The sequence below is a fragment of the Phalacrocorax aristotelis genome, chromosome 13 (genome assembly GCF_949628215.1).
Source record: "Phalacrocorax aristotelis chromosome 13, bGulAri2.1, whole genome shotgun sequence".
Taxonomy (NCBI): Eukaryota; Metazoa; Chordata; class Aves; order Suliformes; family Phalacrocoracidae; genus Phalacrocorax; species Phalacrocorax aristotelis.
In genome coordinates, this window is record NC_134288.1 from 16,526,263 (window position 1) to 16,597,032 (window position 70,770).

General features: G+C 43.4%; 2 protein-coding genes and 2 long non-coding RNA genes across 9 annotated transcripts in view; 1 reads left to right on the forward strand and 3 right to left on the reverse strand.

Moving 5' to 3' along the window:
* Positions 1 to 3,513, reverse strand: part of LOC142064147 (uncharacterized) — a 4,703-nt gene extending 1,190 nt beyond the window's left edge. Inside the window, exons 1-2 of the long non-coding RNA XR_012663011.1 lie at positions 2,075 to 3,513; positions 1 to 950 (exon numbers count right to left, since the gene is read on the reverse strand). The exon at positions 1 to 950 is cut by the window's left edge and continues 1,190 nt beyond it. This is a non-coding gene — a long non-coding RNA (uncharacterized LOC142064147). The remainder of the gene's footprint in view (positions 951 to 2,074) is intronic.
* A 7,212-nt stretch (positions 3,514 to 10,725) lies between these two features.
* LOC142064110 (uncharacterized) lies at positions 10,726 to 22,681 on the reverse strand. Of its 5 annotated transcripts, none has more exons than XR_012662997.1 (5): positions 22,629 to 22,681; positions 20,602 to 20,684; positions 15,682 to 15,919; positions 14,673 to 14,848; positions 10,726 to 13,776 (listed from the first exon to the last, which is right to left on the reverse strand). It is a non-coding gene; the product is annotated as an uncharacterized LOC142064110 (long non-coding RNA). The 5 variants fall into 5 exon arrangements; XR_012662995.1 differs by adding an exon at positions 21,581 to 21,753 and having other exon boundaries at positions 15,682 to 20,684; positions 22,629 to 22,680; XR_012662993.1 differs by having other exon boundaries at positions 15,682 to 20,684.
* Positions 22,682 to 29,761: 7,080 nt separating this feature from the next.
* ZNF217 (zinc finger protein 217) lies at positions 29,762 to 58,473 on the forward strand. Of its 2 annotated transcripts, none has more exons than XM_075108958.1 (6): positions 29,762 to 29,895; positions 44,544 to 46,328; positions 48,561 to 48,686; positions 49,583 to 51,175; positions 54,915 to 55,043; positions 56,341 to 58,473. In XM_075108958.1, exons 2-5 carry the CDS (start codon positions 44,930 to 44,932, stop codon positions 55,022 to 55,024), a joined length of 3,228 nt encoding a protein of 1,075 aa, XP_074965059.1. In that variant the 5' UTR covers positions 29,762 to 29,895; positions 44,544 to 44,929; the 3' UTR covers positions 55,025 to 55,043; positions 56,341 to 58,473. The 2 variants fall into 2 exon arrangements, with proteins under 2 accessions (XP_074965059.1, XP_074965060.1); XM_075108959.1 differs by lacking the exon at positions 29,762 to 29,895 and adding an exon at positions 30,568 to 30,684.
* An 11,712-nt stretch (positions 58,474 to 70,185) lies between these two features.
* TSHZ2 (teashirt zinc finger homeobox 2) overlaps positions 70,186 to 70,770 on the reverse strand; it is a 234,176-nt gene continuing 233,591 nt past the window's right edge. The window contains exon 3 of the mRNA XM_075108960.1: positions 70,186 to 70,770. This exon is cut by the window's right edge and continues 6,798 nt beyond it. The gene's annotated coding sequence lies outside the window, so the exon portion shown is untranslated.

Consider the following 70,770-nt stretch of genomic DNA (forward strand, 5'->3'; position numbering starts at 1 on the left):
AGCAGTGATCAGCTACTGTTGTAGCACCACTTCCCCTTCCACCTTTCATTTCTCTGGTTCCCAGGGTCTCGCTGAATGAGATATATTTTTTTTTTTTTCTTTTTAAATGTGAACTGGAAGCAGGTCCAGTATTGCTACCTCTGGGCTCATGGGGACTTTTACTGCTGAAAAGGTCCCACCGAGGTCAATAGCCAGCGCTGTTTGCGCGACTAAGGGCTTACTGAAACAAAGGAGAGAGACTGGAGAAATGTAAGGACAACTGGCTGTTTAATTTTTGTGTTACCTGTAGCCTTCATATTTTGGTGTTAAGATGGGTGAATGTGTCAGGAGTTGGGTAAATGTGTTGAAATTAGCTCCACAATTACAGCGCAGTGAGACGGGAGCCGGTTCTGCAATAGCTCCATTCCCAACACTGCCGCTGTTTCTCCTTGATATGAAGAGATAGAACACAGTTGCCTCCAGGTCTGGTCAGCCCTTACCACCTCCTGCTTGCTCCGATTGCTGAATTTACTGCACGGCATTCATTAGAAAACATGATTTTCCTTAAAACATCCTTCCGAACACCGGGGTGGCTCAGGAATTAGCAGGTGCCGAGATTTTTGTGTGGCTGCACAGGCACGTGGCTGGGAGCGGTGGCTGGATCTGCCAGTCCAGGCTTAGTCCTCCTTGCGCATCTTCAGGCTCAGAGTGTGCAGTGAAGTGAAGGGACTCTGCTGTAAACACCAGACCGACAGTTCCAGTGGTTTTTAACAAACACAAGCCAGGCAAAAAGAAGTGGGGTTTGATCTTCAAAGTATTTTTTAACTTGATGCCTATAAAAGTTATGAACAGTTGTATGATGCTTTGAAAACATACAGGTTTTAGCATTTCTGTCTGTGCAGATCAATAACTGGAAAAGTCTGTGTTCCAACCAACTGCCCGGAACACTGAAATCTCTGAATCCCACTTCTCTAGCGATAATCCATATAGTTCAGAATGTAGAATAGAAGCAGAAATAGAAGGGAATAGAAATTAGCTTGAATAAAGGCTAAACAAAAACTTTAGTCCTATTTTATCCCGTTATTGTTTTCCTTTTCCTCACGCTGCTCATCAGAGCTGCCAGCGAGCTTCGTCCCCAGACCCAGACAGACACTGCGCTGGGCACACATCTGGGAGCCGAGAGCTGCAGGAGGCACCCTGCGTGTTTATTACAGCTGTGCTTGAAAAACACATTCGAGCCAAAAGGATCTCAGGGTTTGATTCGTACTTATTATCTATAATTTGACCCATGGAATTTCTGTATATCCTGAAGCCCAGGAATTTTAATCTAACAGTTTACATGTTTAAGAGACAAGAGCTTTTGGTTACACACTGGAGCTGCTCAGTAGATGACTATAAATCTAAGCAAATTGCTAAAGACTGAAACTCCAGAAGGCAGGAGGAATGATGCAAACAGAAGGTCCTGTTCTGACTCAGTCACTTACCAACTTGTGTTACATTTTTATTGCAGGTCAAAAGTCGACAGAGTATGCAAATTAAATAAAAAAAAGTTCTTGTTTTGGAAAAATACACCATTTTAGTATTTATAATTGCACACTAAGGGGCTTTTATGCTCAGCCTCATTTATCTTGGATTTTTGCATAATTTGAACTAAAAGTGGCAATATATATAGGGCTCATTTATTCAAATTATACAGGGTTAGTGTTTTCCCTCTCTTAAACACGGTGTACATTTTGGGAGAAGTGCCAGATTCAAGGAGGGAGGAGGAGTGTAAAAAGAAGAGACTGGAAAGAGACTACAGAGATTCTTGTTCCACTTTTAAAATGGCTTCTAAACCCTCATGAAAAATTAGATGTGTAAGTGAAATCTCCTTCCCTTTGTAAGACAAATATATTCTCTGCAGATCTCAATAAATCCAACTGACATTTGCAGTATTACTCATGCCATCTAAGGTGTACAGAAAATTGCTGTTCTCACCTGTGTAATTTAATAGAAGGCAGCTTTTCTGCGTCCTCAGACATCAAGTCTTCCCTTTCCACTTGCCATTCTTTAAAAATGACATATGTCGAATATATTAGCTGAAGAATTGACTTACCTTGGCTGTGCGCACGACGTTACAGGTTTCAGTGCGAGGATTACTCACTGGGCATCCTGTTGTAAATAATGCTGTGAATAGATCTTATCATCCATCACAACCCAGGCAAAACATGTTTACAGTGTGGTTATCCAGTAAACGAGGTGTTTTGTATTCAGGTTTGCGCTACACTAATGAACACTTAACATGGTTCAAATTAAAGGTATGAAATTCCTGCTGAACTAAAACCTCCGATGCAGCAGAACTACTGTGCCGGACAGGCCGGTGGCAGCCCGTAAAGGAAGGAGGTATAGGGCAGTCTGTAAGAAAATTATTCCCCAACATAAGGACTGTAGCTTGTATTGAAGTGGTTCTGTCCCCTCATGTTCAAAGCGTGATCTTCCCTACCTTCCTGCAGGTCACCTGGAGGGGCTTTTGCACAAATATGTCTAATGAGCAAACTGAAATGAAAATGCGTGTTTGCCGTGAGCACTCGGGCAGCTCAGAGCCAAGGGGGAAGCAGGTTCTTCGCTCCCAAACGCAAACTGGGTGCAGAATATTTTAATATATTTGGAGACCTTAATGATCCATACTTAAAAAGTGAATTTGCCGTATTCTCCAATGGTGTAAACCAACATTCTCCCATTAAGTGCAGCGTAATTTGACGCCAACACGGCGATCTACTTTGAAAGCCATAAAAAAGCACATCCCATCAGCACATAAAAAGAGGACTTGTGTTTCTGTGGGCACAACACAGCTTGCATACATGGAGCCACCTTTGTGAGTCTAAATTTCCAAAATGTCCTTCTGTGAGCAGGGACAGATGCAGCCCAGACGTGAGCTGGACATTTGAACATCATTCCAGCCTTCCTTGCCCCCAGTCGCCGCGGCTCACGTGGCTGGGAGACACGTCCTCCTCACCGCCCTGCCCCGGGCAGCAGTGGATGTGGGTCCCAAGGGTGCTCCGGGCAGGGTGCACCGGAGCCCGACCCAGCGGTGGCTCAGCCCGGGGAGAGCCCGGTCCCACCACCACCACGGAACGGGCCTCCAGGCGACCCTGGTCGCTCCCACGTCCCGCTCCTTTCTCAAAGATCCAGCCCTGTTCACGGTCTTGCTCCCATTCATAGAATCACAGAACGGTTTGGGCTGGGAGGGGCCTTTAGAGCCCACCCAGTCCAACCCCCTGCAGTGAGCAGGGACATCTGCCACTAGATCAGGTTGCTCAGAGCCCCGTCCAGCCTGGCCTTGAATGTCTCTAGGGATGGGGCATCGACCACCTCTTGGGGCAACCTGGGCCAGGGATTCATCACCCTCATTGTAAAAAAATTTTTTCTTATATCCAGCCTAAACCTCCCTTTCTTTAGTTCAAAACCATCACCCCTTGTCCTGTCACAACAGGCCTTGCTAAAGAGGTCACCCCCACCCTTCCCACAGCCCCCCTTTAAGCCCTGGGGGGCCGCAATAAGGTCTCCCCGCAGCCTTCCCTTCCCCAGGCTGCACAACCCCAGCTCTCCCAGCCCGGCCTCGCAGCAGGGGGGCTCCAGCCCTCGGAGCATTCCTGTGCCCCCTCTGGCCCTGCTCCAGCAGCCCCGTGTCCTTGTGCTGAGGGCTCCCGGGTCCGTGCCGGCGACCGAATCCTCCTCGAAATACAAAGCGTAATTGTCGCTACTGTGGTTTTTACGCAAAACAGTAGTTTCCAAGCTTTCAGCCTGTGATTCCTGTTCCAGGCTTGTGTGCCCATTTCCTCCTGCACTTCCAGGTGGTGAACCCAGCTGAGTCACAAGCTCATCTTTGGGAACTGCCAATTTAAGGTATCCTCTAACTCCATTGCCAAGCTCCAGTGAAGTGCTGCGATTAGCAGGATTTATTTTTCTTTTCTAATAATACATTTGTTATGGAAAGGACTGCAGTCGATCTTCCATTCCTTAGGAAACAAAGATGCAGTGTTCCTTTAGTAATGAGATAGCCTCGAGAAACGAGTAATAGGGGAAAAAAAGAAAAAAAAACAAAGCAGACATCCACTTCTTAAGACATCAAACACTAAATTGTGCTGTACAGAAAATCTTTTAACAGCCCCTGCTATGCCTGTTCCATCTCTGTGATGGCCCATATTGTTGCCCCAGGAAGGAAATCTGCAAAAAACTCCCATTAGAAAGTTGCTTTAGCGCTGCTGAAGGGCAAGTGCCGTATCTCCCTGTGTTATGTTCTGAACCATTCTTTCTCCGTAGCTTGAAAAAGAGCGTCACTGCTTCCACATGTAAAATATGAACTCCCAGTGATACTCTTCCCAAATGCTAATGCACAGCTGTGGAGTTTGGATATTCCAGAGCTGACTCATTCTGCAACACAGCAGATTCACAGAGATGAAGTGGAGGAGGGGCAGTGCAAAATAGCTCTTTCAGGAATTAAAAGAACTCCTAAACCCCAAAGTATTACTATTCCATTACAGTATTTCTTTCATTGAAAAGTTTGGGTTTTAATGACCCCTAATTGATTTTTTTTTTTTTTTGCCTTTGCTTTGTTTCAACATAAAATCTGTGTCACTCCGGCGCAGCTTGCCAGTCTTTTGTCTGATGTTACAAACAAATCCAGCCAAACATTAAGATTCATAAGGGGGACGGGGGGGAAGCACAGCTTCTTAAAGCCACATCAAGTATGTTAGAGACAAAACATTTAATTTAAATGGTAGAAACTAACACAACCCAGCTTCAAACCTAGTAAGCAGAGTTAGCTAAGTAAAAACACATGTTCTTTTGACATTTGTTTTCATGACAATCAGAAGCAACTAGTTTTCAGCTAACATTCTTGTTCATCCTTTTGAGGTTTTGGCTAATACATTAATTCAGAATTACTGCAGAACAGGTGCCGATTGGAACAGTATAGGTAATTACAAGCAACTTCGTAGTACATAAGGCAAATAAGCCAAGCCTGGTTCAGGCACGTACATACCCATATATTCAATGAGTCAAGCAAATGAGGAACACAGAACGCTTTCATTTTTATGTTGCTTTGACCTCAGTGTATATTTTGTTCTAATGCGTCATCCTGATCACATTCATGTGTCTTATTCACTTGCAGACCGTATAGTTTCTTCCCCCCATCTGAAGACAAAGCCCTGTCACAGCCTGCAAAGACGAGAACAGGTTTTTGACTTGGTGTCATTAGTTGGTTGGGTTTGGCTGCGACAGTTTAATGGCAGCCCAGAACCACTGGAAAGACTAACTTGCCAAAAGGCTCTTCGTACCTTTTTTTTTTAAATTATTTTCCCTTAGCCAAGAAGTGAATCCTCGCTTTATTGAAGTCAGTGGAAGGTTCAAGGCTGATTTCAACAGGGACAAGATTTCACACGCAGTTACAGACACGGCTGAGGTTCTAAAAGGGCAGAAGGTGCTGACATGCCCTGCTGGGAGGCGATGGGGGACAGGGACGGTGCCCTCTCGGGTAAGTAGGTAGGTAACTCTGAGTCTTGTGTTCTGGGATAACTGTGAAAGTCCAAAAGAACCAAAATTGCCTCAAAGCCGGTCAGCAGCGTGTGCTACCCTGAAATGTGTTGCTCCAGGAATAAAGGACCACAGTTCGGCCAAGGCCAGGCTGCTTTTCTTGCAAATAAGGGTGGAACCGGATTGAGGAGACAAGGGGAGAGCCACGAATGAATTGGCTTGCTATTCCTGGGTGCCGAAAGAGGGGAGGAAGAACACTGCCAGTGGAAAGGGCAACACATTCACACCCCAGTCCCTCCTGGGGTGGGGCGGCGTCGGTGCGCCTTCCCTTTGACACAGGCGCAGTCCTACAGGCTATCTTCCTTGTTTTGCACCCCATTCCTTCCTGTCGTCTTCGGCACCTGCCTTACTGATGCTGGTATCGTATCGGTCCTAAGCGGCGTGACTTGGTAAGGCTCTGACAGATAGAGAAGAATTAGCAGGTTGTGTCCCAGAGCATATGGAACAGGGAGACATCACCGGGAACATTAACAGAAATTGCATTAGCACCTCTGAATCCAATTTTCGGAAGAGCTACGAGAACTAGAAACATACGCTGCTGTTGCTATCAAGGGATTTGTGCTAGTGAGCTTTTCAAGGAATCCAAGTGACCTGTTATTGTTAGCCAACTAATATAATTATTTTCTTTTTGATTGTTTAAACAGGTTTACCATGCTATTGAAAGACAGGAGTGATCTTAAAACTCTTGCTAATGAGTTAGGAAATGCAGAAACACCACACCCTGCACTTGATTTATTTCAAACAACGGATTTGTATGTGATGAAGAACCCAGATGGTGTCACATGACAAACCCTGTATGACGTAGCCTGCATTAAACGGATATATTTGTGACCTTGGCCTTCACGAAAGGCCAGCAAAAAAGCTTGGCTTATTATCCTGAAATTTTCAAAATGCCATTTCAGCATCCACGTACGCTCTTGGCATGCATGCGCCTGTACGTGCAGAGCTGGGTTTTCCCCCATGTAGCCTTAAAAACTTTACAGCAGCACGTCCCAGTCTTCCCAATACCGCTGTCCCTACGGCAGGGCTCCTGCGAGCGCGGCAGGTGGGCGAGGACCGCGTCCCTCCTCGATTCTCACCCATGCCGCTGCAAACCCGGGCAAACCGGCGCGTTGGTGCCGGCGTCAGCGGCTGCCCTGCCTCCCCGTCGGAGGTGTGCGCTCGCAGGGGTGTGCATAAATTTTAATACTAGCACGGATTTAATACAACTAGGTTAATGAGTTTCACTTCGCGTAATAAAACAGGTAAAACCTCACTAGAAGTGTAGGACTGAACTACAGCGTCATAAATTGATTTAGTGCAAGTATGGGTTCACAGGCACGAAGGCGCTCCTCTTCAGCCTGTGTTGGGACTCCAGCAACTGCTCTCCCTCTGACCTGATCGACTCTTACCATGGTTAAAATGGTTTTGGGTTCATTTCTCTGTCTTTGTTCTTGCTTCTCCACATTACTTATACATTACCTATATTATTTATTTAAATACAGCAGTACTTTTCCCCCTGTGGGAGAAGAGGAGTCTGGCGCTGCCCAGACAAGCTCTGCCTATCTCGGGAGGGGTTCGCCGCCATACGCGGCGCGGCGACATGGCAGGCGGCTCCTCTGTGCTACGGCCTCGGCCTGAGGTGTGGCAGGAAGCGTGAGCGGCGCGGCGGCCGGCTCCCTCCCCAGCTGCAGCGAGCAGCCAGCTTTTGGGGTCAGAGCGTTGTCACTGCCACGGAACAGAAAGCTGAGCTCAGCCCAGTCTGCCCGTCAGAGTCCCGGCGACAGTTTTTGCAACAGCGGGGGGTTCATATCACAATCAAATATTTTACTTTGACGACCTTTACCTCCAGTTGGATCTGGCCTGGTATAACGTCACCAGGAGGAGCGCTTTTTTAGACCAGCACAGAAGTTGTCCCTTAATTCCAGTTTTGCTAAGCCTGCGAAACACTTCAGGACCAGCCAGAGTGAATCTCGGTATATATAAGTGCTATTATGACACTGTTAAATTATACCTTTTTATCTGACGATGCCAAGCAGTTTATCAACAGTGAGTGATGCCCTCACAACATCGCTGTGAATCCCGTGAATAACTGAGACAAGATAATGCAAAAGAATAGAAGGAGCTTTATACCAACTCTGTGCTTTTTAACAGGGTGCAAAAACGCTACATAAATTCCTCCTCTTTGCCAGTTCTATATTTTGTGCATATGATTTTGATTTAATCTCACTTATTTCTGAAGTCTATTAAACCAATTGTCTTAATCCCACTTATTCTGCAGTGTATTTGCTCTGTGTAGCAACAGTATTAATAAAAATCCCTCTATAAACACACGCCAGCTGGAGCGAGCACCACAAGAACCGAGAAGGCTGACCCACATAGGCAGCATTTATCCATATTCTTTTTATTACAGATAAAACATTTTGTCTGGTCCTTCTCAGGAATGCCTCCTCCTGGATGTCCTGCTCTCCCCTCCTGTCCTACAGAGAGCCAGCAGCTGCAGCAAATCAGGCTGTTTTCATCATATCCCCACCCCATGGGGAAGCAGAAATTTCTCTTCCCCTCCCCTTTTCTCTCTGTTCAGCCGGAGGTGATAATCCCCTTGGAATGCAGCATTTAGCACTTGTCAGGTATATGGTAATTGCTACATTCCCAGGGGATTAAATCCGTGGAATCTAATTACAGTGGACTGAAACCTCCCTATAAGAGTGGAGCTCTGCTGCATAAGAGGAGTGAAAGTAACCTGTAACAGGGATCTGAGGGAAGGTGAGGTCTTTGCCTCTTTCCTGCCCAACAAAAGGGGCTATGGTGGTTCTTCTGGCTGTCCTTTTTGGGGCGAGTATGGGCACTGAGAACTGTGCGAGCAGAGAAGCCTGTGGGAAAGGCTGTGGGTAGTGCTGAGCTCTGGCTGCAATTCCTGTAATGGTCTGTGAGTCAGGGTACACCTGTATCAGAGTCTGGAAGACCCTACAAACCAGGGCTTCATCTTATGGCTATGGAAATGCACGGAATAGGAAGGAGAAGGTTCTCGTTGCCCTGAACAGGAATACGAGGGCCAGGCTGCTCCAGGCAGCCAGGAGTGGGATGAGGTGGAGGGGCAGGAGCAGCCCTTCAGCAGCAGAACAGCCTTCAGGCAACTTACACAGCAGCAGCGCCTCACCCGAGAGCAGCGCGTCCCCCCCCTGCACCCACAGGCGCCAGGCCACGTGCAGCCACCTCACAGCTTCCCTTGCAAGCCTCTTCCAGGCGGCCCGCGGGACTACACGCTGCTTTATATCTCCTCAAGTATACCTATCATGATCATTTTTTATCTCCCCTTGCTCTCATGAGGACTCTGGATGATGCTTAACTAAACTCGTGCTTAATTGTGTGACTTCTTGTGTGTGTTCACCCTCGCATTTAAGGCGGGCAGTAGCTCTTCGGTTTGGCCTTGCTAGTGAGGTTTTTCATTCCTTGAATAGTGTGGATGGACTCCAAACCTGCCTCAAGTCAACTGTAATTTTACAATTGACTCACAGGCCTTCATCAAACACGATTTTACCAAAATCAGATTTTTACTAAATTCTGATTTTAATCAGATTGCAGAATACATCCACAACTGCACCCATATGCACTCATCTCTATATATGTCTATAAAAATTGTTATTATGGATAATCTAAACCAGCCTCAGCTGCTGCTAATGTGTCACCTAGAAGCGTTTTAGTTCATTTCAGTTTGAAGTCAGCTGAGCATATTGCAGAGGAGGAAAAGAAAATTCTAATGCAATACAAATATGCTGATCTGTAGATGATACCACTAGAAAATGAAGGAGACAGGAAGAGGTTTGTTTATAAGAGGAAGGATCTCACTACGTATACAAAGATGAAGTGCGTTATGTCAAGATACCAAGTGAGATTCTCGCTGGTTTATTTAGATCAAAAAAGAACAGATGCGCTGCAAACTCATCTATATAAACTATTTAGTTGCCTTCAGTTTTCCAGTGGATAGTTATATTTGGAGAGGGAAAATAGAGATCTACAACACCTTGATACCTGAAATCAAAGCCCTTTGCAATTGTATGTCTGCAAAGTCTAAAGAAAGGGCTCTGTCTTTGATTACCCAGCCTAATCTTTTGAAAACACAAGTTTCAAGGAGCCGCGTTTCTCCTCGGTTAAAATCTACACCTGCCGACTCTATAACTGACAAAACCCAAGCGGGAAGATCTTAAAATGTTACTGCCTGTCTGCATTACGGGTATAAAACCACCAAGACTGTGTTGCCAAACAAATAAATAGAAACAAAGAAATAAACTAGTAGAACTGACTTTCCAAAGCCTTAGGTTTTAAAAATATTGGCTCCATATTATTGGTTTGTGATTTTGGAGACTTTATGTATTCTCAGCTCATGTTTTCAAGCTTTTGTTTTCATTCAGAAAGACTAAAAGAAATAAAGACATAACTTCGAGAAAGTACTTACAGTTCTCATGGAAACACATGAGAACATTTCTGCCTCCCAGAACTGAATCTTAAATAAACCCCAATATTGTAAAGCTTAGTGACATTGCTGGCGTTGACACACGACGCAAAACGTCGCTTCTGTTGTCTTTGAATTGCTATTCATAGCATAGATCTCTATGTACAAACAGTTCTGCACTGAAAATATTAAAAAAATCCTGTGCAAAATATTTTAAGTTTTATACAGGAAAATCTGCGCTGCGAGTTAGGAGACCTGGCTCCTTGCTAGCTCAGCCACTGAATTTCCATATGACTCAATTTTATCAGTTCTTTGCATCTTTGCTTTCTGCATATATGAAGTTGACTTGAAATCCTTAATAAATGAATCCTTAAAAATGTGCTCTGAAAGTCTTGGGTGGAGGTCATACACATGCATAGAGTATTAATCTGTGTTATTAATGCTGTGACTAAGAAGCACGCATAGTCAGAATTGGGAAACATAACCGGACAGTATGCGTATAGGCTACTATAGACATCTCACCAGCAGGGAAATGATTTCTAACTATGCCACTGATTTATTTTCTCACTTGGGGTAAATTACCTCTGATGCTTGATAGTTTGCTCAAAAAGAAATAGGGAATATTAATTCCTCCTGTCCTTTCTGGAAATGCTTTTCTTCTGATTTGGGAAATGTTGGGTGTTGAAGTCCCAGTAATCATAGTTAAATGCAGTATCTATAAAATAAGCGTATGAGAAATGGACGGATAAAATAATTCTTTATTCACTTCTTCATAAATCACAAAAAACCGTGATTGACCCTGGCATACCTATCAGCTCTGCAGCACAAATAATTTTCTATCCATTTGCTCCACCCTCTTTTTGCAATTTTGTTCCATCTTTCTTCATTTTGCCTGAGTATATTTGGAACGACGTTTTGCTATGCAGTAGTGTCCTTCTGTGGTTTTTTTTCTCATATTTTCTCTTTTTCATTTTTCTGTGGTCATCCTCTATTACAGCGTACAATGATTTTAGACAAGGGGATGCACGCAAACCAAAGATGTTCATTCAAAGACAGACAGAAAAGCAAAAGCACGTTACAACCCAATCTCCATTAGTCCGCAACTGACAAATTACATTGCAGTCACCTAAAATTTCGTCTGCTTTTGCACTGAGTTTTTGCGTGTTATTTACGAGCTGTTGCATTCGACTCCAGAAGCGGCTGCGCTTCCCTCAATGAAAAATTCACCTTACAGTTTTGAAAAACTCATTAAGTTAGCTCACGTTTAATTTAATCTTCGCTCAGAATTTGACCGGGTGTAAAGAACAAGCGCGGAGCTGAAGAGCTAGCCCAATATCTGCAAAGCGCCAAGTGTTGCTTTGTCAAGAAAAATGCCTGTGCAAACAGAGAACAGGCTCTTTGTGGTGACGCCTGCCAGTTAACATAAAATCACGTGTCCTGGGGAGGGCTAAACGTGGCTGGCACAGGGGGGAACATACTGCAGGTGAGAAGACCGATCTGATGGGCTAAAGCAAGAGTCCAGAGGTGTTTCTGTCTGACGACGGAGCATCGTGCTCACAGGAGGCCTGTCGGGTGCTGCGGTAAACCTGCGGAAGAAGCCGGGCGGCGGCTGGTGGCATCGCGGGAGGTTTCAGAGGAAGGCAGAGATAAGGAAAGACACGTGCCACTTTCTCTCCGTCAGCCTCTCTCTGTTCTGCAGGCCAAATCTCCCCCCTCACACACTGTAAAGTTTTCACAGAATGCCAGGCTGGAAGGGACCTCAGGGATCATCTAGTCCAACCTTTCTAGGAAGAGCACAGCCTAGACAAGACGGCCCAGCACCCTGTCCAGCCAAACCTTGAAGGTGTCCAACGTGGCCGAGCCAACCCCTTCCCTGGGGAGATTATTCCAACGGTGACTGTCCTCACTGTGAAAAATGTCCCCCTCGTGTCCAATCGGAACCTCCCCAAGGGCAACTTGTGTCCATCCCCCTTGTCCCCTCCATGTGACTCCGTGTAAAAAGGGAGTCTCCATCTTCTCTGTATCTACCCCTTAAGTGCTGGTACATGGGGATGAGATCCCCTCTGAGCCTCCTTTTCTCAAGGCTGGACAAACCCAGCTCTCCCAGCCTATCCTCGTATGGAAGCTTCCAAGTCCTTTGGTCATCCTGGTGGCCCTTCTCTGGACCCCTTCCAGCCTGGCCACATCCTTTTTGTAGAGCGGGGACCAGAACTGTACACAGTGCTCCAGGTGTGGCCTGACAAGCCCTGAGTAAAGCAGGATGATGACTTCTTTCTCTCTGCTGGCGATGCCCTTTTTGATGCAACCCAGCATCCCGTTGGCCTTCTTGGCCACAGCAGCCACTGTTCGCTCATGTTGAGCTTCTCCCCACCAGGACCCCCAGGTCCCTTCCCACAGAGCTGCTCTCCAGCCAGGTGCATCCCAGTCTGTGCCTCACTCCTGGATTATGTTTTCCCAGGTGCATGACCTTACACTTGTCCTTGTTGACCTTCATAAGGTTCTTGCTGGCCCGCTCTTCCAGCCTATCCAGATCTCCCTGCAGAGCAGCTCTCCCTGCTGGAGTGTCTGCTTCCCCACTCAACTTGGTGTCATCAGCAAACTCCATCAGGCCACACTTGATGCCGTTATCCAGATCACTTATGAAGATGTTGAATAACATTGGGCCCAATAGCGATCCCTGGGGGACCCCGCTTGAGTCAGGCTGCCACTGAGAAAGAGCTACTTACCACCACCCTTTGGGTGCGGCCTGTCAGCCGCACTGTTTTAATGCAGTATCGATATCCCTCTTGCTGGTCCTCTCCGCGCTGCCCAGGCTCCCACTGGGCGTGCTGCTCTCTGCCTCGCCAGCCACCCGTCCCCCTCCCGGGAGGGTCCCCGTGCTTAGCGCGACTGTTCTGTTTTACGGACCTGTTCCTCCGATCGCTACTGACTCGCTCTGCTTCCCAGGTACGACGAGGTTCACTGTTCTCGGATCCACATGTAAAAAAACCTATTTCATCTTGCTCTTCTGTCAGAAGCCAGATTAGATATGCTGATTTGGGGACCTTCAAAATACAGCATTAAAAATTCCCAGTGAAACAGGCACTGAAACTCGCTCTTCACCCTGACACCATGTCTAACCTGTGTCCTCCCCCCTGTAATCTCTGTAGGGCTCAAACCAGAGCAGGGAGTACTCTTTTTGTCTGTTTCTTTGAACCTGTATATTGGTTTTTTTTCATTACTTGGAATTTATTATAAGGAAGATGAATACTTAGTAACTTTGTGAATAGCTTTACTCATTTTTTTTCAGTAGCTCCACAGACACTAAAAACAGGGTGGTTTTTATTCAGCCAAATAATAAGGGAAAATAACATTCTGAGAAATGACCATGTGACCTTCTCGTAAAACCTTTTTACAAGTATCTGATTTTCTTATTTTTATTAACTACTAAGCTATTGGATTTCACTTTTTTTTTTCTCCTTTAAATCTGAGTCATTACATTTATGTAACAAGCGCAGCAGAGCCTACTAGTGAAAAACAACTGCGTGTGAATCCAACCCAGATTAATTTTGATGGAAAATTGTCACCGATTGATGCAATTGGCCTATTAACTTTGTGGCTCCAGGTGCTCGAGCCTCCACCTGAAGGCCCTCGGTGTGGCCGCAGCGTTCGTGCCCGGTGAGGAGGGGATCTCAGTGAGGTGACCCAGGCGATGCCACCCCTCCCTCCAGAGCTGCTCTTTTCAGGTCAAAGCTGAGCTTCTGGCTGCATTTGAGCGGTCGGGGCGTCTTAGGAGGCATTTCCTCCTTGCTCTATTTTTAGAGGTAGAACAACTTTATTTCTTAGGGTTGTGATGTTTTAACAATTAGTATTTTTTCTTCTTTTTTTGATTCCCAGAGGATTAGAGTTAACTCGAGCAATAATGCCGTATCTGATTCCAGATAACTGGAAAACATGACCCAAAATCTTGAGCCTGATTGCCAGAGAAATTTGGAGAAGTCCTACCTCAGACGCACACTTTGTCTTTCTCGACGAAACACTGTCAACAGGAGGTATATTTCTGATGAATATTGGGAACACGTATAGATGAAATTGCCAACTGTCTCCACACATAAAATGAATTCGCTAAGTATGAAATTAGCAGCTTGCTACTGAGCTCAGGGCTGCTGCAAATTTAGAAGGCAAAAACCACAGCAAACCTTGGTTTAATCCTCAACCTCTCATTTACGTTGAAAACATGCGCGCGCCTGCCTACCGGGAAACCCCTTCCGAAGACGGCAGTTTAGGGCCAATTCGCAATGCGATATGTAATTTCTCTCAGCGAGGCTGCGAGATGACCGGCGATGGCACGGCCGCGTCTTGCAGCCGCGTAGTGACCCACCCCGGCACTCTTCCTGCCTTACGCTCCCCCCTTAGGCTTTAACGCGGCCACGCGAGGGGCGAGTGGAAGGAGCGAAGGGAAGGCCTCGCGGTCCCGCCTCTCACAGCCGCACGTGGGCAAACACGCCGGGCTTTTTTTGCAAAATCAGCGCAGGCATCGGGACTATGGGGTTTATAGACACGATCGCTTTATAGGGCCGGTTAAAAACATATATTTTCTTAAACGCTCCCTCAGAGACGCGCTAATGCAAGTGATTGGAGCCCTCTGGATACGCAGAATTAGCGGGCTTTTAAAGGGAAAATGACATTTGATGAGCAAGAAACGTACCCGTTGTTATAGGTGCTTAATGAACTTTGCTCGTGGTGAGACCTGTGAATGCGATGGAGACTTGGGCACGGTTATTCTTAGGAGCATCGAACTGGTGTCACTGCGACGCTGCGTTTATGGCTTTTTATGCTGCTTTCCTGAAGAGCTCACCAATTTCTTCATCTCATCAAGACAAGCTATCAGAAGCATTTAGAAAACAGAACAATGGATAAATCACTCTCTGGTATCGCCAAATCATTCTACACCCTTGCCAAATTGTAGGACTTTTTTTTTTTTATTTGCTCAAAACATTATTCACAACTATTTTTTGATTTAAATTGAGTGGGGGAGGCAGGAGACGAAGGGAAAGGGAAGAAATATTTTATTTGTCAAAATGACTGACGTTCAGGTAGTGAAAAAGAACAACACATTTCTGGACACTGGTTATAAAACCTATATTTTAATAGATTAATTTGCAGCTACATAGCTATTGTCAGGCTAAAAAAATAATTTAATAGAATTTGTTGTCTTCTTTTTTTCCCTAAACCGCCCCCACCGCCAGCTATTGTGCCATTATTTCTAATCACTCCGTACAAGTGCTTTGCTAGGAATACATTATCTCCGTTCACAGGCTGCAAACTTGTATTCCTGATGATAAATCTGCTGAGACCTTGGCTTAGTTATGAGCACAATGCATGGGTAGCTGGATGATATTTTATGTCCTGTTTTCTATCTAAATTCAGGCAATACACACCTTATGTTCCCAACATTGGCAATTCTGAAAATGTTTCACAAATGTTAATATTATACCTGAAATGGAGTTCATGGAAAAAGGAGGAAAAACCCTCAAGTTGAAAGCAGGCCTATCCTGGACAAAAAGTATGTATATACTTCATTTTAGGTATATATTGAGGTCCTGTTACACTTCTTTTTTTAACCGATGTCTTAATGGAATTATAATTTAATGTCTTCTTACCATTAAAAGAACAGATATTTTTAGCTTCTCCATGCACTTCCGAATGCAAGGTACCTTTGCACCAGCGATAATCAGTCAGAGCAGTGGGTATCCACAGCTGCAGTGATAGTAGATGCGGTGTCCTGTGCGTTACAGCGATCTCGGAGCAGGTACAGCAGTTAATTAGTCCCCTAGTGTGAAGTTTGCAATCAGGTGTTGAAGCAGTTTCAGTTACAGTGTTGTGGTGAATCATTTCCTTCTGATGCTTGTGGTGATCAATCATGTGGGGCCCTCTTCTAGATTTTCACACTAGCTTTAAGACAAAAGACGTTCACAACGAAAAACAAAATATTATCCATCTGGGTACCCAGCATGTATCTTGCATCGCTTTGATTATTTTCAAACCACAAGGTTATACAAACATTTTACTTTTTAAAATTTACACACTAGTCTGAAACAGGCTTTAGAAGGAAACGTTCTAGAAAAAATATCAGTCTAAAATCTAAAAACTCTATATCTATTTGAAATGCCTTTTTTTTTTTTTAATTGCGGGTCTTCTTTCCGAGCATTAAATATCTAACCAACGCTCGGGAAAATATCCTGCTTTTCCAGAGGCAGCTTTTAAACCGCATAGCGCAAAAAACGAAATACTTTTTATTTCCCTGAAATAAACGGCGATACAGGCCTGTACTTGTATGACCACGCGGATCTCATGACGTACACAGAAGGCACGTATGAAGAATTTTCACCTGCAGCTATTTCGATCGATTGGTTTGGATTCAGGAATGCTTCTCTACTTGAGACCACGCTTAAGCGTGCGGTTAACACCACGCACAAGGTAATGCTCAAAGTTGGTCACGCAGTTAAATGTGGTCTTGAGGAGGGCAGGATTTGAGCTTGTGCGAAAGCGATTTCTTGACTCGTGGCCTTTGTCGTTGCAACACAAAAATGTGCATGGGGGGATCTGGCCAGCCGCGTGCAGCGATTACGACAGCCTAACCTCCTGTCCTCAGTCCTGTTTTAATATATAAAATCATTGTGTGATGATGAAGACCTTCGGCTCTTAGAGGTTTCAGTGGGAATTAAGGATCATTGGAGGTGGCGAAACTAACAATATTTGCATAAAAATGCACATGGGAAAAAGAGAACATCAACTGGATGATAATATTCCAGGCTCTATTTTCAGTGTCTCCCGTATCTTTTTAGCTGGCTGCTGAGCTCAGGATGGATTTTGCTAGAAATGTAAATGACCGTGCGTTTCCAAAGATACATTTTTTTTTTTCTTTACCTGACGGTAATAAATTATGGAAAACAATTTTTAACTTTTCCCCATTGTTTCCTCCATTTTCCAGATCTGTACCCTGGGGTCTGGGAAGGTTATTAACTGTGAAGATTGCTTGCTTTCCATTGCTACTTATAATTATAAAACGGTTAAATGAATAAAGAATAAGGAACGTGACCTTGTCACCCTAACTCGTGAGTGATTGTCAAGTGAGGTATCCCAATAGGTCAAACGCTGAAGTCTTCATTTATTTTTTCATTTTACCACGAACTGAAAATGGAAATCCCAATCTCCCGACAACTTCTGTGCATACCTTAAAGCATCAGAAAGAAAAGCCTGCACCTTAAATACACACGTTACTGAAGTGAGACATAAGGAAATCAGAAGTCAACCCCACTGACTTCAATAGAGGGTTTCCCAGGAAGGATTGCGGGATCGGATTCCTGGGTGATACAACGGGAGGTTTACAGAAAGTGCTGGGGGTGGGGGAGCCGTTATTGAAGATATAATTAAGGTTGCAACAGTAGTTACTAATGATCACATCCGATGAAAGAAGCAACCTACGCGCCAAGTAAACCTGAAGGTCTCTGCTCTCTTCTCAGTTTAATCTCTAACAATAAGGATCCTTCCGGAAAGCAAGAGGAGGGCAGCTCTGGGGGATGGGTGCATTTGCATTTTCGTAAGAGATGGGGGATATCACTCGGGTAGGGAGAGTACGGAACAGCGATTATGTGGAGACACTGGCACTTGAATGTTATTGCCCCTGCTACAGTATTTTCGATAGCTGGATCAATATAACATTGGCTGCCCTTGCAAAACACAACAGGTCAATAAATAAATTTGTCGGCATTCTTCTAGCTTGCCATGCTGGGAAATAATACAGGTTACTAAAGAATTGTCACCTTTGATTTATAAAGCTAATTAAACGTAGGTGGTTCGGTTTCTCTCAAATCGTTTAGCAAATTAAAAGATACAGGGGAAGAAAATTCTACAAGTGAACCAGAGGAACACAGTACATCTGAGTACTTCTCAGCTTGGGGAGACATCTGACCTCGATTCCTATGACTGCTTTTAACACAGCACTTCAGTGTTGCTTACCCTTTGTCTATTGACAAGATATGATATTCAAAATAAATCTGCAGTGAAGCAATTTTAAGTTAGCATTTAAGATTCTAGGAATTCATTCCAACTTCAGTCTTGGGGCAACAGACATTTTCCCTAGTGATTTCCTACTTTTGCAGCGCTTACTGTTTTTTATTGCTTTGCATGGTATTATATTAATAATACTTGAGTTTACTCATTTCATTGGGATTCATTTCATGTGCAAACTGGCTTTACTCTTGTAATAGCAAATAGTTCAAGACACCATCCTTCCAGCAGACTTTGGAAATACTACACACTATTTTAGCCTGTTGTGTTATTTATAACGTGGCTCCTGCAAACTAAAGGAGCAGTTTCAGGGATTTTTTTTTTCTCTTTAAAATCACAGACTTTTCCTAATCACCTTTGGCTTGCAAACAATGAGAGTCCCAGATGAGAGTCTCTAATATTCCATCTCATTAGGATTCCTTTGTTTCCTTTTTTTTAAAAAAACCCTTGGATTAAGATCCTCTGCATCTGACTGCAGTGGCCCAAACCGTGCTCGCAGTTACGCTGTGCAGCCTTTCTCAAGGAAAACAGAGCCTGGCTGGTCTTTCCTGAGTATTGTGGGGTGAAAGGGGGTTTGGGTAGATTCAATCCTAAGAAACCTACAGCAATGAACGGGGGGGGGGAAATGAAGCTGACTCGTTAATGGAAATTTCCCATATTTCCCCTTGGGATTTGCATTGGGGATGATGGGTATTGTCTCCAAAGCCATGAGTCAATATATTCCTCACAGCCAGAGGCTCCCTAATCCACTCAGCCCTTCCTTGACTATGAAGAGCTAATCTGGGGCTGATGCATTTCTGTCGGGGATTTCCTGGACAGAAATATGTGCACATGTGCAGTGTAATGGCATGCAGAATAAACCCGACATATCCAGGATGCATCAAACTTACTGCACATGTGTGAATCAACCGTACATCACATGCTCAATAAATCCAGCACTTCTGAGAAAGGCAGTAGGAGAGCTGCACATCCACTACACAGATCCTGGGAATCTGGGATGCATGAAAATTCGTCTGATGCTACTGCACAAATTGTAATTGTGCTGCCCTTTTAGGTAGAAAACCCAGATGAAGGGCAAATCCAGCCCTCGAATTTTTCTTGAACAAAGAAGAAAAGGCCAAAATATTCTTTCTCCATCTTGTTGGTGATAAAAAAGGATGTGCTTGCAAGTATCTAAGCGTAGAGTAGCCCTAGCTAATCCCACTGCATTGCATCTTCCCATCCTGTTCCTCCTCTGGCTTATTACTGACAGGTACGTGGGTTTGGTTCGTTAGAAGATGTCATATGGCTATTGTGTGGTGTTCCTTAAAGGTTTTATACACTTGGTTCAGCAGCTGTGTCTCACCCTTGAGTATCTAGGGGAAAATACTGTGCCTCCCTCAGCCTCAGTTTCTCCATCTATAAAATGGGTATAGTGGTGCCTACCACTAGTCGTAAAGTACTTGTACCAGTACCCAGCAGTGGGTCTCTTGTTCCTGGGGCCATCTATGACTTTTAAGTAAACAGTGGACAATTTTAACTACGGCTTGTGCTACCTATGCAGATTGTGCCTCTGTAAGTCACTCACTCCTACACAAGGCATTTTTTTAAAAGCCCCACAAAACTTAACATTACCTTTGACCTATTCCTGTTTCAGAGACACAAGATGTGAAATTTTAGGATATTAACATAGTGCTTGACCCTCTCTGAGCGAGCTTCAAAAATTTTAGACAGTCGTCTTTTTCCCCCCTTGAAAAATGATCAAGTGGAAACAAAGGCTGTAGAGATGACCAATATTTCTTGCTAAGAATAATATAAATCAATGAAAGTCTTTATAAAATTAAGTGGTAGGTGAGTATAGTGAGTCTGTTGACTTTATGTAACTGGTTATTATTATATTAAATACAAGGCATACCGTTACTACAAATCCATTATCATTCAGTATGTGGCTTCTTGTTCAAAGCAGTTAATGCAGTTATGAACCTTTAAAAAGGATCAGTGACTTTCCAGCTTTAGAAAAGAATTCTTTTTCCCTATATTTTACAAGTTGTGATTTTATTTGCAAAGCCGAAACAAAGGAAAGGCTGTACTCTGGCAAGGAGACGCACTGCTTAAGGCTGACAGCTGGAGTACTGTATATAGGATGGCAGTTCTTGATTTGTCAGCATGTTGCTAGGGGTAGGGAAACAGAGAGTATAGTAAAATGCCTATTGAGATATTCCTGTATCTCGTGGTACATATGCACACTCGCTCTTTCCCTCGCCTATCTATATTCACTGCAACTTCTAAAAAAAAAAACAAACCTCTTGACAAACCCAGAAAGACACATCCTGCCTTTCCTTTCTTCTCACTGCCTTTGTGCACAGGTCTAAAAAGTAACCGAATGCGGGGCAGCACAGAAACCGAGCCTAAAAAAAAAGTCAGAGCGGAGCCCTGGGATGGAGGAAGAGTGCGGCAAAGCTGTGCTCCCGGGGGGCAGCGTGAAGGGGGGGCAGCAAGCTGACGTGGCCGGGGGCGCTGGAAGCTACACGGCCTTGTCACTTCAAAGACAGTTGCGTGTGGGGACCCGTAGCAGGATACAGAACCTTCGAGCTCTTTGGAGCTGGTGCAGGTAGAAAATGCAGAGGGCACGTGTTCGCAGTGAGCTCGTCCGATTTCTCCTCAGTGTCTGTACAGGTAAAGGGAAATGAAAATGTGCCCAGTTAGCTCTTTCCATGTGCAATTACCTGGTTTACATACCTGAATTAAAATAATTACATGCCTAAAGCAGCCATCCAGCTTCACGCACATTTGCAATACTCCATCGAGTTCCTAATTTCTCTTGCAAACCCACCTTGATGACGCATGTCTAAAACCATTTTGGTCTCTAGCCCAGCAGAAGAGCTTATGGAGCTTTTCTTCCACTGTATTAAAAGATCCCATTCACTATTCCCTTTCAACATTTGCTGAAGGCGTTTATCTAAATCTGCACATGCAACACCAGAGGACACAGCGCTGGCACTTCACACATTGTTCCAAACTTCTGCGTTAGAGGCTTTAATTCACCACGCAGCCTGACAAAGCTATAACGTCTGAAACAAACTGGTTTGTGCTGTTCCTGCAGCAGAAGCAGGAAGTCTGCAGCAGGAAGCATTTTTTCACTCTTATGGTTTATAGTGTCACCAGAAGTCCTTGATAAAGCTATGGTTGCATCTGTTGGGCAAGGATTTTGTCAGCACCAAAAGCTGCTACTAGGAGACCTGGGAGAGAGGTCTGCTTCTCTGCAACATTAATAGCTAGCTTCTGCAGTACACTTCAGACAAGCATGCTTCTTTTTTCCTGTAAGTATGCATGCACATGTACTTTCCAGTTATTATATATAGTCTGTACCGAATGTCCTGCTTTTTAATCACAGAAACAAGCTGCCTTCTCCCAAACTGTGTCAATAGAAACTACGTTATTATAAAACTATAATATCCTCTAACTTTGGAAGAACAGTCATATCAAGAAAGTCCCATACAAAAATTTTCTCCTATTTAATCTGTGGTGACACCATTTCAGATGAATAAACTGAGAGGGGCTTACATTTCAATTCCAGTCATCGTTTAATTTCTGATGGTTTAGTTTTTGCATTTGCTTCCACAGAACAAGTCACCTTCCTCTTTGTCTAATGTCAGTAGTTCATGCTTTAAATGTGTTCAGCCGCATGTGTTACTGCGAGGCTTCACGGTGTCTTGTTTGAACACAGGGACTTAAAACTGTAGACCAATTTCCAGTTGTGTTAATTTTTGTTTAAAAAGTCCTCTCAAAACCTTCAGTGTGAAGTAATAGCTAATTTCTTTTGAGGAAAAAAAAAAAAGGTCATACAGGACATACTGTAACAATGGCAAAAATGAAGCAAAATCTGATGATTTACTTTGAACAATATCCTGACACAAACAGACTGCGGGGAAGGTCTTACTCTGTCCCATATACAATACTTCCATTGTCGCAAAAACACCACTGTCAAATTTTGAATTTCCACGTGCGAGTGGAAACCCTGCTTGCTGAGGGGCAGACTTCGGTGTCCGTGCGACAGCCTGCCCATCACCGCCGGATTAGGCCTCGCAGAACAGTAGGTTTGAAAATCAAAACTCCTCTTAAGCATGGTAAAATGCTGCAGTGAAGGCACAGCTGCTGGAAATTATTGTGGCCCCATTAAAGGCAATAGTGTGATATTGATATGCACCAGCTGAAGCCCTGCTCCGAGCAGCCCCTCGCTGGCACCGGCAGCAGATAGAGCAGCAGCCCCAGCCTCCTCCAGCTGCATCCCCGCAGCACGCGAAGTAGGGAAGGCACGTTAGGTAAGCAGGAACTCGGAATTCTCTTATGTGTATTTTAATTTGGCCTGGTTTTGTTGCTGGCTATCGAGAGTTGCCTGTATCGGAGCTGGGGTACTGACAGCGCTTCCCTCGCGGGATGGTTTGGGAAGTTCTGGCACGACTGAGCGCGGCGGGAGCTGCGCAAAGAGGCTGCGCTTTGGGCTCGGTTTCCAAAGTCACTTGAAAGTGTCCTGGGTCTGGGAAGTGTATGTTTTTCTGTGCCCGCCCCCCCCCCCCTTTAACCCAGACCAGAAATGGCAAATGTTCATCACCTGTTTGTCAGAGCAGCGACCGCGTCCTCCCGCACGCTTGCAGGAATGTTATCCTGCAAGAGGAGGGAAGCAGAAAAATGTAAATCAAATAAACACAACATGGAAGGACAGGGATCAGGTTACTGGTCAGTTGTGAAAGGGGGGAAAAAAGCTAATGTGTTCTGAAGTAAACCGATATCGATGTCTTCTCATGGCGCTGGAACAATAATTCTGAAATTCGCTGTGTGTGCGAGAGCATGAGGCAACTCTCGCTCAGATCAAGGAATCCTTGTTCTCATTAACCAGCATTAGAAACCGGTGAGATCTGGCAACATACCATGCCTTTGTCAACTGTCATGCTAATACCTCATTTTGAACAATTGCTTGTCTTTTTTTCTTTTATAACCTTTCAAATGCGCATTTTTGTCATACCAGCTCTATGGCATTCACAATGTTAAGAAGCCTCAGATTTTTTTTTTTCCCCCCTGCATTTCTGATACAAGGAGGAAGTGTTAAGGAAGGTACAATAGCAGTCCTAGGAAGAAACAAATAATGATAACAAAGAGCCAAGCTCAGGGAATTCTTCTGTTATCAGGTTAGGAAGAAGAAAAAAAAAACAACGTTGTATTCCTCCAAGAATGGTAAAACCACTTCAGGATTGATCAATATTAGCTTTCTATTTATAGAGCGCCTTTCATTCTGAGGCTGTGTGGTGTTTATAAATTAATAAACACATGTGCAAGAATCCCATCATCCATTATTAATGTATCGGCACTTCCAGTTTATGAGATAACATTAGTGTTTTTAACACTGTGAAAGTTTTGGAAATTACTTTTTGTATCCCATTCCCTCCGCCCTACAATTTGGGCATTTAAGCGCTGGAGCAGCGCCTCAGCCGAGCGCGAGGACTTACTCGAAGGTAAAGACTCTTGCAAAACCATGCCTCAAAAAAATTAATTGAAGCCACCATGTTGTTCCCAGGGGTTACACCTGACAGTCTGGGGTAGTCTTACATTAAAAACCTCTATAAAATGAATACTTCCTTAACTCTGAATTAATATGCGTAGATGTCTTCTGTCTCCCTGCTATCTTAAGGCAGATAATTTTGTTTCCTTCCCCGTGGTTCGGTTCCTAGGAATCTGCCCCCACGGCACCACTGCAAGCAGCAGTAACCGCCACCCTCTTGGGCAGTTTTGGTCTTTGAATGCACTTTGAATACACCGTAGGAAGTAAGGGAATTAATCTAGAAATGCCTTCTTCAGTTTGGGAGCATCTCGTGAAACAGTGACAGGCTCCCATTGTTTTGACATTACAGGAAATGTTACTGGTGTGCCTGAAATTTTGATTCAATTTGTTTAAGATCAAAACAAAGAGGCGGTAGGCTTCTTTAATGGAAGGCAAAGTGGAAAATGGCCGCCAAAAGGAGAAGTGGCGAAAAAGGTGACGTTTGAATTACACCTACAGCACAGCGCGAGCGTCAGAGCCGAAACGGGGCCGTAAAATCTTGTTTTACAGACTTGTGGGCTCTGCGGGACCTTAGATTCTTGGTGTAGACCACCTTATTTTGTAACAAGCGTGAACAAAACTCACGTTAGTGAGGAAACTGTATTAACAAATACAGGATTTAAGCATGTCATCGTGTCAAAACAATACATTTAGGCTTCAATTTTAGGACCAGTTCAGTGTACACCTTCCCCTGTATGTGTGAGCGCGTATGTGTGCGCTCAGGGTTGGGCTTTTAGTATTAGATATTTTTTTTCCCTAATTGCAGAATGGTGTCAGGTGCTAATTAGCATGGGCAAATAGGCTTTTACTTTGCCACATCCAAGCTGCGGAAAGAAGTAGTTTATAAACTGAGAGTGAGAAGACTGGAAGCTCAAACTAATCAAGGAAGAGAGAGGATTAATAGCCAGTCTCTAGAGCCGACTCTCGATATTCAGAGTAAAGGCCATGTGATACCGGGAAAGACAACTTGGAAAGTTACAACAGAAGTTTAGGGCCTCTGGTGCTGATAACTGAGCCTTTCTGGGCAGAGGGGGTATGACTTCATTATCTCCAGTTTGTTTATCTTCTCAAGCAGCCTTTTTTACATCATTTATATTTCACTGCTGTATTTGTCTTCATTCACCGCACAAACGTATGCATGCTTGAAGCTTGTTTCTGCTTTCTGTCCTGAGGAAGGGCTTGCATGCCTGAAAGCTCTTCTCTCTCTTCCAACTATGTCTAATAAAAGATATCGCTTCTTCATGCAAATCTTTATTCTCCTTCTATCACCGCGGTAGCAACAACGCTGCTGTTATTACTGCTGTGATGTACCCCACCAAACAACCAGCATGCGCCTGAGTAAATAACAGTAAGATCCCACAGATCTTTCAGACCATGAGTTATAAGAAAAGAGAACATACACATCCTGGTGTGCCGTCATTTCGAAAAGGATCCATTTGCAGAACAAAGTACAGGAACAAAACCGTAGATTGAGCAAAATGAGCTTCGAGAAAGGGATATATTTTCTTTGAGAAAGCTACATGCTTTGAACAAGCTTCTGTTTTCGTGGCTTTTCCTATGCTACATGCACCATGATAAGTAAAAAGAAAAGACATGTCATGCTTCAAGTCTGTTAAAGTTCAGACGCAGCGAAAACAAAATCAAGGTCAAACAGAAAATCTTTAATAGCTGCACTGTCAATGTGCCTCACAGGATTTGAAATCTATGAGTTTATACAGACAGGATGTATAAAACAGTAAAAGAAAAACCCTGCAATTTCTTTCTCGCTATAAACTGTTGTATGTTAAATGCACTGCTTAGAAAGTAACTAAACCTTCAAATTTTAGCTGAGCCTAAAAATACCTACGAATGCATTTTTCAAGAATGCAGCACTTTGGTCTAGAATGCAAAGAGGGGGAGAGGGAAAAAAAAATAAAAGAGCTGCTGTTGGTGCGAGGGAGCCTGGTAACTGAATATGGGCCGAGGAGATAGTTACTAATGCAACAGCCAGGCACATTCTTGGGGGGGAGGGCGCAGGGAGCCTTCTGCATGGTTACTGCACAAAGTCGCTTCATGGATTATCTGATGTTGCAAGAACCTGATTGCTTGCAGCTTTCTCATCACCGTCTCATCTGAGTCTTCATTTAGTAAATCTAATCATGTGAGCATGTTAGTCAAATCTGAGACCGTGTCTAACTACCAGAGTGCCTCTGCAGCAGGCGTTTCCTGTAAACATACTACTGCGGGTGCTTCTGCAGAGGCAAAAACAGGAGAATCATCTGACACGATGGGATTTTCTTTTACTCGTTGCTGAAATAATGCTGAAAGAAGTAATTTGTGCAAAGGGGAAATTCAAAAAAACAAGCCACAGAACACTGATAAAGTCTTTCTCATAAGAGATTCTGTTTTCTAGTCTCAGTCTCATCTGAACATCACATAATTTATGAACAACTTTGTAAGCAAAGGAACGAAATGATCCTGACTTTACAAATAGAAATCGTTATGCAGAAATGAAGACTGTAGAACTTTCTATTCCAACCTGTGGCCCAGACACCCATTTTGAAAAGGACTTCTAAAATTTGTTCTCTGACTTTGAGCCATTAGGTTACACTCTGATCGTGGTTTCAAGCTTATCTCCTTAAAAGCTAAAACACTGCCTATTTACTTTATTTATCTATTCATGCCAGCGAACGGAGAATTTCATGTAATGACTTGACTGCTAGAGCGGGGGCTTAAAAAAAAAAAAGGCAAACCAAAACCCAACCTGCTGAATTTTGTGAGCCTGGTGAGAAGACTTGCCCAAGATCACGCAGGAAGTCTGTGGCAGAGCTGGGACTGAACCCAGATCCTCTAAATCCCATTTGTGCCTTAACCGCAACGGCGGGCCAGATTTAATAGCTGCCTAAATACGAATTTAAAATGAGAGAGTCCCTGTGCAAAGAATGAAACCTGGCCGATCTCCAGCTGCCAGGTATAGGCTGGCTATTTTGCTATCCAGGTCAGTTGTCTGAGACAAACATCCACACTAACCCTCGAAAGACTTTAAATTTAGGTAAAGGCTTCCTGTTGCCTGATCAGCTAGCTCTGTTTTCATTCTCTCTGACACGAGGGTTTTCTCATGCGCACGCTGCAGAAGGGCAGGACTCGAGCTGGTTTGCAAGACTTTTAGTATGGATTTCTGTAGAATGTAAATGTATGTAATGTAATTTAAAAGAACTTCTACATGTAAGTACATTAGGAGTTTGGGGACTAAAATCAAACCTTCCAGCTTTCGGCAATGTTGTTTTATTTTTTTTTTCTGTTGTTATGGAGGAGATTATCACAATTTTGGGCATGCTGCCTGGTTCCAAAGTCTAGTTTCGGGCTAGGTTTAATATTGCAAGACTGTGTAGTAACATATAGTGCAGAACAGTAAACACAGGTCTGTCAGTCTCTCCTGTGCGTTTGTTGTAGGGGTTTTTACTTCATACATAATACATTGATTGCTGAAGCTTCTCCAGAAAGGCAGCGAATGCCCTCAATGCAAGGCAAAACAGGGGGAGAAGAAAATATAAGATTTATTTTTACAAGTTGCCCCTTGTCTCCTATCAAACAGTTCCAATGCCATGAGCATAAATCACAGAGGATATTGTGGCTAATCGGTAAAAATAAATTGGATTTTTTAATTTCAGTCATGTAATGTGATGCATTTTGAGAAAAAAGGAAAAAAGAAGAAAAGTTTTAAGATATACGAGCCTTTTTTTTTTCCCCCCCCCGAAACAGTCTTTTTACTTTCTTATGTTATCCACAGGATAAATTTTATCCACTGGATAAAAACCATACGGCTTCTACATTCTCTGTTAAATCACGCTTACAGTCACCCAGAGTCCTGGCTCCAGTGAAACGCCCCTTGTGACCAAGGTCGGTGTATTTCACCTGAAAAAGTACAATCTTCAAAAAGGGGTAAAAAATGAAAGGGGGAGGGGGGAATAATTGGGTTTGGTATGTCATGAGAACATGAAATATTGCAAAACCTGACCCTGTGAGTCTAAGGAGACATAGTTAAGAGCAAAAGCACAAGTTTAGTATTGTTTTTTTGAAGTTTGTGGGCCCCAAAGTTGTTTGCGAGTCTTCAATATAATGACTTTAAAAATATTAAAATCAGGAGACAATAAGGAGACTAATACTTTAACAGTCATGATTTTTGAGAGTCATGTGATTCAGGCCACTGGGTGTAGCAAGACTGGTAACTCCCACGCCCATTTCCAGCAAAATTCGGCTTTGTTCTTATTGCCGTGCTGGCATTTCTAGATATCGATACCTAAACTTCCAGGTCCCGCTGAAGCGTCCTGGCCTACTCCTGTGCTTAAACCTGGGAGTGTCTGCGGGATCAGGTTTGGTCACGCAGTACAAGTTAGCGTAGAGGAAGTTAGAAAGGAAGGAGAAGCTCTTGCGGTACAGTGGAATATCTTGCATGCATGTGTGAACACCTCGCTCGGATACATCATACTCCAAAAAAAATCACACTTAAAAAACACAACTGAAATTGCTCACTGTGCAACAAGCCCCGCATCAGTTTCCTCCTGTATCATCTCAAAACTCTCGGACCATTCAGAGCAGCGGGAGGACCAAGACCGAACGCCTGAAACCTGTAAAGAAGCAGACTGAGGCAAAACCCTGTGGTCTTGGCTCACACAGCTGATTCACGCAGAGGTGTTTTAACTTGCAGGGAACTAGGAAGGGCGCACCATGCACTTATGTGACCAGCTGAAGGGCCGGGTCTTAAACATACGGATTTTAAAAGTCTGGCCTTCTCAGGTTTGACCTTCTGTTCATGAAAAGAACTCCGCTTCGGGCTAGTGCGATCCAAATTTGCCAATAAAGATCTTTCACCTTCCAGAATTACCTGGTGAGTGAGTACATTACCACATTCTGTAATGTTTTTTGATTAATCTTTATTTCCCATATAAGTGACCTGAATTTCAGCCTGAGTAACGTTGCTTGTTTTAGACGGGGAGAACATTTTCAGGACACTTCAAAAAAGCACATAAAAAAAACCTCACATAATTTTAGTTGCAATTATTTTAGAAATGTCCTCCACTCAGTCAGGATGATTTTTATATTGAAGCAAATAAGCCCCTGGGTGCAATCTAGACCTCCTGATGTAAACTAAACTGACTTTAACAGGTCTCGGTGTGTCTTTGGGGAAAAAACAAGAGGAGGGACCACATGGAAATGTGCATCTTTCTTATCCCTTTACTTGAGAAAGGTGCTAGCCTCAGAGTCTAGCATAGATTAAGCGCTTTGCCGACAGTGTTATAATAGTATTGCAGGTTGGCTTTAACTCCTGAAAAGCTCCTCAGTTCGAAATGGAACAGCTGAAAACAAAATATTTCAAGTTTTTGCCTGCTTAATTCCGCTGTAGCGCCCAGCCCCCTCCAAGTCATGCTCTGCCAGGCCAACACCTGAGCGCTCAGGACCGGCAAAAGAAACGCAAGACGTACGAAGGGCCTGGCCATTTTGGGGCCATTTCTAGAGCAGGTTTGCCTTATTTCTGTGGCGGCCCCGCTCCCCTCCAGGCCGCGCCCCGCCGTGCTGGCCGCCGGTCTCAGGGGAGCCCCGGCAGGCGGCGGGGGCCGCTCTGCCCCGCGGCCATGCGCCGGAGGGACCCGAGGGGCAGCGCTCCCGCCGGGCACGGGCTTTATTTGCATTTGCAAAGGGAGGCTGGGGGGCGCAGCCCGGCCCGTGATGGCCCCAGCCGGGCGCAGGCTTTATGTCGGGCTGAGACAAGGCTTTCCGTGATGCCCCTCGCTGCGTTTTGTTATTCAGGGCGATAACCATCGCCCCGTCCCCCCGAGGCACCGCACAAAGGCCGCCCGGGCCTCGACCCGCCGCCCGGGCCCGCACGCCGCCGCGGCCTCCCGCGCTCCCCGGCGGCACAAAGGCGACGGCCGCCCGGCGAGCCCCGGCCCGCGGGACACCCCCCCCACCCCCCCGCCCCGGGGGACCCCCGGACCCCTCCCCCGCTCCGGGCCCGGCGTCGGTGACCAGGCCCGGGCCGGCCCCGCGCCTCACGGGCCGCCCGCCCCGCCCCGCCCCGCCGAGGGGGCGTGGCTTGATCCGCCCGGGGGAGGGGCCTAGGCGGGGAGGGGCGTGGCCGGCGCTGCCCGAGCAACAGCTGCGGCGGGAGCGGTTTACAAACAGTGCCCCGAGCGCCAGCGCCGCCGAGTCCGGGCTCCGGCGGCACCGCGGGCGGCCGCCCCCGCTCCCCTCCTCCCTCTGCCCCCGCCTCAGGATGCCGGCCGGGGAGGCGGCTCAGGCACAGGTGAGGGAGGGCCGGGGGTCACCTTCCCGGGGAGCTCTGCCCCCTCTCCCTCCCCCCCCCCCCCCCCAAGGGGGCACCTGAGGGAGGCGCAGCCCCTTCCCGTCCCCTCGGGGCGGCCTCTGCCGTGAGGGGCCGGTTGTGTGACTGACCGCGGGGCGGGAGGGGGGGGGCAGCCGCCCTCCGGGACGCTTAGAGGGGATCAGGGGGTAGAGCCCCCCCATTGTGAGGTGGGGGCCCGGCCCTCAGAGCAGGGCCGCCCATCCCCGCGCTGCCCGGCGCCCGGGGGGCTGGCGAGGCGCGCTGGCCGCCCGAGAGGAGGAAGAGGAGGAGGAGGAGGAGGAGGAGGAGGAAGGGCAGGTGTGTGAGGGGACGCGGCTCCCGGGGGCTGGGGGGGGAGAAGGGCCGTGGAGGGGGCCAGGTGAGCGGCAGCCGGGCCGCCTCAGCCTCGCCCCCCCGCGGCGGCAGGTAACGAACCCCCGGGGCCCCCTCCCCGGGGCCGGCCGGAGGCAGAGCAACCCTTCCTCCTCCTCCTCCTCCTCCTCCTTCTTCTTCCCTCCCTCAAACTTCTCGCTGTCCCCGGCTCCCTCCTCCCGCCCGGGATCGCCTCCCCTGCCCCCCCCGCACAAGGAGGTGTCTCAAACTTCCCTCGTACACCTGGGTGTTCGCTTTCAAACACCCCAGGCGGCGGGGCCGGGGGGCGGGGGGGCTCTGCGGCCGGCCGGGGGGTGCTGGAGCGGGAAGAGGCTATTTCTTTGTGAGTCAAAGATGTTCCTGGAAGCAGGATTTGTAGTAAGTGGCTCATGGGGCGTGTGTGTGTGGGGGTTGTTAATGAAAAGTTTATTGATCCGTTTTGCCAGGTTTTGTTTCGTTTACCTTTGTCTTCAAGACCGAACCCTTCCTGGTAATTTCTTTGGCATCGTGTTTCTCTTTTTTTTTTTTAGTGGAATAGGAAGTTTAGAAAATAAATAAATAAGCCTCAACTGACTTCTTAAGCAACAAAAGACGTTGCCAGGCGAGGACAATAAAATTCTAGAATATTGGATTTCACTCCCGTTCCGTGATACCTCCTGGACTTACTGTTTCTGGGTGCGGGGTGGCTTTTTTTTTTTGTTTGTTTGTTTCCCACACAGAAAACCTGCAGCCAAAGTAAGGTCTGTATGTACTCTAATGAGCCATCCCATAAAATGTGCTGTGTGACTCCCAGTAAGTATTTGAATTGAAGTGTAATAGTTTTGAAGTGGTGGCGAACAAAAATCTTTATGTTGGGTTATTGATCTGCTGATGAAAGGCGTTTGAATTTGAAAAGGGTTTGGTTTAGGGGTTTTGTCTGTTTAAAGGTTTGTTTTTTTTTAAGGCAACATTTTTTTCCTTCATTTCTGGAATGACCTTGAGAGCTTTAAAACTACATCAGTTTCTACCAGTGGGTTTGAGGGGGAGGCAGCAGCAGAAGGATCTAGTGAAAATCGAAAATAGAAATAGGAACTGAAGTAGATGCAGTGAAATGTTTTCTTATAGAAGTATGTGAAAAGGGAAGTTTTTGTAAGAATGTGTGAAAAAGAAGAGAGGGAAATAACGCGGTTTCAGATGCAATGAGAGAGGGAGCATATCATTCTTCACATTTTATTAGGCCCTGAAATGCAGGAGTGATATGATCTGAAAGACACAGAAATAAAACGCCTAACTACAAGTTGAATAGCAGGCATTGACTTGCTGACCAATGCTTACATGCTTGTTGGTTGGTGGGGGCTGGTTTTGTGTCTGCAAAGGTATCAGAGCACAGTGCTATGACAATGGCTTGCAAATGCTTTAACGCCATGTTTTATTGCTCTTAGGAGCTCTTATTAACTGTAGGTTTGGGAATACGACTAATACTTTAATTTGTGATGTCCACACTAAGGTTTCAGCCTGTCCTTGGATGATATAAAAGGACAGTTTTGAATAAGTAGGATAAACTGCATTCTTTGGCAGAGGGGGAGGGAAGAGGGGAAGGGTGGAGGAGGGTGGGTTTTTTTTTTTCTTTTTCTCCCCCTTTATTAGTTCTGTAACTGAGTCAATATTTTAAGATCTGTAGCAGGAATGTGGCTTTGTGATCACAAATCTTTCTGTAACGTTTTTTCTAATGAGCAATATTGTAATTCTGCACAAAACACTTGGATTTTGTGCCTCACAGCCCGTTCTTGAAAGCAGTCCGAGTTTTCGAGTTTTGTCTTTAAGTTTTTAGGATGATGAATATGGAAAACAAATAACTTTAGAAACACGGTTATTACAGTGATTATTGATTGGCTTGGCCTACAGCCAAGCAACTCTTCTGCATGCACCAGAGTTGCTGATTTAAATTCTATAGATTCTTTTTCATACGTTGGCCGTTTTGAATCGTTAAGCAGCATATATAGCTATTTAAGAAGAGCAGATCAGTTTTTAGTTAAGGTTGTTCAATTATGTCTTCATCGCTTTGGAGTTGGTTGAATGACTTGACATGAGATTAAGCACAACAAAAGAAAAGGCAGGGGAACAACAGCTGCCTTCCAGTACCAGAGCACTAGTGTTCTGAGCAGTTAAGCATTTTACCTTTTAGTATTACGTGGTGTCAGGTTTAAATGTTAATATTTATATTCGTGTTTACAAGAACCTTAGGCATTCTGATAAAACAGCAGACGCTCGAGCCCTGGATATTCGTGTTTTGGGGTTGTTTGTCTCTTGGATTTTTAAGAAAATTATCTTAAGATCTGATACTGAGGGGTGAATTGATCTCATTAACTTTTCAGACAAAAGTAGCAAACAGTCACCACTGGTTTGTACTTGTTTAGTTACTGTGTGGTAAGAACTTTAAGGTGTGTCCTTAATGGCAACTGACGATTCTTGCTGTGAAGCCTTGTTTATTTTAGGTAGATGTTTTATACGGAATTTCCAGTGGGACAAATTACTACACTGGCTGCACTTAGTCTTTCTGAAGACTGGCTGTAAGCAGAAAAGAATCATTTTGCCATGCTGCAATCAGTATGTATTTTAAAATTGAGGCCATTAAGTTTTGCTGTGTATTTTGAGGCTTTTCCTACTTCCTTTGTTTAAACATTCTTAAACAGTGCATATCATATGTGAATTTAAAACATTCATATGGCACTAGTGGGCCCGAATTTAAATGTAAAATTAATACCTATGTCCTTGTTGATCAAAATAGAAAAAAACATTTCTTTAAATAAGTGGATGTTTTCTGGTTTTGAATGTGGTAAGAAGGCTATATTTGTATCTTGTAAACAAAGTTTCATATTAAGTAGTCTTTAGAGAATGGCTTCCAGGCTTTGGATTAAAGGATTTTTTTTTTTTCTTTTCTTCATTTTAAGTGAATAATGTTTTTCAGTTTTGCTTTGTTTTAGTAGGGGTTAGGAGAGCAAGCTTTAGGGTAGGGGCTAGAAAGAGGAAGATAATAAACTTTAGCACCTTTTATCAGACTGCCTTACACAAAAGGTTACTTCATTCTGGTTTCCCCTTTCATTAGATCACACTCAAAAAACGCCTCTTTGAGCACTCACTTCTACTCCTCAGAATGTATCTTCTTCTCCTTACCACTGTATTTTCATTTAGGACTGTGCTGATAGATTAATTTCATATTTTATATGGCCAAAGTGCAAAGTTATTACTGTGATCAGGGGGAAGTAATTTTAAAAGGGAACTGTGGGTTTCACTTAGACTTTCAAAATGGTGATTACAGTAAACTTTTAGCTACAAAAATCTGAGAGTTGGTAATTAAGAAGCTCTGGGGAAATGTTAAGTGAATTTTAACTTCCCTTTGTTCTTTGGGAGTTTTTGTTGTCCCGACTCTTTCTAACCTGGATCTTGAGTTGGAATTCATTGTCCTAGTGAAAGATTCCATACACTGTACGTGTAAATATGCTCCCTCTTTCCTGTGTTATGAAATGCTGGCATATGGCAAGAGCAGTCCCCCCTTCCCTAAGGTGGAAGGGGCTAAGCTTTCTTTTCTTTGCGAGAGGCTGAAAGAAGAGTTTGACCTTTGAACTCACCCTCACACTTCCACGCTGCTTTCAGAATGATTAAATAACCAAGGATATTTGCCTGTGTCTTATGCTTATTTATCTCACTTAAAACGTTCTAATACTTAACTGTTGAGGTATTGTCTTTAAATATAGCAAGACAGTACATTTCAGTTACAGCAGGGCTGCCATTTGCCAGCTCAGCCCTCTTATTTTTGAGGCTCTTGATTTAGAACATCAGCCTCCCAGTCAGATACTTTTTCCACATCTCATAACTACATTAATTTCAAACTGCTGTTTACTTTTAATGGACTTCGGGCCATTTCTGATGACCCTTGACCCCTTCTTTTTAAGGTGACTTTAGTAACAAAAAAGTTTTTCTTTCTGGGGCGTTAATACGAACAGGGGATTCTGCTGACTACTGTATGCATGCTTTTAGAGAGATGTGACTCATACCACAAGAGATTTGCAACTGAATACAAAAGTAAGGAAAAGGATATGACCAAGCTATGTAAGATTCTCAGTATGTGTTGTATTTCAGGATTTAAAAAAACCAAATGCACTTTTCCAGCCTAAACTTCCCTAGGTTTTTGTGTACCTCCAAACAGAAAGCTACTCTCAAAACAATTTGCTTTTAGAAATCAACTTTTTTCTGTGAGATTCCCAAATAATCTTGTTTTGTTGCTGATGAAAACTTATTTATGCCAAGCCTGGGTGTACGTCAATGGGAAAAAAATATTTAGACTTCTGCTGATATAATCATATGACTTTGGTCAGAGCATGGCTTATAGCTTATCATAAATCTAGCTTTTTAGAGTCTTACTCCTTAACTTGCTGCCCCCCTTAAAAAAAAAAAATATTAAGTGGTGATACGAATAGGCTTTCAGTTTCAAAGTAAAACAATGTACTTGCTGGGAAAAAACGAATTACAAATCAAAAGGATAGGTGTGACATACTTGTTTCAAAATATGGTATCTTTGAGTTCAATGCAGAAGATGGGTGGGTTATCAGACTGCCTTGAGAATTTCAAAAGAAAGTACAGGAGGAAATGTGGTTAGAATATGCAGGAAAATCTACGTAGATCAGTGCGACTTAAAGATTTGAGCAGAAACCCATCCAAGTGTAAGTGAATAATTGACTGGATAGTGATTTTCTATGTGCTAAAGATTTTATGTAACTAAAAGTATCAAAGTCTGAGTTTGTTTATGCGCAATGGGTACACTTGCATTTTTCAGTGTAATAAAGTGAGTGCAGTTTACCTCTGACATAACCTACATCAGGGAAATTAAATGCCCTTGTATTGTGCTTACACTTTTTAATGATAGTTGAGGACTGGTTGGGTGAAATCCTTGGGGTTATGTCAGCCTCTTTCTTTTGGTACACGAGTGGGAAGAAGCAAACTAAATGTAGTCCAAAGACTGTGACCTTTAGTACCTTGTAAGGAAAACATGTAAAGGTGGCCTGGAGAGGCCACAATTTCTGTTTAGCTTTAATGTTAGTGTCTAATAAATTTTTTTTTGCTTATGGGAGTAAAATTTGTATATGAAGCCAATGCCTGTTTTGAAAGGTCGGTTTCTTGTGGATGTTAACTCTCCTTGCTAGGGCAGTTTGGCACCCTGAAGCCCAGTATGTTGGACTCCATCATCACATACATCCCTCCAGTCCACTGGGGCGAGAGAATGTCATGCTAGGCCATGGAAAAGGTTTCATCTCCATCAGTCTATGTGGGTCTCTGGGAGATCTCCCACCTGCATGGAAGAAAGGAGGCAGCTATTTGAAGTGTCTTATTTCTAGCACTTTTCTATTTTAGTATCATCTGATGCTGGTCCAGGGGATGTCTTAAGTAGAAGTAAATGTCTTTCCCTTGGATTGTGTACCTTTCTCCACCTTTCAAGACTGATTTTTGCAAATACATACTTGTTGGGTATATTTGAAAGTGACAACTTCAAAGTCTCTGCTCTGTAGAGGGGAAGGGTAAGAAGTTGCTGCTTTTTCTTCCAAGGTACAGGGGTTTGAGCTGTGCTGGGTAAGAGTTAGATTCAGAGTTGAAATCAGGTGAGAGCACTAGGCAAGATTAATGACCTTAAAGTGAACTCTTTGGAAGTGACTGCTTCTCTCAAATTCAGGAATAGTAGAAAAATCTCTTCCTGTTATTTCACCTATGCTGCCCAAAGGGATGCAACTTGGCCTGTAACTGCTACAGAGGATCGCCTGGCTCTTGAGTAATGAGGAACTAAGTCTAATTGGTAAACTCTGAGTTTACCACTTCTTTGTAGTTGTGGCTGCTGGAGAGACCTAACATCCTTTTGCCAAGAAGTAAAAAAGTCAAATTTGCTTTTAAGGTCTCTGAGAATACCTTTTTTTTTTTTTAAACAAAAACCAAGATTAAACATATAAGGCAGTCTATGTAGAGCGAGATTGACTCAACAATAAAAATGTATCGCTCGCTCCACCAAGAGAGTCTTTACCTGCTGTGGAGAGAACAATAAACTGTTTTGTAAGGTAAGGGGTCATTGCCAGTTTAAGTGCATGTAATTTCTTGATTTAATGAAGTTGCATCATCTTATAGCAGTGGTGAAATGTGTCCCAGACTTATTTAAAGTAGGATCGCCCTTGTGTCTTCCAGCCTTTCTACAACAGGTATTGGGCACTTCAGGTTGTCCAAAGTACACTTGGGTTGTGTGGTTCCTGAGAAAGTCACCCCTAATCAGAGGGGGGGAAAAAGGGAAAAAAATCCGGCTGGTAGAGCAGTCCTTCTGAACTTTAAAAGTCAATACTTATTTGTAGCACTTCCTCCTTTAATGCCAAGAATTAGTCTCTTTTATATTTGCTTTTGCTCAGTGGAGGAGAAACATGTGCAAAATGATGCAAGCTTATATGTTCTGTGCTTTAAAAGGAATAATTACATCTTTTGATAGAAGAGGCATTCAGTTCACTGAGGAGACACATTCAGCTCATCCATCCTCTGCCAAAACACTGTTAGACATATAGCCTTAAAGAAAAAGGGACTCCACAGGAAAAGGTTTTTTAGAGAAAGGATATCCTTTGTTTCTATTAGTATAGATGTCTGAAATGGGGGGAGGGAGTTTTCCTAATATTGTTCATTATTAACTACTAGTTATTTTCCACTGGTGATTAAAATCCTGTTTGCTAGACTTCAGGGGGAAAATGGCTTGCACGTGTGTCTGTCTTATCTGACTATAGAAAGGTTTTTGTATTGAAAGGTCTTTTAAAGGGTTTGTGGAGAAATGCCTGGATACTGACAGTCCTGCATTCTGGTGTGTATGTGTGTCTCCTCAGTTCCGTTTGTGTGAATTGTCTTGGTATCACCGCGTTGGAAAGCTCTGTAGTGTTGTTAGAGGGACTGTAACTGAGGAAAAGAGAGTGGCGTCTGTCTCTCTTGGGATAAAAAGATAAGCCATGAAAACCCCTCTGAGCGCTTAAGTTTAGGATAACTTTGAAAACTTCAAGCCTGAAGGATGAAGACTAACAAGGGGACTTAAGTTTGCAGATTTAGGGAGTGGAAATTCCAATTTGGGGTCATCTTTTATGTTCTCTTTTCAACCTGAACGCCTTCGTTTTGATCTTTCCTGCAGCTGAAGCAAACAACTCTCTTCCTCCCCTTCCTCCCCCTAAATCTCCATTTCCTTTAAAGGTACTCATGTTAGTTCTTTATCAGACTGAACTGTTAACAAACTGTATTAAAAACATTTTTGTACTTGAACACCTGGTATAAAAACAGTGTGGATGAGGAACAGTGTTAGGTGTACTCATGTGCTCCTTCGTTAACAAAGGAATACCCTGGGAAGTGGTGTTAAAATGATTTACTGCTGAAAGATAGAAGGGAGTAGCTCTTCCCTAGAAAGCAAGAGAATGCACAGTAATGAAGAGTAAGTTATTGGCTTCATGTAGTGTTATGAAGAAAAGCTGACTCTTCTGCTGGTCTGCAAAATCACGTTTTATCTGTGCTGACTTTTATAGCTTTCCAGTGTTTTAACTTAAGTCACAGGCAGATGGGCAGTTATACCCTGTCAGAAATAAGGTCACAGGCTGTGCAGCAAATAGGGTCGTCTTCCTTAGATTTAGGGCCTCTGCTTCCCTCAGATTGGGGGTAGGAAACACATTTCTGATATACCTTAGGAAAACACCTTATTGCATGAGGTGTAATATTTATGTGCTGCTTCTTAAATAGAGAAAGGATGTTATGTGGGCTGCCACAAAAAAACCTGTAGAGGCAAACTTGAAATTTCATGCTGTGGATGTTTGGAAATCTGACTAACATTTTGGAGCAATTGGGAAATCAGGACCTCACAATAACACTTTGCTTCACTTTCTGACTACACGTAGGAGCCAGTGAAGGCTGCAGTACACCAGTGCTGCTCATACAATGGAGCCATTGTCGCCCACGGGTTCTGCAAACCCTGCACACACAACCTAGGACACTGTAGGTACTATCTCCAGAGTCTGGAGCTCTTGAATATTGTTAGCGACTACATGGGGATGGTATTTCTGCTTAATATCCTCTCTGTTTATTGGGTGTGGTGCAGCTGGCTTCACTTTTTGCAATGATATGTCTGTATTAAGAAAAAAAGAGATGCTCTAAATAAGCTAAGTTCAGCCTCAGCTCAGACTTTTATTTGAGAATTTGAAGTTTATTTATGCATGAGCTGTTCTGCCTATGATTGATATTATACCTGAATATGTGCCCAGACAAAATAGGTAATATCTATAAGGTAGTTTTTATATTTGTGGCCTCAATGAGGAAAAAGTGATGTTTAATGTTTCATTTTATTTATATTCATTAGAACCGGAACAACTTTTTGAAAAAACCAAACTTTTAGATTGAAATAAAAAAAAGGTGTTTAAATAACTTGTGGTTTCCAATAAGCAATCAGCAGTATAAAATCTAATTCACTAGCAATGCCAAAGAGCAGCAACCTGTTCTGAGGTATAAACGTACCAGGAGAAAAGAATGCTTCGTGTAAAAATTGCTCTTAATATGCTGAAACTTCTTGAAACATGAGAACTGATTTTTTTTTTAAAGTGGAATTGAGAGTTGCATGAAGGCTTCTCAAGTCAAATAGATACAGTAATAATTAAGGTAGTTAATATGCAGCAGCTGGTGCTCTGGGTTTTTGAGTGTGGGTTTCTTGTTCTTTGCTGGCACTGGATTATTAGGACTTGAAACCTTGTGGAACCTTAATAGGATAGTGAAACAAGCTCTTGTCATCTGTTACACAGTGGTAGCTTTGCTACTGGCATTGAATTTAAGGATCTGCAAAGAGTTTGAGGTAGTTATGTCTGAGCGTGTATCTTGCAGTATACAGAAAAGTAACTGCATATCGTATACTTCGCTGTAACTCTTCGAGTTTTCTCACTTCTGTTTTTAAGAAAGTGTTGCAGCAACTAGGTTAACTTCTGTAATTGTTAAACTGCAAAAAGCAAGCTGGAACAATAGTTTTGCTAGCACAGAATCAGCAAGGTGTAGCTACATTTCCTGACACTAGCTATGCAACTTTTATTCCCAGTGCTCTGTAGCGTTTTAAATGGGAAATTCAATGGTTAGGCTTTGCTGTTCTCTGAAAGGTGTGTCTAGAGCTTTTATTACATATTCATGGAAATTTTGAAACGCAGGAAGTAGAAATGCAATAAAATTACGACTGATAGGTCACTTCCCAAAGAAATCTTTGAGAATGTAATATGTTGTATTTGGTTGTGCAATTTAATAAAAATAAATTAAACTTCTCTACAGGCACTTATTAATGTTTCTCTGTTTTAATAATACTTTTATATGCAGCAGCTTTTTGGTGTGGTTCTTAGGTTGTGTGGCAAGTACAGGGAAAACAAGATGTTCTCATCTGTCCAGTTCAATCTTTATTGATACATGTTTTGTGGCGTTTACAAATATAAAGGATGTTGCTGCAAACCTGTTGAAATACTTGTCTAAAGGCCATACAGCCAAATGTGACTCAGTTGTGAACTAAAGTTTGCCAAATGCTCAGGCTCTGGACCGTTGGAAGAACAAAGTACAATAGATGGCATCCTGCAGTTGAGAAGAACTTGCTTGCTCCTGGACAGACCGCTCTTGGAAATGTCCAGGGGTGCCAAGTGAGGCAGGTTCCTCCTGCCCTGCTCATTCACCTCAAGGCAGTGGCAGCGACCACTGGAACATGCGGGCCCTGGACTCTGGGGCGAGACCATGTTGACATTTACAAATGGGTAAGGGAGTCAGAAGTCAAGATTTCTTGACTCACTTTATTGTGAGGAGGGATAGTAATTCTTTATTTTCAACCTTGAGTTAATCTGTAGCAAATCTATTGCTTTTCAGCTATTGGAAGGAAGGATTTCCTGTTTTGTTCTGTTCCTTTACTTAATATCTCTGACTGATATTGCTGGGTCGTGTCTGTTGTTTTGTCTTCTGAAAGTGAAAGACAACAGAAGAAACCCCAGGTACTGTGTTTTTTTGTTGAGCTGATATACAGGCCTTCATCCTCAGAGAGTTACATTGCTCATCAAACCTGCAGGATGTCTACTTCTCCAAGGAAGCAGTAATACAGAATTAATGCAACTTTTGACAGTTTTGCTGGTGCCTACAGGGTTTTGAATAACAGGAATGTAATTGATCAGCATTTTTGGTCCTCAAATCCAAGGCACAATATTATCTTCCCTAGGAAGAAGCTTTTTTTTTTTCATAAGGGGTGAATCCTAGTGTAGATACTTTGGTTTGTAGTTTTAGCATGTGTTAGCCTATTTAAGCAGTGAGAGCATAAAATCATGCCTACTTGTGAGCGCCCTGTATCTAACCAGAGCAAAGTGTGCAGTCACCAGATACAAAAATAAGACCAGAGCTCTGTAGCTCACCTTCTGACTCTAGTACTGTCTTTTTTCCTGCTGAATTTAAATATAAATCTGTCTAGCTGCAGCTGCAGTTTTCTTCAGAAATGCTACCTGCAATTTTTTTCAGTCTATAGACACTATTTCCTGTATATGACAGTATATCCAAGACCAATAGTTGCCCAAACTGCAAATAGGCATTTCAGATTCCTCAAACAGGAATATCTTGCTGTGCTCTGCAACGCTGCCCAGAGGATGAGCTCTGGCCAGTTCTTCTAAAGTGTTCAGAGCCTTCTCTTGGAAACAGTGAAAGGCTGAAGAGCATTCAGCAGCTAACACAGGTTGGTGGAGGTGTGTAAAGTGCTTTGAGCTGTGAAAGAAGCCTCTAAAGGGCTTGTTGAAACCTATTGATACGTAATATAATTTAGATCCAAACTCTGTTAAACTCCTTTCATGATCCATATGTTAGTTGCACGTTCTGTATTTATACATGCAGTTGTAAGGACAGGTGTAGTTTTTTAGACAGCAGGGTAATGGCTGCTTTGATACATGTGAATGAGATGAAGTTGAAACAGACTCATTTTCAAATACTATTGATTGAAGTGGATTTTTCACCTGCTAGTGACCAACCTACGGCCTTCCCTAGATTTGACCTATGCCCATCCCTTAAAGTGTAATAAATCTTTAAGCATGTGGTTTTTACAAAGTATTTGTATTACCCTAGGTTAGGTGTGTGTAGAACAGTGTGTGGTGGTGTCTCTTCTACCCTGATCTCATCCCAGAATGCTGTGGAGTATAGGGGATTGAGCGTGGATTTCTGTTGGTTTTCATCCATTTTTCTCTCTACGGTGGCTTAATTGTGTATATGTTGTAATGACGCAAAGTGGGAAGCGTAATGAAGCGTAACTGGCTTTTTCTGTATTTGTAGTCAGTAGCAAGGCAATAGTTGATGACGAATCTCAGCAATTCAGTCCATGGGACTTTAGGCACTCTGGCATTAGACTCTGACTTCATACCCCAGAAATGCCTCTGGCCATTTTGTAGGACTATTCTTATTACTGCAGAGCACTTAACCTGTGATTCTCAACGTAAAAGCATTAAACTCTTAGGTTTGCTCAATTTTTTATCTCGCCTGGGTGTGCGTTATTGGCCTTCAGGAGCCTTTCAAAGTGGCTGTTCATTTTTGGTTTGCAAATAAATTGTTTTCAGGCAGATAGCCACCATTTATGCTCACGAGCTTTGCCGAAGCATGTTATCCTGTTGTGTAAAAAATACCTTTTAAAACTACAGTAGAAATAGAACAAAACGACAAGTTGAAACATGAAGTAAAGCATGCTAACCATGTTTTTCCTTATGTTTTACAAAAGGGAAAGCTTTTTGAATACTTCAGCTTCAAAACTCTTACAGCTTCTGCACCTGCCTGTAGGGGGTGAGCAAAAGCCAGAAAGTCGAAGCTGAATGGGGAAGGTGGAAAGGCAAAAGCAAAGGCAGAAGCAGTTCAGAAGTGTCACACCATAGACTGAATCTGCCTATTACAAAAGATTTTTGAGTCATTATGCAGAGAGGAAGTGTTAATCATGGCCGTGATAAAACTGAGAATGGGCATAAAGGGCGTAGTTAGAAAAGAGGCTTTGGCTGCAGAAAATCCTCGTTCTGTTGCTGCCAGCCAGCAGTTTGTTCCCTCTCACACTCTGTACCCTGTCCCCCAAGATCCCTTCGTTCGTGTCTAACTTGGCATATGATGAGTCTTTGGCCCAGGCCTGAAACAACTTGGCTTTAAAACAAGCTAGGAGCCTCTTGGTGTTAGATTTTATCGTTGTCTAGACCTGGATTAGCGGACCGGACAATGAAGACACTAGGCTCTGGAGATAGAAAGAAATGGAAGAGAAGCAACTGGCAACAAGAATTTTATTCTGTGTTGGCATTCTGGTGGGTTTTTTTTTTTACCCATCTTCATTAGGCTCCAGGATCATCTTGTCGGTGTGATGGCGGAAAAGGTTCTAATTTGAAAAGTTATTAGCTCCAAAGAATATCCTCGGGGCACGGCTGGAGCGCAGGGAGCGGATCCTGTGAGATGTTGGATCTGTTACTCCTAGCCCTGTGTTGTCATGTTTCCTTTCCCACGTGGTTATCTTGCCTGGGCTTGACTGTTCTGTGGTAGGTAAAGGTATCCAATATAGTGGAAGGCATGATATCAAACTTTTGGTCTATAGACAGAGGTAGTTGCCTTTTCACTTCAGCTGGTTAAAGGTCCTGTCCCATTGACCTTCCATGGCTGTTAGACATACTGGTTCTGCCAGCAGCAGCCTTATCTGCAAACATGTTTGGGCCACTGAGCTGTATAAACAGTTCAAGTTCTGGTGGCTGCTTTCTACTGAAATGGTTTAAGATTTAATGGCTTAAGACCACCTTTTTCTGTCTGGAGAAAGTAACCTCAGCTGCACAGATAGCTGCATCTTTACCCGCTGCAGCCACTTGTCCTGGAAATCTCTGTAGCCTGAACTGTTACTGGGTTGTGTTTGAATTGTTACCCTGTCTGTGTCTGAAACGAACCAAAGTGTTTCCATTTTTTTTTTCCCCAAATAAAAGCAAGGCAGAGGTGGAAGTTGAGGTGAAATTTAAAACCCTGCTTCGCCCATACTGTCTTCTGCTATAAAAGCTATAAAGCATATTGTGTTTTGAAGCATATTAATTCAAGTAATGTGAATCACTGGCCAGCTGTCTTTTATGAAATAATTTGAGAAAGTTTGAGTCAAATTTTGAACGCATTCTTTTTGTTGGATATTCATGTGTTTGGAAACGTGCCTCCTCTTGGACTGATTCCCCTTCAATTTATGTGGTCTTGTATTAGTTTGGTAGTTCCTTTATCCAAAAATTTGGTCAAGCAGAGTCATGAACTCCACAATACTATAATTTGACAGCCCAAAGAGTGGTGGCCATTATTAATTGCTGCTAGCAGATAGTATAACTCTTATAGACTGAGACTTAAATTGGAGCTGGGATTAACTATATTATGTTATAACCTTTTTTAATCTTGTGGAATCTTAAACCTTCCCTTTTGAGTATAATCAATAAAACACATTTTTTGTTGCCTGCAATTTGAAAGTAGAAGCATTTTCTTTTTAAACGTAATAGTTGGCCTCTTGAACAGGAGTTTAGTATTTAAATCATCCAAGAGGTGGTATTGTTAGCTTATTTCAAACTTTGAGATGATCTAACTGTGCCAGCCCAAAATTGTCACAGAGATTGTAAATCTGAGGATGAGAGTAAAAACTTAATACAAATATTTATACTGATCCTTACTGCATACCAGAACCATGAAAGCTAATTCCAAGCTGTCTAGGCTTGGGCGGGGTGGGGGGAAACTCTTTTGCTCAACAGCTTTTAGAGAACAAACAAGTAACGTTTTACTGTGCCTCTAGACCCTGGTTTCACAGGTTTGAGGAAAGGTTACTTTGGCTTGTTGCATTTACTTGTTATGAATTCAGTAATTTATATATTGAAATATGGTTTCAGCAGCTTTATGTCGCTGGATAAGAGTAGGTTTTGAATAGATAATAGGCAAAGTATTGCTTTTATATAGCAATCCTAATGCAGAAGCCCAGCTAATGAAATACAGGGATGTTCAAGACCATACTATTTCAACTGCGGCGGGTAGAAAAGTGACCAGAGTGCCTTCTAGCTGTCCCTTAAAGGCTATTCATGAAAAGTATGCCTCTGTGTTCAAGAGCATTCGATAGTTCTCCAGCCCTAATGTTTTCATTATCTGGGGGACAATAGTTTCCTTTTCTTTTGAAAAGTCTGACTGTTTTCTCTCTTCTCCAGGTGCTGGAGTTCTTTGTGGCACTGAACTTGTCCCCGAGTGTATTTTGCCCAATGCAACTATTTGAAATACTTGTACGAAAAAACTAAGTGCAACTGACTGTTTCTACCGACTTGAAAAATCAGAAGAAGTAGTTTGAGAAAAACCTCATCCCGCCACTGAGGGAACGGATGGATATGCTTTCAGTGATGTGTGAACGCAGATACAAATGAAAAATAATTTTTTGCTTGTGGAAAAAATCTTTTTCCTGGCAGAGGTCTTTTAGCGTAGCAGGCTTGTAAGCACATGTTGGAGAACTTTACAAGTGTCCTTATTGTGATCCGTGAGCATCCCCAAAGAACTGAATCCTTACATTAAAACACGTTATAGGGAACAGAACGTAGGAAACATGCCAACTCAGCCTCTCTTGGCATACATGGATGGACCGGATGGAATAGCCAGTACTGTTGGTGCACAGATGGAGAACAACGATGCCTCAATGACAATAAAAGGAACAAACACAATTTCTTACAAAAGCTTGCAAGAAAAGTTTCTCATGCAAGCTGAGGGATGCATGCCTCTGGACTGCATGTTTTGTGATGAGACTTTTAAACATCCTGAAGAGCTTGGTAAGCATGTTTTAACTCAGCATAGGCCCACTCTTTGTGAACCCGCTGTCCTGCGTGTTGAAGCAGAGTACCTTAGTCCTCTGGATAAATGTCAAGTAAGAACAAACTTGCCTTCACCAAACAATGAAAAGGATAGTGAAGAACTTAGTTGTGAAGTTTGTGGACAAACATTTGATGAGGCTTTTGATGTTGAGGCACACATGAAAAAGCATAAAGATTCTTTCACGTATTGGTGTAATGTATGTGGAAGAAGATTTAAAGAGCCCTGGTTCCTCAAAAATCACATGAGAACGCATACTGGAAAACCTGGTTCTAGAAACAAGCACCAACAAGGTTCTGAAAGTCCCATAACAATAAATGAGGTGGTGCAGGAGCATGTAACTGAAAATGTAACGTCACCTTACAAAATTTGTATGGTTTGTGGTTTCCTATTTCTCAATAAAGAGAGACTAATTGAGCACAGCAAAGTGCACACCAAAGAATCAGTACCCAATGGTGAAAGCCCCCAAGTGACTGGTGAACCTAATGCAGAAGAAATGTCTCAGAGAGAGGAATTTTTGCGATTCTTGAACTTAAGACCAAACTTGGTTCCAGAAAATGACAAATCACAAAAACCTGTGAAATGGATAGCTGAACTAGATCCTTTCAACACATACCAAGCATGGCAGCTGGCTACCAAAGGCAAAGTTGCAGTTGGCCATGGCCAAATTAAAGAACCAGGGCAAGAAGGAAGTACAGACAACGATGATTCATCTTCTGATAAAGAAGAACTTGGTGAAATTTGGAATGCAAATAAAGGTAGCCAGACTGAAACGACAGGGAAGTCAAAAGTAAATAAAAACAGCAGTTATACAGGGAATGGTAACTTATCCCAAGACAAACTGAAACATCCCGGTGGTGAAGTGCCTTCTATGGAGATGGATTCTAAATTGTCCCAGAACAAAGAGAAGCCAACTCACTGTTCAGAGTGTGGTAAAGCCTTCAGAACATACCATCAGCTAGTGCTTCATTCCAGAGTACATAAGAGAGACAGGCGGACTGATGGAGAGACTTCAGCTGCTTCGAGGACGTGCTGTGGTGATATAATTGCAAGCCTGGATGAAAATGGAACTGGAGAACGAATAGAAGGAGGCTCTGAAGATGGATCTGAAGATGGGCTCCCAGAAACACTTCATTTAGGTGAGTAGCATTGTTGAGCGCAGAAGTTTGAAATAGCTGTTCCTGTAGTCTTCAGGAACTCTTTAGAGCCAAAGAATGCATCTTGCCTTTCTCAGTTTTCTTTTCAAAACTTGGCCAGAGATATGAAATGTTCTGGTGGGGGGAGGGGAAAAGAAGAATGAGAGGGAAAGAAAGGCTCTGGCGCTGCCATTTTGAGATCTTGAAGTTGTTTTGGGCCTTCTTGCAGTTATGATTTAGGTTACTGGGATCATTGAAACACTTTTATTAACAATCAGTCTAGGAAAAGTCACTGTTTACTTACACACACACACCCCCCCCCCCCCCCCTTCCTCCCGTCTCCCTTTGCAATAGCAAGATTCTTAGTTTTCCTGGATGCTTTTGAGTGTTGCATATTCCTTCTTGTCCAGCATGTGTTTTTACAAATAGTATTTGTGAAGAAATCGTAGCAGTTTCACTTTTTCCCCCTGCATCTTCTAAGGGCAGAAAACGTCCAGTGCTCGATACCAGCAGTTGTTAAGATCCTGAGAAGTAAAGAATAATTCCAAACTTTTTCTGTCAAACTGCAGGTTATATGTTTCTTTTGAATGGTATGCAACTTGAAAGGCTAAATGTCAGAACCAGCGATGGTAAATTAGTTGCATAAGGACATGCATGCAGGCTATTAATATGTGGACATCGTGTATGTAAGGGAGGGATTTATTTGTCTCCTCTTCCTTGAAGGGTTGCAACAGTTCTTTTTGACAGAGTAGATGGGCTCAGTCTGGATATGACCCAGGATTAATTCTGCATTTCACCGTGTATTAGAAAAACAAGTGATACTGAATGATTCCTTAATGGAAAAAGACTGCATGTCTGGGGACAAAAAGGAATAGCGAAAAGTCTTCTAGCTAATCTAGCCCTCTTGTGTGTGACATTCTTCGGGTCTTGCAAAATCTCAAGAAAAGACACGACGTACAGAATGTCCTGGCACACACAACTGACTTTTCCATTTCTGGTAATGTGCAGCCCTTTTATTTTGCTTCCAGTAACAAAGGAATGGAATTATTACCTAATGTTACCGTGCTTGTTTTGTTTCTCAGTGTCTTATCCTAAACTACAACAGCTTTCATTGTGAGATGCTGAGTCACGCTTATTGAGACATTATCTGTTTGTTTAAAACAGCTATGGCTTGTCATAGCTGCAGCTTAGCCAGACGTAGCATTTCCAGGGTAGACGCTTTCCAACACGCAGGAACTTCAGAGAGCAGTTTCAAGCTATCTGTTGTGATTCTAACATCTTAGTCGAGCAAAACGTCTCCTTCCTTCTCTTCCCACCGTAGCTTTCTAGTTAGCTTTGACTCGGGTATTTTACCGAAGTTGTCTTGATGTTTTTTCAGTTCAACCTGCCAAAGAAATCATGTTCACTTGAATATGGTGTATTGTGTAAGCGTTCTCCCCTTTCTTGTTAGCCATTATGCTGTACTTGCCGCCCTCCAGTGGTAACCACCGCTGCTGACACCCGAGAGGAACCAGTTCTTAAATCTCTGAATTTGTTCCTTGAGTACATGTTTCACAGAAGAGCAACGCCTGTCACTTTCCTACTCCCGTATTTGCCAAAGGTTAAGCATTAATGCTCCTAGCGAAAGAAGATTACTCGTTAAGTCTGAGGATGTTGTTATACAGGCACGACGCTCCATTGATGAGCACAGAAATAATACTACTACTGTTACAATTAAGAAGAAAATCAATCTTCCTCCCTGCCTTCCTTTCCCTAAACACCTCCCTGTGTTTTGTCATGGGGCGCAGAGCAGGCTTGCAGTCTGAATCATCGTGCTCACACTTGGTAATTCAAGCACGCCCTTTAACAAAAGAACCCAGTTTATAACCTGTACAAATACTTGAGATGGGCTGTTCTCTATCAAGTTCCTGTAGGCCAGTAAAGATAATTTTTTTTTTATGGTACTACTTTGAGACCTACTTTTGCGCCTTGTTTGTTCTCTGGGGCTTCTTCGTTACAGGCACTAACCACAGTGTTACTTGACACAGACAGAAACCTTTTTAACTCTTTTGCTCTTTGATTGCCAAGTGTGCAGCAGTACAGAACAAAAGATGCTCGCAGACTGTAGTAGTTGGCAACGGTTCGTTGTTCTGTGTTTTTCCTATAAAAAGACAGTTAAGGTAGTTACTTGAAGTTTTAAATGAGACTCCAAATTTGCATTTGCTCTTCATAATATAGCTATATTTTCTCCCAAAGATAAAAATGAAGATGGTTTGGAAAGAGCAAAAGTTAAAAACCTTGGAGCCTCCAGAGAATGCAGCTATTGTGGAAAATATTTTCGCTCAAATTATTACCTCAATATTCATCTCAGAACTCATACAGGTAAATGGGCTTCGCCTTTGCGGGAGGGGAAGGAAGTCTGCTGAATCCAGGTGGATGAAATGTTTGGTTTTGCTTAAGAAAAACAGAAGTTGCCTTTGAAATTATTGCTATTAGGAACAAAGTTTTCTTTAGTGTTTAAAAAACCCCACCCAATTCCAGTTGAAATTTCTTAGAAGGAATTAATTATTTATGTAAGTGTAAACCTTTTTGAATAGGGCTAACTACATTAAGTGCTGTTAAGAATATAATATATTTTTAAAATTTTAATTCTTTCCGCTTTTAGCGGTCTAGCAAAAAGTTGGTGTTTGTTTTGGGTTTGGGTTTTTTTTTGGGTTTTTTTAATTTGTTTATTTTAAAAAAGCCTATTTCCCAAGTACTAAGGTGATCGTCTGCCAGTTGCTGCCACCTGGGAAAAAGCTGTGTCTGTTTCCCAGTTCAACATTTTGTTTTCCATAGCCAGGCAAACTCTTTCTATTTCTGTTAATGTATGTCCCTGTTTCTTTTGAAACGGCTCTATTTATAGATGAACTGTAACATTTGTGTTGTCAAGTAGCGTACTTGTGGGATGATCAAGGGCTACAAATTGCTGGAGTTGACCCACAGCTATACTTCTTGCTTATCTCTGCCAAACATATTGTCAGCTACCATCTCCATACATAGCCAACGTGTGGAAAATATCTCCATCGTAGCCAGAAGATGTCACTGTAGTTAGTAAAAGCAGTAAGATGTAGTTGTTTAAATGATTTAGATGAGTTTGAGAAATGTGAGTATGTGGAAGGGGAAAGAAAAATCTGTTTTGCTGTTTTGCAGTCTGCGTTATTCCCTTGTCTTTAATTGTATTCAAGACTTCAAATCAAATTGTATCAAACTTATTTACTGATAAAACTGTGTTTCAGGTGAAAAACCATACAAATGTGAATTCTGTGAGTACGCAGCAGCACAGAAAACTTCACTGAGGTATCATTTAGAGAGGCATCACAAGGACAAGCAAGCTGATAGTGCAGCAGACGTGAAAAGTGACAGCAAAGTTTCATTACAGAGTCAGGAGACGGAGCTCTTGCTGGCTGCTGATGGTGCTCAAGAAACCAAAAATTCGAAGAGGCTTTTTGATTGTGCCAAAGATGCTGAGGGCTGCCCACCTACCAAGCAGCAAAAGGAAGTTCTGTCCTTGAACAATGTAGTAGGCAGCACAGTCCTCTTAAAAATGAAAAATAATACTAGGGAACTGAACAAAAGTTCCATTTATAACAATTCAAATAAAATACACGAGAATGTGTCCACTCCTTACCCGGAAAAACTAAAGGCTGAGAAGGAAACAAAGGAAGCTCAGCCCAATGTTCCTCATAAAAGAGAGAGAAAGGCTTCTGTGGCATCAGAGGGAGATGACGTCCAGTATGTTTGTGCTTTAAAGGATGGAAAAAATGTGAATGATGCGCGAGAGTGCACTGAAAACTACAAACACAAACCTATGGTGGACTCTCAAGAAAAGCCGTTGAACTTATCTGTTGGGACTTCACAAGAGTGTTCAGTGGTTTCAGCCAGAGGCCCAATAGCACCCAGCACCTGCCCATTTTGTACTTACAGAACGTTTTACCCGGAAGTCCTAATGATGCACCAGAGGCTGATGCACAAATATAATCCTGACACCATTAACAAAAATGGCTACAGAAGCAAGGCTCTAGCTAAAGCCAGACGCACTGGATGCCCTCCAGCTCTGTTTGGTAAAGATGTGCTTCCTCTGTCATTTAATTCTAATAAAAGTAAGGCTTCCCCATCTACACAGCAAAAACTGTTGCAAGCGGGGAAAGCTAAACAGTGTCACCCTCCACAGAACAAAGTCCCTCTCTTTTCAGTGACGGACTCAAGCAGCACAGCCCCGAGTAACCTCAAGTTTCCTAAACAGCAAAGTAATGTTGGAGCTCAGGCAAATAACTATAGACAACCTCAGCAAGAAATGCACTCCGGTTCCAGTATCTCCCCGGTATTGGACAGAGTAAAAAGATCTGAATCTAAAGTAAAGGCTCTAAGTGCCCCAGTGTCTCAGTCTGGTCTAGTAAGCAGCAGTATGAATGGGGCTCTCGACTCTCACCTAAATGAATCTGCCTGGTCTTGTCATCGAGGAAGAGACTATCTTTGTAATAAATCTGTGAGCAATGTAAATCTAGACTATGGTGAAACATCTTCTAAACGAATGAAACCTAATCTGTTAGCTATTGAACATATTGACTCTCCAATGGCTAATTACAGAAGATACGAAATGAGCAGATTTCGTGTTGCAAACAGATATGCAAATCTGCTACCTCAGGAATGTTCTCGCACCAAACCTGCATCCTCTGTTTTGCCAACGAAACAAGGGCTTCTGAATTCAGATGATGTTGATCCTCCTAATGTACTGACTGTTCTCAAACCTTATGAGCCATATAGCTCTGGATCACTTTACAGTTCTTGTGGATCTAGCAATGGCCAAGTAACCAGCTCTACAGTAGAAGGTACTGTATCTCCTTCCTGGTTAAATGTCTTGTACACCGTTACAAAGGAAGGCGAAGGAAATATAAATAAATGATTCCCCACCTTGAAACAGAAAATAAGGCTGTACCTAGCATTTCACCAAGTCCAGTCCATGCTTGGATTTTTAAATTTAAAATCCAGGTACTGCAGACTTCTGGCTTGGGGAATTAGATGTGGAAGGTCTGAATTTTAAAGAGGGATTTAAAGTTCTTTGAGTTCCCTCCTTTCCCCCCTCCCCCCCCCCGCCATGGGTCTCTGATAGCAAACATGTATTGTTTGCTCATCAGAGCACTCCAGACATGCTAACTAATCCAGGATATGGAATGAGCCTTTCTGCTTAATACACAAGAAGTCTTGGACCATCTGGAATATTAATAAAACCTCTTAAAAACTAAAAAAGCCGTCATGGACAAGTGTTCCCTTCAGTTGCAGAAAAGGATGTCTTACAAATCATAAAACTGATTTGAATCGTATAGCTGTGTTGTTCAATGGGTTTTTATAATGTTTAGATTTTTTTGTAGGAACAGAATACTTTGTTAAATCAAGGCAATATATTTTCTGCTCTTCTAATTATGGTGTCTTATTGCACTAAGTTGTAATGCCTTGTGGAAAATCAGGGCTGAGCAGAGAAATATTTTGTGATGTATTTAGAAAACTTTGGTACTTTTATGAAATACATGATTTTTGTTTTGTTTGTAGTCAGCATTTTCAAAACTTAGCAGGAGGCCAAGATTAAAAGGTGCTAGGTGATATTTAATCAGTAGTCAGACTATTTGTAGAAGATGGTATTTATGACTTTGAGCTGAGGTCAGTGTGGACTTAGCTATAAATATAGGACTTTGAATTTTGAAATGAAGATCCTATTATAAAAATGAATAGTGTGTGTTTGTGCTGTGTAGTCTTAAAGTCTCTGCGAAGTTCTTGAACTCTGTGAATACTCCTGTTCTCTGGGAGCAGTAAGAATATTCTTCTCGAGTAGTCTGGGTTCGTAACAAGCAGGGGTGTGTTACCTTAGGTCAGAGCAAACTGCAAAATACTAAATCTGCATTTAGTTATGTGGCAAAAAAATGTATCCACTAACTCTGTTCTGTTTTTTGTTTGCTTGTTTTAAGGTTGTGGGCTTCATAAATATTCAGGCTTGCTAGTGGGTTATGGAAGAATGAAGGCAAGTGTTACAGCTCTGTTTCCCGTCTGGGTAGGGAGTGGATAAGGAAAAGCCAGCATCACAGTTTGACTCACTGAAGTGGTTATGAAATGGAGTTAATTCTTAGTTTCATGAAGAGTGGTGTCTGTGTACTGCACCATGAGTTGCTATGAGGAATGTAAAACGGGCACTGGGTTATGCATAGAATGCAGAGGGATGGGCAGAAAGACAAATGTTGTTGCTGTCTTTTGATTCCTAGTGATCAGAGAGAATGAAATACATACGGGGTTTTTTCTGAGCACAGAAGCAATTCGTGCAGGTGTGGAATTTACAGCGCTTTGCAAGAGCTTTTTTATTGTTATTAATGGTTGGTAGCAGCTAGTGTGTGACCCCAGCATTAGGTGGAGGATGTGACTGTCCTTAAGGACTAAGCCATGTTAATTTCCACCTACCAAGTGCTTCATGACACTGCTATCTGTTGAGCAGATAGAACATTCAGGATTTTGAGGGAATGCTCTTGATGTTGTATAAAACCCTATTAATTTTCATGAAAACAGGAAAGGGAAAGCTAAAAACTCTTTCAGCTTCAACCAGCTAGGTGAGAGCAGTCTGTATCCCGAGGTGGGTGGTGTCTTGCTCCTTTCCAGCATTACTGTACGTCAGGGATACGGAAATTCTCCTATTCTGCTGGTAGTCTAAGTGAGCTTAGCCTATTGAAGTAGCAGTTGATGCAATACTATTTTTAAACAATGACTTCATTGGAATCCACCTTGTTCTTCTTTTGAAAGCTCCACCTGTCTGCCAGAAAAATCTGTGGTAGGCTTTTCTTCCTCTTCTTCTGTACAAGTGTGGAGACAGTAGCCTGTAATCAAGAACTTTTTACTATTTCTTGTTATTTAGAGTTCTCAAAACTACGGCTGCAACTAATTTGAGGGTATTGTTGTCATGGAAATCAAGATTTCATTGTTTGTTGCACAGTGCTGTCTCAGGGCAAGAAAAGCAACTTTTTATGGCTGTTACCTGCATTGGAAAGACTTGTGAAACAAGACCCCTTCTGTGGGTTTTCTTAGCAACTTCTGTAGAAGCCCCGTGCAATAAAATGTAGACTTTTAAGGTGAATTTCCTAGTTTTCTAACTATTCTGCTCAGAAGTACCCAACCTAAACCTTGATAGCTGTTTGAGAGGGTGCAGGCAGGCAAACTTCTCAGTATTAGTTTAATGTGGGCAGAGACAGTGAAGATGGAAGCTTCTAAAAATTCATTTTGTTAAAAAGCTAACGTACAACAGCTTGTTGAAGAGTTGCATACGATATCTTACAAAATACATCTCTGAGGAGTTGCAAAGTATTGCAGGTGTAGACCTGCAGGTTCCTGTGGTCTTTTTATTGAACTCTGGTGATATTATAAAACATGATGTCAAAACCTTTTTTTTTAAGGGCCTGTGTGCCTTGTGGCAACATTATTTAGGTCCTATGAACATGTTATGTCGCATGTTAAATGCTGGATCAAGTTGTCATGAGAATATGTTCCACTTGGCAAACTTGATTAAAGCATGATGCTTTCCGTTATTGCTTGTAAGCTCTGCCATTCTGTGTTGCCCTGAAGAGACAGAAACATTCTGAAACCACTCAGTTTGTGTTATTTTCAAATTAGTTGCCTTTGCAGTGGCAACATGCTATCAAGGATAACCTGTTGGCTGATTGATCTGGCAGAGGCTGCAAATTACAGACAATTGCTCATGACACACTCCAATGGCTTCGTAGATTCTGTTGAAATATTAATTTAGCGTTGCCATTTTAATTTAATTAAAGCTTGCTAGGTTTTTTCAATGCTGCATTTAAAGCTTTCATGGAATATGGATGGCAGTTGGGCTTTTTGTATCCTGTGGGAGTAATGATTCTTGACTTTTTCCTTAATTTTATGAAGTGTTTTTGACTGCTTGCTTAAGCTAATAAGACTTAATATGGAACAGGCATTGATTTCACATATATAAATCTGAATTAATGGTCTCAGATAAACATGAAATTACCTGTATACTAGACTGAAAATTGCTTAACAAAGGTCTTCAAGGAAATGTATAAACACTCTTTAAAGTGTCACAATTGCCATATAATCTATGATGGCAATAATGTAGTGTATACGGTTTTCCTCTCAAATACTCATATTCAGAAATTCAATTTTCAAACATACAGAAACTGGATATGCAGGCATCGTGCTATATAGAAGGTTCTGCTGCACTTAAAACGAGGCCTGCTGTGTGATGAGTTAAGCAAAGATATTTTTCTTGCAAATGAGTGAAATCTAGGGAGATGGACATCATGCGTACACAGCTTAGAACAAAGCTCTTGAGTTAATATTTGTCATTCCTCTGGTATTTCATCTGGGTACTGAATTTCGTATAATCTTTCAGTAGGACTGGGGATATCTTGTCTTGGGCCCTGCTCCTGAGATGGTGGGTGGTAGCAGCTGTGGTATTCTGGGATTCTAGAGGCTAATGTAGACCTGCTCACAGCAGAATGTCTGGCCAATTAGATGAGCAGGAAATAATTCTAACTCCTCTAAATTTATTTTTGTCAGGAAAGAGATCAGTGTCATACCAACACTTATCTAGCAGCGTGCTACAAAAGCGAAGTTACGAAAGTTTCATTGGTAATGCACACTTTCGACCAAGTGACAAGAAGACTTGATCATTTACTTCAAGAAACGGTAAACAAACCTTTTGAACTAATTGTTGCTTGAATGTTGCATTATGTACTCAGAGCATCAAAGGTTGCTGCGTAGCGTCATGAGAGGTTATGAAAGTCTGAACCAGAACAGCTGAAAATACAGCCTGCCCCTCCCTTATCAGGTGAACCAGCGGTGTAGCAGCATTCGTTATTCTGAATTGTGGTGATGGCTCGTATAAAGTACATACAGGCACCTTTTCTAAATGACAGGGAGGGGCCAGCAATAGATAAATATATTGATAGGTTACAATACCGGTGCGAAGTGTTCAACAAAAGGGCTTTCCCTGTAAGACAGTCCATGGGGGTGGGGGAACATCATGTGGAGAACTAGAAATGAGCAGAAGTGCCTGTTGTCGCAGCTCTCGAATCCTATGAGAGGTTATGGTGGTTAGTCCTTCCTGCAAATGGAGGCATTACTCGTTTTGCAACTTCTGAAGGTTGCGAGGATTGCCTCAAACAACGAGGGCCTTTTTGGTGGATTATTTCATAGGGAAGTAAGGGTTTCCTGATAGCTCCTTGACAGTTTATCTCTGCATACTGGAGACGTTGTTCCAAAGAGTTTTCCCTTTGTTTGACTGAGGGTTGGGTTGTAGCCTCTTGGGGAAACAGGTCAAGTGAAAAGAATTAGCCTGGTGTTGTGAATTCCCCTGCTTCATCTCTTCTGTTCTGTAGCTGTATCTCAGAACCTAACCGCCCCATTGTGTTGGCAACATTCTTAGCCGCTAAGGAGATAAGTAATCTATGAGACTATAAATAAATGTCTGTATGCTTTTTTTCAAACGCAGAGCTGCAGATAACTTTCCTCATTCAAATTTAAGGAGATGCATCTTGAATGCTGTAGCACCTGGACCAGCACGTGCTATTTTGTGGAAAGATTTTGCATGTCTGGGGAGCAGAGCTATCTCCCATCTAGCTGACAGCTTTTAAAATGCTTCGCTTTATTGCTTGATATTGTTCTATTCTTACTGCTTTTATTGTCCCCCTACTAAGCATGTTTTTGCCTAGTTCTGCTTTTTAAGCTAACTGGATTTCCTGCCTGTATTTCTACTTGGGGCGAGTATCTTCAAAAGTAGACCTGATTGCCAGCTTTTATTTGGCAAACAGGAGACACAGGCCTTATATAGCAGTATCAATTTCACAATGCACTTCTGCAAGGGCATGGAGGAAATTCCCTTTAGGTTGTAAAGATACTTCACACAACAAAAAAAGTGTTGTGCTGTTTGATAGTCGTGTACCACAAAACTATATTTTTTTTTTTCCTTTTCTTCCCCCCCCAGGTCTAAGGACACAAGTGCATGTTATATGGAGTTATACCTGCAGTTCATCCCTTGAGGAAAAATGAATGGTGAAAGCTACTGAACTAAGCTGTGATTGTACTGTATATAAAAACACTACAGTTTTATAATACTGGTTCTGTTAACATTTTGTACCAAATAGCCATAAAAAGTAGTCTAAGCGATTTGGGTTATGAAGGTGTGTGGAGAATGTATATCTTGACATTGACTTTTGAGTATTTTTCGTTAGGATTAATTGACCAAATATTAGGTAGGAATTATATTTTTACATACTTGAGCGCTGCTGAAGAGTTTCTCTTGGAAAGAATATATAGTCATTGCACCTCAGGTAAACTGTAAATACTGAAGTTGAAATCCTGTTGGCTTAATGCTCCTTTTTCATAAAGGTGAAAGTTTCTCATCTGTTTTTTCTGTTGAACTATGTTAGTTTTTCACAAAACAACTTCCAAATAAACTGTCTGAAACTGTCTGGTTTATAAATGTTGTGATCATCAAAGCAATGGTGCTGGCATTATGCTGATCTGCCTTGTGTATGTTAGGACCATAACGTGTTGGAGGGATCTGTTTCCCTGGGGTTGTTTCCAGCATATTTTTAAATGCAAGGATGAGGCAATACTTGACATTTGGATTTCAGCGTGGCATTCCCGAAATACGGTTGGATTCTTCTCTTGGCGTTGGTTGCTATTCTTCAGAGGAGCCTCTTAAACGAATGCATCTACCAACGTACAAACTTTTACAGCAGAAAATACCTGGGACTTGCATGAGAAACGATACTAATATAAATGTTCCAAATGTTTAGTTTTGTACTAAACTCAATACAGTTACATTTAGAGGAAAACTACTTTGCACCTTTATCCAAACTGTAAAGTCGCAACCAGACTTGCAATATGACTGTGGGATCTACAGACTTCAGAAGGGATGTGGCTGTGGTGTAGCCTGCTTGACTGTGCTTGGAAGCTTCTTGATGTCGAGTTTTAGCATCTACTGGGTGTTTAAAGTGAGTGAGAAATAACCTGCTAATGGGAGAACATCTCCTTTTATTTTTTTGTGAAGACAACAAGAGTTTTCTCTAATGCACATGCAGTTTAAATTTTGTAAAGGGAAGATGGCCAGTTACCAGCCAGTAAAGCAGAATTGTTGCGTGTTTTGCCTTGAGTTCCTAGTTGCTTCTCATAAAGCCTGTAGTTAAGAGTTAATTTCTTCTGTACCTGGCTTTGACTTCCATATATTTTAGTAAAACAAAAAAAAAGAAAAATTTTGCACTGTTCGTCTTGCTCTCTTCCCTCATCCAGCAAATGTAAAATAGCAAACCCTAGAAACTCTTGTTCTTTCATTATGCAACTCGAGATGTTCCAGTTGTATGTCTTAGTTCCTGTATATGGGACCTATTTTTAATGTCTTTGTAAACTGGCGATGTAATGAAGTGCTGTGTATCAGGAAATTGTACACTATTTACCTTTTTTCCTGTTCATAAGCTGAGCCATATGTATATAATCTAGATTTTTGTTTTCCTAGTTTTGCACTTTTATAGCCTATTTTTTGAAGATGAATTCACTTGGAAAATGGTTAATCTATTTTTTTGCGTGATCTTTCAATAAGTCTTATAGAATGCATGCTGTAACTCTCATCTATGTACCTTACAGGGTTCTGTGATTAAAATGTACGGGGCTGGTTTTTAAGATGGGTCTGCAGACGGACCTAAGACTTGTTTGTTTTTAATCTCCCTCCTTGCTGGTACAGTTTCCCTCAAGGCTTTGTTTTGGTAGGTATCGTGGGGTTGGAATGGAAAAATGGATGTGAGGACTCTATTTCATGGCAGCGCAGCCCTGTACTTCACAATACACTTTGCCCATCAGTATTAACTATTGGGATACTACTGGTTTTGTATGTTTCTTTGGAAATAACAGTGCATATATAGAGGTACAAATTGTTGATTTTTTTTTTCCCCTTTTGGTTTATGTATTTATTTCATTCCATTTTGTTTTATTTTAATTGTGGAAACCGGAAGTTGTCAAACAATAGGCACACATTACTCATTTAATTTATGATGTATTTCACTTTAGTTGAGTATATTATTACATATGGATGTAAATATAGACTTGGTGTTTTGCAAAACTGGTTTCTGTGTCTTGCTTTTAAGACTTTAAAATGAGTTGCCTGGGATTTCATATTCACTTGACCTTTCGTCATCCTTGCACTGCCTGGGGAGGAGGAGGAAGGAGAATCTGCCAATAACTGAAACCAAATTCATGCCCTGTTCAGTTGCTTATATGAAAATACTGAGTCACTTCCCAGAAAATCGTCTGTGAAGCTTAAGAGGAAAACTCTTAAAATAATGAAGAAACCTTTTGTTTCTTCTTCAGGAAAGGAAATTGAGTTATTGTATGCATTCTTTCTGGTAATAAAATTACGAGGGGAGCATGGATTTTCTGTGTGTGTGTGTGTGTATGAGGTTTCAGAATTTGTATAGGCGTAAGCTGTCTTTGGAACCAGATCTGTTCTGAAAAAATTCTAGGTCTGATGTGTTCTTGGAACTCCACTGAGGTGTCGGACTTCACCACCACCACCTCTGACCTTAGCTCAAAACTAGATTATGAGCTTGGAAGACAGCTAGAAATGGCTTGTCGAAGGCAACTCATCCTTGAGAGAAAGGGAGCCCCTCAGCTGAGAGCCCCAGTATAAATCACCTCTATTTAAGGGCGCTTACAGGAGTCACTGCAGCCTCAGTGACATCGCAGGTTAAGCTCTTGGTTCCTGTGCTAGGCTGGCACTTTTTGCCATGACTAAATTGGTAGAATAGAAGTAGGTTAGGCTAGTTTCTTAAGTGAAGCTTAAGAAACTTAAGCTTAAGAAAGAAGCCGCTTTTAAAGTGCGAGCTTAAGAACAAAATGCTGTGATGTTTGGATCTGTCGCTCGCCCTGCAAACAGCGAGCTCTTACGGTGCCTGTGGTGCACAAATGAGGGCTCCGGGGGTCTTGCTACTGAAGACCTTCAGCTGGGCTTAAGGTAATGTGACTATCAAGAAGTTTCTGTGCAGTGCTGAATGGCAACGCGGTAGGCAGGATCCAAGAAACAAGTGTGGGCTTTGCAAGTCATCTTTACCACTAACCGTGGCTTTCCTTTGGTGCCTCTTAGGAGTGCTAAGGGTCCTTCCCTTTGCCTTTAGTAGTTTCAGGTGGGCTAAAGCTGACTTGGAGACAATAGATGTGTATTCCAGTGACTTAAGGTATCACGTTTAGATGCCTACGTTGCCGTACCAATTTGTGAGCTGTGCAAGCTGTTGAACTAAGAGTCAAATCAAAGAGCAAATCTCACCAAGTGCCTGAGAAGGTGTTAAAGGTACTGTCTAAGGTGGGAGCTGGATCCCCCTGGAGGCGCTTGGACAAGAGGGTGAGAGCACGTAGGGAGGAGCTGGGGGAATCATGACTGCCAAAGGCAATAATCACTCGTCCTTACTGAAGTGGAGGGGCCACCTCTACTTAACCCCCAAAAAGGAACACGTATAATTTTATATACGTTCGTTAAATACAGAACCAGTACTTCTAGTCTTCTTGGCTTCAAGTCTCTTGCACCTTCGGCAATCTGGGTTTTGAAGGAGGCTTTTTTCAGCATTACCGTCTCTGTTTTGCCATGTAGTTGGTTTCTCAGTTGGGAGCTATACTAACTGCTAAAACTGGAGTTTGTTACTCCCAGCCTAAGTGGGCTTAATTGAAAGGAGGAGGCTGCCTCTGGGGGGAAGGCCAAAACAAGAAAGAAATGGAGCCAGTGAATAAATCCAGGGTGTCCTTTCACTGCCGGTGCTGGCAGCGCGGCTCTAGCTGAGGGGTGGGTGAGGTGTGCCTCTGACACCACGGGCCGCTGTGGTTTCTACCCGCCTCGTGCCGCCGAAGCCCTGCGATAACCGGTTTGCACGATAACCTGCAGAGTGCCAGCTTCTGTTCGCCGCCCCCAAGCAGGGTGTTGGGGGACTTCAAGTGGTAGCTAAAAAGCAGGAAGGCATAACTAAAATCCAGCCTTTCTCCGATGACTGTGACTGTTCAGATCAGCATTATAAGTACTTGTTTGAGGGATCTTCTTCCTACGCCTTTAATGAGTTACCGGTTAAGAAGCATGGTCAGCCTGCTGTATGTCTTGAAATGATGAAGCGGCAACACTCATATTTCTCTTACGAGGAAGATCTAATATTAAATCACAAAAGAGTCTCTTCTTCCCCTTTGCGAAAGAGGAAAATATGCAAGTGCGTTGCTGAGCAGATTTCTCTGTTCATTTGCACACACTTAAGAAAAGTGCATTTAATTAGGATTAGCAAGTCTCTAAATTGCAGATGGTTCTCAGGGGAAAAAATAGTTGTGAGTGCATTCATGACATTAAAATCAGTACATTTAATTCAATTTCATCTTAATATTAATACATAACATCTAAAGTAGTAGCTCCTACAGAAGATACTCAGATGACTTAGGATTACTGGGGAGAACGAGATCTAGCACTTCCAAACATGCTACGGCACGATTGCCATGAGTAATTATGCCGATTGAGTAACTACATGCTAATTACCAGGGTGCCCATTTTGACATGCGTGGTTATCCGTAACAAGGGCCTGGTACAGGAGGCGCAGCTTTATTTCATTTGGAGTTCATTGTCGATAGACACCGAGCCCAGTCTCGGGTCCTGTATCGACTATTGCAAAAATCAGTAGGCGTTGGGGCGTGGCGCCGGGGGCGGCAGGCTGAGGGTTGAGCGCGGTATTACAAACCGCGGCAGGCTCTGGCCTAACACTTCTCAGCTGCGGACCTGGCAGCATGCCATCGCTTCCTTTAAAGAGTTAAACGTCAAGGTGTGGCATCTTCCCAGATCACCCGTTCTTCGCTTTATCGTTGGCTGTCGTTGCGCTGAGCCCGAGCTGCTTAGGGCAGAAACAGCAGCCTCGCGCTCCTCCTGGGTGCGTTTGTATGGAAGCAAAGCAACGCGCTCCGCTCTGGGCCAAGCTGGGTCTTTCTGCGGGATGACGAAGCTTGGAACGGGGGAATTCTGGATTTGGGGACTACTGCTCCCTTTCTAGAGGTTTCCTCGCTTTGTTTGCACTGAGGTTATCCCCGGCTCCCTACATGCAAGCTACCACCGCTGTCAGCTTCCCGGCCGAGCTGGGCCTCCAGCAGCTCACCTCTCGTGTGGTTTTAACACGCCACAGATGTCTCGGCTTCTGTAAGACAGGGAAAGGTGGTTGGGTGGAGATCTTCTGAAAACAGTCAGCATCTCCTTACTTGCTTGCTCTTACTAATGGTGGAAGCTCTGTGGTGGCCAAGGGGGAAGCTCTCAACAGCTTTGTGGTCAAGAGAAAGGTGGAAAAGGCAACGGCAGCATTGCGGTGCCTCCTGGTGAGAGCCTAGAGTGTGTTTGGGCATTAGATGGCAGTGTTAGCAAAGAAGAGCCACCTGGAGCAAGCTAAAGGAAGAGCTGAGCGGCAGGAGACAGCGCAGCTCGCTATGCTCGAGGTGCTATATATCTTGAGGCCAAGGTTACTTTAGATTCCTAAATTAATTAACAACTGCATAAACTTAGATGAAAATAAAACAAACACAGAGCCGCCCTGGAACAGACCGTACGTGCAGAAAGACGTTGACCTGTTTAAATAATCTGTGTAACAGGAATCACAGTATAACCAGGAAACTTCACCGACTCGTGAGATGATCCAAAGGAGAGCTGTAGATACGGAATCGTTAGCGCTGATGTTCTCACCCCATCAATATTTACTGAAATGTCTTGCTACAGAGCAGATTTGGTGGGCAGTTTAGCTGCTGGCTACCATTATTTTTGACTGCTCAAGATTTTATCGTTAATTAAATGATGCATTTTATAATGTGGTACATGCCACCGTGTGAGAGGCGTTTCGCTGAGTGACTCTTAGGTACAAAACTATTTGCATGAGCAAATCTGGTCTAATAGATAATTATGGCATGCTTTGGCAGTTAAAACTCATTTTGCACATTTAAAATGTTTTCATTAATCCTCTGTGAAAGTCATGACCTAGTTACTGGGGTTTTTTTTTGTATTGGTGAATAATTACTTGCAAAGGGCCTTTCTGCCGGTCCATCCCACCGTCTTTGGTGGGGTTTACGGGAACAAGTGGGGAGCAGCGGGCAGGGGGAGCCGGCGCTGCCTGTGCCAGCTGGGGAAACAGCCGCCGCCTTGGTTTTCCGATAATGCTGGAAAATCAGGAAATAGTTTTGACTTAAAGCAAAAAATGCCTCCCTTTTTCAAGTTAGAAGAACAGTTCACATTTTTGTCACGAAACGTTATTTCATTTTAGGGTACTTCTGAATGTTTAGTATATACGTATGTTCGCAAAAATCTAATTAAACACGCTAAATAAAGTAATTTGGAGCAAACGAATGAAATGTTAATGTCAAAGTTAATCATAAGCAGTTAAGGAAGAGAGAAGGTCGGAACAACTGAGTGAATTTAGAATTAATTCGGAGTTATATTTTCACCAAACTTGCATTTTTTTCCCTCTGGTCTTCCAACTACCTCTCACCAACCGCCCAGCAGCTCCCCAGCTTTCCAGCCAGCAGGCCAAGGGGTCTGTACAGCGGCTGACGGGTTCCCGGTCTCAGTTAAGCAAGGAGACCCGGCGCCGCACTTCAGTTAGCTTTGGTGGCCAGATAACGTATTTTCCAGGCTCAATTCTTTGGTGCACCTTAGCGCAGATGACACCCTCACTGAGCGCCTCCCTGCTCGCGCCGCGCCGGCGGCAGCGGCGGCCACGCCGGGCCCTCCACAAAGCCGGGTCAGGATGGGATTTGGCACTTCCTAATTTCTGGGTCCTTTTAGGTCCACCGTCAGCATTGTGTTTGGGTCTGTAGTGCTTGTCTCCCTCCCTCTGCTGGAGGTTAAAAGGTAATTGAACTCAGCGTTTCTGTACAAACTGGGTCTTGTAAAAGCCTCTCTTAGCAGAACTTAAATCTGGGCCTTTGACATTTTGACAGACTCTGTTTTCAGGTTGAAAAATGTCTTGCCCAATAAGAATTTTGGTTGCTTTCCTGTTTGACTCCAAAAGCCTGAGCTGATCATCTTTAAAGTATTAGCACAATTGCTTACAGATGAACTTTTTATATAAAAAATGTGATTTCCCCCTTCTCTAACCTATCATTATTGCTAGCTCAGGGGCTTCTCGTTTTGTTAATTCAACCTGAGTGTATTCTGGGATGAGTTTCTCCAGAGCTATTGATATTTCATTAGTTACTTCAGAAAAACAAGGAAACAAACCTCTCAAACATTTGTAATGCTGTTTAGGTCTTGTCAAATAAAAGAGAATACTTGAACGTCCTGGTACAAATAAATGTTTTAGGTTTGCTTTTGGTTCTGGCTTTTTGGTTTTTTCACTTGTCAGTGATTTTTGGAACTACAGAGCCCGGTCTCGGGACACCGTAATCACACCTGAACCGCACCATGCCACAGAACTGCACACTCAAAAAGTGCGCACTGAGCTAAATTCAGTGAGTGTAGTTTTAAAGGCTTTAACAATAAATGTCAGTGATAGTCTACCAGCAAAAAGGACTGTTCGTGGAGAGGCAGCTCCGGTAACCGAGGAACTGTAGCTATACTGGCATCATCATAAATTAAAGTTGAGTATTAACATAGAACTGGCTTCAATTAAAAAAAAAAACCACCTTCATATTTAAGGCATATTTCTCTGAACAATAGTTTTTTTTCTGTAATTTAATGTCTCCTTTGCAGTAGCACCTGAAATGGGCAGCCTCAGCGTTGCAGCCCTGCTCCGCCTGGTCACTGCAGGAACAACTGGAAGGTCGGAGCCTCGCCAACATTTCAGAGGTGGCTTTCAGCGCTACCTCTGTACAAAGTCCCTAAATACTTCATAGCCATAAAAGCACCGTTTTACCAGCAAAAGTATGTCTTTTCTGTATTAAAAAATGTTGTAAATACCTTTGAGGTGACAGTACCATTGCAATAAATACTTTCAGTGTGTAGCCAGGCTTTGTTTCCCAAACGCTGTTGTTAATGTTGAGGTTTATCAGATTCATCTCTGCAAGAAGCCTCCCCCTCCCTCACTAGGGCCTTCAGACACTTAACATTTTAGGGATTTAGGTGTCTTTTGCAGGACAACCAGAGGAGGCATCAAAGGCCTTAGCCTGGATTACTGTGTGAGCTGCAGAAAGCTGATTTCTGCCCAAGTCCTGAATTTTACAAAATGGAGCGGTCTGGACTTTGCTCCACAAGGCTGCAGTGCTCTGCTGTGCTGAGAAGAAAAACTAAAGGCAGTGGTTGAACTGTGTTTCCCCAAAGCACAGCTTGGCTAAGGCCTCCCTTAGGGCAGGCAGCTGATGTTTGCGGTATGGCGGTCCCACGGCAGCGGGGAGCTGGGCACCTGCCGAGGGCTCGCGCCCCGGTTGGTGCCTCCTTTACCCCGCCGCCGTGTCCTCATGTTGCCTGACCCCCGTGTGGGCGCAGCCCCTCTCCTGCTTCCTCATTTAGGGTGCAGGTGTGCTGCGCACCGTCAGGAAGGGCCGGCTGCGGAGGGCCCTGGTCAGGCCTCGTGTACCCGTAGCCTGAATCTGGCAGTGTTTTCTTGTGGTTGGTTATTTCTACGGGCCGTGATGCAAACCTGGCCCCGTGCACGACTGCCAGCACCAGCACAGCCCACTCCCCGTGTGAACTGGTGGATGGAGGAGGCGAGGATCCCCCAGCTCACTGCCCTGCGTGGGGTCAGCGCCGGCAGCCGGGCCGTCTGTGTGCTGCATCCCCCGAGGGTCTCCTTCATCATCCTCAGGGCCTCGGCTCCTTCCTGTGAACACGAAAAGGTCTTCCCAGTAGCAGGGAGCAATTTAACACAGCCTAAACTTTTATACTCCATTTCGGCTTGATTTTCCTGTGATATTTGTTACTTCTCTTTCCATGAGGACAGCCTGAGGGCTGGAGCCCAGTTAAAAGCTTGTCTTGCTCCAGAATTGCCTCTGAGCTGGGGTTGCGGAGTCGGTGTGAGCCAGGGACAGATGCTGAGGGTATGTAGGGTTGCCTTTTGTTCCTCTAAACTTTGGTTTTCCAGACGATAAATCTTCCTAATAAACCACCCTGAGTGACACAAACCTCTCAGGCGGCTCTGCTGGGCGGGGTGTGCTCAGCAGCCGTGCCCCGGACGGGCTCAGAAACGACGGGCATCGCCGGGTACGAACCCCCGGGCGTAAGCGACGGCCCCAGGCGGGGCTGTCCCCAGGCCGGGCACCCCCCGGCCCATGGAAGGGATCGGGGTGATGACCAGGGCTGGCGGCGCAGGGCGGCCAGCGCGGGTGGCACGTCTGTGCTTTTACATTTCGGAGCAAGCCACGGGTCCTTGCCCTTCTGTGGTGTCTCAGGGAGGTGAGCCAGCTAATCCCGCGGCAAAGCCCAGCCCCTGGTCCCAGGCTCTCCCGCCTCCCCCAGGCTTGACGGTGTCCCACCTGAAGTCCTTTGTACCATGACCTTGGTGTCCTTCTGGAGCTAATCGATGTCTCCTTAGTACCCGGACTTCACTGTCAGACCAGCTATTTAAATTGTAAAACATTCAGCAAAGGTAGACAGAATTAAATTTATTCCTGAATTGTTGAATAATGTAATATTCGTGTTGTACATAAAAGAATCACAAACCACCCAGCCTGATTTTCCTATGAAAACATTTAACTTTTATTAAATCAAGACAGTTTTAAGGAGCAGCAAAAAAATGAAAGCAAAAACAATTGAACCAGCTTTCAAAGTTGCCCTGTAGCCAAAACATCCATCTGAGAAGCTGAAGGGTTGATTTTATTTGTTTGTTTGTTCTTCTGTTGGAGTGTATCACCAATAATTAAAAAAAGAAAAAAAAAAAAAGATGCAAGTTCAAACCCTTGGAATAAATTAAAGCAGTCTCTTAAGCCTGCTGAGCGCTGCCTGCAGCTGCTCTGGCAGTCTCCATCAGAGCGGCACCGCTGCAGCTCGAGTGGGCGCTTGGTTCTGCTCGGCCCCAGCCCTGCCCGGCCGGCGGGACCCAGGGCTCCGGGACAGACGGGGCTCGGGAGCCGAGCCCCCCGCACACCGTGGGCCTGTGGCTGGGGCACGCGGTGAAAACAGGCTCAAGCGGCGCATGCGTTGCTGCCTTGTGGCGGCAGTAAGGTATTTGGGGTCGATGCCTGTGCGCCTCGCAGGTGAGACTCCCTTCAGGCTAGGATTTGGCCCCGTACCTATAAAACATGCCAAAACCATTAACTATTCTTCCCAGGAAAGTGGCAGAGGACCCTGCGCGCTGGAGTTAAGTCAGAAAGGCTAGACAAAGCCCTGGGGAGCGGTCTGCGGGGAACAAACCTGTATTGGCAGACAGCAAGATAAATTGGATGATCTAATAGTCCTTTTCCATCTCTAAGTTTTATGATTCATTTGTTATTTTAGCCATCTATATATATTTTTTATTTTACCCTAGAGGGGTTTCTTGAAATGTGTGCAATATATTCCTTAAAAAAAAAAAAATCACTTAAAAAAAAAAGAGAAGGTCAGCGTTGCAGGATCCAAGGCTGTGCCTCGTAAGCGCCTTCGCCAACGCTCTCGGCGGCGTGCAGGAGGCGGCCGGGGTCAGCCGCGGCCCCGCGTGGCTCCGGGGCGGTCAGGGCGAGGAGCGGGCGGTGGGGCGAGGCGGGGGCGCAGCCGGTCGTTGGGCGGCTGAAGGAGGGCTGGTGCTGCCCGCGTGGCCCCGGTCCTCCGCACCAGGCCGGGCAGACCCCGAGGGGGGCTCGGGGAAGGCTGGTTTGGAGGAAATCCGAGGAGGGTGATGGCGGGGGGGACACACACACACACCCCCAGCACCTCCCACCCCCCTGCGTGGGGCCAACGGCCCTCTCCGCCAGTGTCCGGGGCGCGCGTGGGTGGCAGCGGCGTGGGGAGGATGCTCTGCCGCCGGCCGGGCTGTCGGGGTGGGCTCTGCTGCCCATCGGCCGTTGTATCATGGCGAGGAGGAGCCGCAATTAAATACGGCTAACAGGTGATACTGTACCCATCAAAATTTAATGAGTACAAGTCTCGGGAATCTCTGCCACGGAGAGCTTTGGCTCATCGGCAGTAAATAACCCACGCGGGCCGGGGCGGCTTCGGCATGTGGTGCCGCGCTCGGGCGCGTGACGCATCGCCCCGCTCGGGGGGCACGTTACGGGGGGCCGGGGAGCGCTTAGGGAAACTAAGTGTTAAACAGAGCCATCCGTCTGAGGCGCAGCGCTTGAGAGAAGGGTGTTTGGTATCTCAATCATGCCTGGTTTATGGCTAGCGAGCCTTGAATTTGTGTGACAGCAGCCCAGTGCCTCGCTGTAGATTACACCATAAATAACCCCGGCATGGAGTGGTCAGAGGAGCCAGATGAGGGAACGGCAAAGATCTGCAGAAACAAACGCAGGCTGGTGTGGCTGGATTTTTTTTTTCCTTTTTTTCTTTTTTTAAGTGATTATTATTTAGGACAAGGGAGGCTACTAGAAATCGTTCGTGAGTTTTACTGAAACAGGCACATTCCTGTGGTTTGGTTTAGTTTTTTTTTTTTATTTTCTCACCCCCACAGCCTCTCCAGGTCACTCTTTTTCTTCCTCTGCAGAGAAAGAAAGGGGAAAAAAAGAAGGAAAGAAAAGAAAAACCCACACAAAAATCAATCCATCAAATGTCATTACAGATTTATTAAGCCTGATGTAGAAAGACTTTTAACAGTAACATCTTCAGAAAGCATAAAAAGAGCACTTCTGTTCAGTCTTGTGCTTTGAAAATCTAAATATATTTTTATCATATAAATAATTCTTTTCATGTTTTAAGTGCATCTGTTTTTTTTTTTTTTTCCCTTTTCAAATTTCCATTTTACAATTGGCCAAAACTGAAGTCTGCATTGACTGAAATGAAGCCATTTGCAAAGCTAATGATGTTGTGAAGCATGTCTATGGTGAACCGTATCAGCTAGATTTCAGAAAGGTAGTTCAATGAGTGCAGCATTAAAATGAGGGACAGCCTCCAGCAAAATCATAATTGAACACACCCAAGTCCTTAATGTCTGCAGTTGGGTTTCCTGATGCAAATTACGATAACATTTCAGATGTGAGCAGTCGCTTTCCAATAGCTGCAGTGGAAAAGAGACATTTTATGCCACAAAGAAAAGAATTACCATGTTTAAAAATGTAAATAATATATGTATAGAAACCTTTTTTATGGAAATGAGGCATTCAGGATTATGGGAACAGTTTGGGCTATTTTTTTTCCTTTTAAACACAACAGATAAAGATGTGTGATCTATTATTCAGGGCTTTAATTACAGTTCTAAAACTGCAGTGATTTTATTAAAAAAAAAAAATCCCTGGGCACAGAAAGTAATGTTTTCTGTGGCAAAGTTGAGGGATTTTTTTTTTTTTTGTTACGATGTATTTACCGTGGTAAAAAGACAGAAGAAAAAAAAAATCACCGTTAATAGATCTCAATGCTGCAAAAATCATACCCAGAAATACATCTTAAATGCACTGGAATACAGTCATCTTCCTCTAAATCAGAAAAGGCCTTAGATAAATAGGTTTGACCTGATTTAAATTTAATGAGATACATAGTCCTGATTGTTAATAATTGGTTTGGGGGAACCCAAAACAATAAAAGCGGTAATCTCCTCTAGTATAAATTATACGAATTTATTTAGCAATCAACCAAAGGGGGGAGGGGAAAGCCATTAACATTATCAATTTGTTTAGTTTAAGTTAGTTATAACAAGCAACTAATTTGAAGGAAAATTGCCAGGCGGGCTGTGAGGCAGCCGGCGAGGATGGGAAGCTGCGTGTGGGCGTCGGAGCGCCAGGGCCGCTAGGTGGTACGGTCCTCCCGGCAGAGGGGCCGCATCGCAACGGCCGCTCGGGCTCATCGAAACCAAGTGAAACATGGTTTTGATTAAAACAGCCTGTTGGCTCAATAATCTTAGTAATTTTAAAAACATCCTTAATGTGGAAGAAGAACACTGCAATGTCAGAAATGGCCTTGGGGCCCATTATAAACAGCAACAAAATAAATAAGGAGGAGAAATGAGAGGTCATGAAAACAAAATTAAGCTAATGTTTCAAATTTTGACAATTATGAATCGTTCCTCCAAGAAGACATTAAAAAAAAATTTCAGGCACTATTAGATAAAATACAAAGAGAATAATTGTACATGTATGAGTTTTCCCATGGGACTAAGCATGCTTTAAAAGCAAAACTTGACTTAGATTTCCCCTCTTCCCCCCGCCCCCCCTTTATAGCCAGCAACTGGGCAGGTCTCATGCAAACACAGACTTGCTTCTCAGAGTTCCTCCAAAAACTCATCTCTAATTCCTTTATGAACCATTAAACGATGATGACCGAGAAAACAAACAAACGGAAGTTACAAGCGTATTTCCTATACAAAAAAAAAAAAAAATTTAAAAAAAAAGTATCCCCCGTCATGGACCAACTTTTGTAGGAAACCGAAACAAGCAAATATAACAAAATCTGTGTTCATAACATGGCAATATAGTTAATATATACAAATATGTACAGTATAAAAATGCATCAAAGGCATAACTTTTCATCCAAACAAGCTGCGGTGCACAACGAGCGGCAGCTTGGCCCCCCTCCACCCTAAGTTACAGGCAATATGTTCTGTACAGCATGCACTTGTTACAAAATCAGTGCAGAAGCACCGAAACATTCGACAGATAAAGTCACCGTGAGTCCTCGCGGAAAGGAGTCCCGTTTGCGTCGTTAATATAAAAAATGTGTTTAATCTTGCCTTTTTGCGATTTGTAGTATATACAGGGTTGTTTTTAAAGAGAAACGACCTTTTGATTCTTTTCTTTTTTTTTCTTTTTTTTTCTTTTTTTTAAACAAAACTCTCAACCGAACACCACGGGTCACAGACGTAACCTGAAGATGCTGCCAATAACAAACTTACCACATACCACAAGCGCTGGGGCAGAGCAAAACTGTCGAATTTACTATTACGGCCATGCTTTTTGGAATGAGGATGGCTCTTGCACGATTCGAGATAATAAAACCCAAAATAAAAGTAGAGGAAAAAAAAAACAAACCCAAGCCAACAAAGGATTAAGGAGTGGGGCCTGAGCACTGGACAAAAGGGCGCGTTGTGCCAGAGACAGACGACGGTGAATACCCTGAGCCAAAGAAGGACTGTTCAGCTTGTCAGCTTTTGCAACCTGTATTGCACATTCCAGCATTTGCTGCATTGTAAAGCCAAAATCCCGCACGGGCCATCCTGAAGGCCCCGGCCGTTCTGCTGGCGCCAGCGGGGCCCGGCTGCCGCTTCAGCCACGGCCTCGGCGCCCGTTTATGCAGCGCGAGGCACGCGCGGCGTGGCAGTGCCGGCACGCGCGGCGTGGCAGTGCCGGCACGCGCGGCGTGGCAGTGCCGGCA

Bases quoted from the DNA above. Each gene is read 5' to 3' on its own strand.
- ZNF217 (XM_075108958.1), top strand. From the start codon at position 44,930: ATGCCAACTCAGCCTCTCTTGGCATACATGGATGGACCGGATGGAATA. The intron at 46,329-48,560 runs GTGAGTAGCATT...TTTCTCCCAAAG, and splicing joins CCCAGAAACACTTCATTTAG to ATAAAAATGAAGATGGTTTG. The intron at 48,687-49,582 runs GTAAATGGGCTT...ACTGTGTTTCAG, and splicing joins TCATCTCAGAACTCATACAG to GTGAAAAACCATACAAATGT.